Source organism: Gorilla gorilla, chromosome 4, assembly GCF_029281585.2.
Source record: "Gorilla gorilla gorilla isolate KB3781 chromosome 4, NHGRI_mGorGor1-v2.1_pri, whole genome shotgun sequence".
Lineage (NCBI taxonomy): Eukaryota > Metazoa > Chordata > Mammalia > Primates > Hominidae > Gorilla > Gorilla gorilla.
Window position 1 is genome coordinate 83509618 of NC_073228.2, and position 72089 is coordinate 83581706.

A 72089-nucleotide genomic window follows, 5' to 3' on the forward strand; every position below is an offset into this window, starting at 1 on the left:
AGGGGCGGAGCTGCCCAAGGCCTTGGGAGCCCACATCAGAATGCCCTGGATGTGAGATATGGAGTCAAAGAAGATCACATTGGAGCTTTAAGATTTAATGACTCCCCTACCAGATTCTGGACTTGCATGAGGCCTGTTGGTCCCTTTGTTTTGGCCAATTTTTCCTGTTTGGAATGGGAACATTTACCCAATGCCTGTACCCGCATTGTATCTTGGAAGTCACTAACTTGCTTTTGATTTTACAGGCTCATAGATGGAAGGGACTTGCCTTGTCTCAAATGAGACTTTGAACTTGGATTTTGGGTTAATGCTGGAATGAGTTAAGACTTTGGGGGACTGTTGGGAAGGCATAATTGGTTTTGAAATGTGAAAGGGCTTGAGATTTAGGAGGGCCCAGCAGCAGAATGATATGGTTTGGCTCTGTGTCCCCACCCAAATCTCATCTTGAATTTTAATCCCCATGTGTTGAGGGAGGGACCTGGTGGGAGGTGATTGGATCATGGGGGTGGTTTGCCCCATGCTGTTCTCATGACAGTGAGTTTTCATGAGGTCTGATGATTTTATAAGTGGCAGTTTCCCCTGCTCTCCCCTCTCTCCGGCTGCCTTGTGAATAAATTACCTGCTTCCCCTTTGCCTTCCATCATGATTGTAAGTTTCCTGAGGCCTTCCCAGCCATGCAAAACTGTGAGCCAATTAAATCTCTTTTGTTTATAAATCACCCAGTCTCAGGCATTCTTTAGAGCAGTGCGAAAATGAACTAATATACATGAATTCAAATGATAATACTTAAGAGACTCATGTCCAAAGGGTAACAGGAGCAGTTTTAGAACAAAACTAAAATGAAGGATCTAAAGTGCTGTACTGGGTTCTCTTGACTTACCCAGTGAGCAATGTTATGATCTTGAGCAGGCCCCTTTACATTCTGCAATGTGGAAATGAAATGTGATGGTGGATGGAAACTCATCTTGAACCTAATTCCATGGGAAGCATTTAACATTTAACATTTCATCATGACATATGTTTGTTGTAGGCATTTGATACATAAGTTTTATTACCTCATGCAGGTATTTTGCTAAAAGGGGTTTGGTTTGTTCGTGGTTTTTGGTTTGTTTGTTTGCTTGTTTTTTAGAGAGACAGCGTCTCGTTCTGTCACCTAGGCTGGAATTCAGTGTTGCAATCCTCACCCACTGAAGCCTTGAACTCCTGGGTTCAAGCGATCCTCCCACCTCAGCCTCTGAGTAGCTGGGACTACAGGCAAATGCCACCATGCCTGGTAAATTTTTTTATTTTTTTTAAGAGATGGGATCTCACTATATTGCTCAAGCTGGTCTCAAACTGTTGGTTTCTAGCAATCCTCCCACCTTGGGCTCCCAAAGCACTCGGATTACAGGTGTGAGCCACTGTACCCAGGCAAAAGATAACTTTTGAACACCAACTGAGGATGTTACTTACAATGAATCTTATCCTCATTCTCATTTACTTATTTGGATGGAGTTTCCTGAAATTTGTCTCACTATCATCTAGGATCCTTTTTCGTTCTCTAAGTGGGAGATTGTGTCTGGTTTGGGAACTGCAAGCCCTGTTCGGGAAAAGGGAAATAGAACTTAACTATGTTGGTGACAAAAAGCCATTCCAGAGTTCTATGTGGACATAATCTTTTGGAAGGCATGATCAATATAGGGAGTTCCATATGATTACAAAAGTAGTTGGGAGGGGTCAAATATGTGCTCCCAAGAATGGTAAAATATGCTGCATCACAGAACCAATATAAGTTAGCCAAAAATATATATTTTTCTAATTTTTTTAAAAAGGCAGAATTGAAGTACCTGAAAAGAGACTTTAGGAGAGACAGTCCTAGGTCTGGGGGATTGTCCTCAGGTGGAGTTTTCAAGATAGGCCGATGAAAATATAAATTTTTCCCTTTACAAAGAGTAGAGTTTTTACTTGGAAATGGAGATAGAACTACTCCATAAGAGTTCATAAGATATCATAAATCCCTGAATCCTAAGGTCCATTTGGTCCAACAGAAAAATAGCGAGTCACAACAAAACTCTACTTACCCAGAGAGACCAGGTTCCTGTAGTTTCCCAATATCACACCCTTGTGCAGAGTCCTTTTGAGGAATCCATTAAGTTCCACTCTTCCCAGACGAAGTCATCCCTTAATGTCACTGATTCCTAAGTATTCCATAACACATTATGATGATACAAATCTATTCATTACCTGGCCCAATGGGAGGAAAAATAAATGTAATGAAAGGAATATTCATGTAAACACAAAATGCTTATGCGGAAGAGAGCTTGCAGGTCATGCAATCAAATTCCCAAGAGGACATTTAAAAATTCTAAGCAAGGATTCATCTAATCTCTGCCTGAACTTCTCCAAAGAATTCAAATTCATTATTGCACAAAGTAGCCTACTCTATTTTCTAAAGCTGTTCGTTGTTAGCATAAAGTTTTACAATCTGAATCAAAATCTATCTTCAAGTAACTTTTAACCATTGGTTTATTATTTGAAGCCAAAAAGCATTAGTTTCTTCCTTCACAGAAGAGTTCTTTAAGAGTTTAAAAATTACTAAATATAAAATGCACACAAAATTGCCTATAACAAATATCACTACAAATTGAACAGTGTACTCCTACCAAAATTAAGAAATAAAACATTATCAATACCTTTGAAGTCACCTGTGTGTCTGTCTTTCCTGGACTTTATCCCTGTAGAAGTAATAATCTACCCTAAATATTGTGTTAAACATTTTTTTTTTATAGTTTAACGAAATGTGTATGTTTCTGTAAACTTTCCTGGTGGCTTATTTTACATTCTGTTGTTTGTTGATAATGTTTTTAATTCCATCTATCATGTCCTTAAAACATTTTAAATGTAATAATTTTAAATTTTTAATCAAATGAGCTCTGCCTCTGAAGTTTTGGGGGATATATTCCTGCCGTTTATTGTTTGTGCTGATTTTCATTCACAGTGTCTTATTTTATTATTTGTTTTGTAATGTTTAAGTTTTGGACTTCTGTTTGGCTCATCTTCATCTGTGGGGAATGTGAGGGAACTGGGATCTCCAAAAGACATTTGCTCAGTTTCTAATTTCAGAGTGTATTGAATAAATATTTTGAGTAATCTTTTTCACTGGAAATTTCGTTTTATTCCAGTCCTTCTGTGAATATCCTGTTGTTTTGATTACTCTTCAGTGCCACTCTCCTTAGAAGATGTACCTCATTCCGTGTGCATTTCGATATGTGGAAGTGTGTTGGGAGGTGGGGTCCCAAATTATTCATTCACTCTTCCTTCGTTTCATTCAGTATGCAAGCAGTCTCCTAAATAGGCACTCTGAGTGATAAACTCCATGAGATGTAGTTTCTATCCTCAAAAAATACCGCCTTTGGTAGGGATAAAGTAAATAGACCTTAATATAGCTCTTGGACGAGCAGCCCTTGAATAAGTGGTCAAATAAATTTGTTGCAAATAAATACTTTCAGTCATTGTGTTTTAAGAATTATCATTTGTATGCATTGAGGAGAACTTCTACAGCTATTTGTCTTCAGAAAGGTTTTTTTCTTTGTATTTCGAAGAATTTTGGCCTTAAAATTTCCAGCTTATTTTCAGACATTCATATCCATTCTACTTAATTGGCATTATAGTCATCAATTGTTGTCTCTTCCAACTCTGAGAGAATTGTCATAAAGGGAATTGTTCAGAAATATGTGTTTCCAAGCACTTGTTCACATATTTGTCTGGATCACATCTATCTGTTCTCTCGACGGCTTTCTTTAGTCGCACCTAAATGTTCCAAGACAAGGGTTGTGTCATTATTTGTATCTCTAGTGCTATTGCTTTTGACACATAGTCAAGGCTTCTCAACAGAAGTGTATCCAATTGGAATTTTTTCTCACCCTCGAAGAGCCAGTTCCTTCACTAACGCAGACAAAAGGGGCGGGGGGCTCAGGCGCTGAGGATTCTGGGCACTGTAGTTCCGACGCTCCGGCTGCGCAGGCGCAATGCCCTGCCTGGAGGCCGGCACCGCCGACCCGCCGCCATTGCTGGAAGCGTTCCCGCCCTGCTCTGCGAGTTCCCTCAGTTGTCCTCAGTTCGGCCGCCAGGTACTCGTTGTCCCGGGCGCCTGGCCTCGGTTGCCCGCCGCCCCTCCCTTGGCGCTTGGCTCCCGGCGGCGTCCGGGGCGTGGCCGTTCCCTCTAGAGCCCCTGTCCCTGAGCGGACCCGCCCACCCCTGAGAGGCGATTGGGGCTGGGCCTCCTTCCCGAGTGTGGGTTCGGTCTCCAGCTGGCCTCCCTCACAGGTCGGGCCGCGTGCTCTCTGCGGCCTCCTAGCCCGGGTCCAAACCTGGGAACCCCCTCCCTGCGGGCCTGGCGGCGCTGGGGTTAAAAAGAGCCGGGCGCATGGCGTGAGCTGGGAGTCGAGTAGGGCGGGTGGGCCCCTGACCCGACTTTCCCGGTCTTCCCAGCCCCGCGCCTTGCAGGCCCTGAGGAGGGCATACCCGAATTGGGTAGAGGAGAGCAGTTAGGGAAAGAAGGCGAGGTTGGCAGGAACATGTCCGCTCTGGCTTCTGAACTGGCAGGGATGGAACTAGGTTCCACATCGGGGGACCTGCGCTACTCAGTAACCGAGGCAGCTTTTCCTGAAATGTAACATTTCAAATACTGTAATCACCTTTTAATCACTTGTCACTCCCTGACATGACAATGGTATTATTGCATTGGTTGGGAAATGCTGGACTGGTACATGGCGCTGAGATTCTCAGCAAAAACATGGACCCTTCATTATTTCTAAATAACTGCACTGGCCAAGGTTGGCAAAACAAGTAAAGTTTATCCTTAAGTCTCTGGATACGTTTGCAATAGTTGGAAAGACAGAGCTTGTAAATAGGGAAATTATAACTGGGGAATAGTGGCCTAGATATCTTCTGCATAATGACAAAGGGGACAGTAGAAACATATAAGGTGGCTACTGTCATGTACTAATAGCTGATTCGTTGTGCTCAAGTGACTTGCCTGTGGTCACAGTTTTACGGTTGCCAAACCAGGGTTAGAACCTGGGGATGTGGCCAGCCACTCTGGGATTTCATTCCTATTCCAGACTCCTATGTATATGTAGATGCTTCTTCTTGTCTGCTTGGAGAGTACAGAAAAGCAGAAAGAAGGGTAAACATCACAGCCCCAGGTCTCAGAGGTCTCAGTAGAGTTTTGGGTTACTCAGTCTTTTTTTCTATGCATTATGTTTGCACAATTGAGATCAAGCTGAATATATTAAATGTTAAATATTGTTTATTCTAATTATAAAATAAAACAAGGTATTTATTGTAGTTTGGTTGTTAAACATATGTTACGAGCATAATCTACATAATCTACATAAAGTATTGCCAAAGAGTGTATTAATATTTACAAATATTTTAAAAATGATGACTCAGCTCACTCTTGATAAATGTTAAAGATGCAGAAAACCATTACTCTAGACCTTCGGAATTGAAAATGCCTTATGTTGCTCTTTGTAGGTCTGCTTTAGTGTTCGGGGGTTGCGGGGGGGGCAATATTCTTGGCTCATTTTTTTTCTTTGCAACCTTGTAAAACTTGGGGGTCAGTGTATGGGCTTGGGAGGGAGAGTCAGTTTTCAAGCTCTCTGAAGTAATTTGCAACATCATATATGCATGTGCATTATTTTGTGGACAAGGTCAGATTCTCAGATGGGTCCGTACCCCCCAAAAAGTTAAGATTTACTGGTATGCATAGATTGTGTAGTGGTGAGATCAGGGCTTTCAGGGTATCTGTCCCTAGAATAACGTACATTATATCCATTAAGTAATTCCTTATTCTCCACCCCCCTCCCACTCCTTCACCCTTCAGAATCCCTATTGTGTAACAGGCAATATTTCTTAAAATATTACACTAAAACTAAAACATTATATAATTTAACATTATATAATTAACATGTTAACATTTTATTAAACTAAATATTTCTTAAGGTGTACTTGTTCAAGCTGTATATTTCTGTGCCTCACATCTAGAGATCCTGATTTTGATCTTGGATAGGGCCAAATAATTTCCTTTTTAATAAGCATATCCAGTGAGTTTTTTGCATTCTCAGATTTGAGACCCCTCTAATTATACATGTGGCATTTTCATTAGAAAACAGGAGAGGAGTCATAATTTTCATTAGATTTGCAAAAGGCTCTATGACAGAAAAATCTAGAGAAACACTGGCATAAGGCAAAACCACTTACTGGTTACCTTGAGGCTTCAATACAGGAATCCCCTCAGACTATTCTTTCTTTACCTCTTTTATCTCCACACTGTACCGCTTTCCTCCCTCAACTTCTCATTGTTTCTCTTCCACCAAAACCTTTTCATTGTGTCTAGGAAAGCCCCAGTGTCATGAAACAGATCACTCTACATTTTTAAGATACTCACTTTTTTTTTTTTTTTTTTGAGGTGGAGTCTCGCTGTGTCGCCCAGGCAGGAGTGCAGTGACACAATCTCTGCTCACTGCAACCTCCACCTCCCAAGTTCAAGCAATTCTAGTGCCTCAGCCTCCCGAGTAGCTGGGACTACAGGCGTGCACCACCACACCTGGCTGATCATTTTGTATTTTTTAGTAGAGTCAGGGTTTCACCGTGTCAGCCAGGCTGGTCTCGAACTCCTAACCTCAGGTGCTCCGCCCGCCTCGGCCTCCCAAAGTGCTGGGATTACAGGTATGAGCCACCATGCCCAGCCAAGATATTTACATATTTTCTTGATTTAACTAACCCTCGTCTCCTTGAGTTAATACATTAATCTGACAGTATATGTTTCAGTATACCCATATCTAGTTAATTTTTATATCTCTAATATTCTTGGCATTCTTGATAACCTTGCTTTATATATTCTTGTTTTTCAGAGAATAATGGTTAAGTACTTCAAGTATCTTTTCAGATGAGCTTCTGATTGTTAGACACTGTAAGGTTAGATTAAGTTCTGCTATGTTTATTGAGCAAAGCTACTGAACGTTATGAGAAGCAAGGTGCACATTCAGGGAAGGAGCAGATTCCACATGTTTAAGCATAACAAAGGCCCTACTTGCAGGATCATATAATTGCTTATAACACTTTTTGTACAAAAACTTAATACTTATTATGTCACTCCCCTCATGAATAAAGATTCATGAGGCTAGTATTACCATCCTAGAAGAATTTATATTAACAGTCTGTACTGTTTGATATCCTACATCAGGCACTCCTGGTCCTTGAACCAAACTCAGCCTCAGCAAGGCCATACATATCATTAGCCAAAGGTAGAAAGGCAGGGCCCAAGCATCCCTGGAAAAGATCTCTGCCACCCTGTTCCTCCATGGGATAAAACTTTTATTAGGTATATACTTTTTTTCAATATAAAAAGACTATATAGCTTAATGCTTTGTGCACTGAATTTCATGTCTCTTCTATTATTATTATTATTATTATTATACCTGCTTCCTTTTTGTTTAAGTTTGCCTGATATAGAAAGGATAAAGATCTATTTGAATATCAGATTGGGAGGGGTAAATCAAGATTTCCAATATCATTTAAATTTTGAAGTCGTAGTGTTCTCTTTACATGAAACAGATCTCTGAAAATGTTAGGAAATAGACTCTTCGTGGGAAAGGCAAGAAAAGGAGATTCTTAGAATATTTAATTGTTAGATGAGTAAGTGATTGTGGCAAAGAAAGACTGAAGTATTTTTTCTCGTACTTCACACAGCATGTTGATTCAGTGGAAAAGGTATGGGCTTTGGAATTAGATTGATTTGGGGTCATGTATCTCCATGGCCTTGGGTACTTTAATTTTTTTAGGCTTAGTTTCCTCATCTATGGAATGGGAATATTATTCCTACTAGGTTGATGTGAAAATAAAATGAGAAAGTATTTTAAAACCTCCTTGTACAATGGCTAGCCTGTTAGTTGTGACTATAGTTAACAGTGCTAAAATCTTGAGCTCTGCCGGAGCAAAGGTCTTTGTCCCTCACTGATCTTAAGGGTTACTCTTGTGCTTCCTTAGGGAGGTCATGCTCACTTGTATGTCAGGATTCCAACTTGGTGAGTCTGAAATTCCCCAGGCAGGATTGGTTTCCATGGCTTATTTCTCTTCCTTAGGTATGTCTTTGCAAGACTCCACTCTTTCCAGAGAGGGGAAACCAGAGGGAGAGATTATGGCTGCTGTGTTTTTCTCAGTTGGACGCCTGGTAAGTTGGGATTCCCTGTTTTTGACCTACTATCTTGGTTTGAGAGCATGTTTACTTTTCCTGAAGGCTTGCGACTTCTCTACTTCCCCCGACACCCCTTCTGGGAACTCAACTAAATAGACCCATGAAAATTGGGTTCACGGTAAGGGTAGTAAACTATGGGACGATTCACTATACTTACTTAACCAAATATCAGGACACATGATCTTTCAAAAAATATCTGAGCTGTCGTTAGTTATGACAGGCATCTTTAATTTTGATATTAAATTTGTATTGTTCCCAGGAAATTTCAGTTATTTATGGGACAGCAGAATGGAATATTTTTCAATTGGAAAATTTTATTTAGGAAATTATGGGGAAAATATATGTACACAAACACATACCCCAGCCCTGATTCATAGGAACCATTCCCCTTGTGCCACTCTCAGTGATCTTTCTACTCACTAAGAAGTGATCAGATTTAATAGATTACATTGAGAGAATATGTTTAAGACAGTGCTTGGCTGTAGGGAATTTACAGTTTCATTGAGGTAAAATGTACAAAAGTAATAATTACATTATTTAGGTGAATAGTAGTTGCTTATTGGTATGATAAAGATGAGTGCTATGTAAAGAAAGAAATGGGATGATAGTGTGGGCTAAACTGGTCATAGAAATTTCATAAGGATAGTTAGATTTAAGCTGGTACTGAATTACAAGTGAGGTTTTAATTGTCATAAAGTATTTATGAAGATAGTTCAGGTGAGAAAGGGGTTTAAGGGCAAGGCTTCAGAGGCAGAGAACAGTGGGTGAGCTTGTGATTCAAGTTGTAAAGTTGTGACAGATAGGGCTGGAAATTAGATATTTAAGATGAATCTTTTAATGTTTCCCTGAAGACATTTAAATGTGTGTATGTGTGTGTTTGAGTGTCCTTGGGATTAGTATTAATGTGATAAAAGCTGTGTTTTAGCAGTGACTTTAAAATAGATTCAGAAGAAAGAGAATACCAACAAATATACTTTGTTATAGTAATGATCTGTAATAACCCGTGATTGTGGTCTTTTATTCTTTGTAGCCAGAATATGTAACATGTAAATAGTCCTTAAAAATACCCTTGAAAAGATAAATAAAACCAAAATGTTGCCCTTGATCACCAGGTATAACCATATTTGTCTAATCGTGTATCACGGGATCAACCCGTCTCTATCAGAGATTGAAGATTCACATCATCATTAATTTTCTGGAATCTGAATATTTGTGCATTTTTAGACAAGATGTTGTTGAGGGAGAGTTAGCATAACATTTTTTCATAATGATCTTTAAGTATGTAGTTTTATTATCCATAATTTTTTTAAATGGCACAACATCTGAAATGGATAACTACAACTAGAAGGTAAAGTAAAATTTCATTGCATTCATAAAATCAGGCCCTCATGGGCTGGGCGCAGTGGCTCATGCCTGCAATCCTAGCACTTTGGGAGGCTGAGGTGGGCAGATTATCTGAGCCCAGGAGTTCAAGACCAGCTTGGGCAACATGGTGAAACTCTGTCTCCACAAAAAAAAAGAGTACAAAAAATTAGCTGGACATGGTGGTGCGTGCCTATTGTCCCAGCTACTCAGGAGGCTGAGACAGGAGAATCACTTGAACCTGGGAGGCAGAGGTTGCAGTGAGCCAAGATCACCCCACTGCACTCCAGCCTGGGCAGCGACAGAGTAAGACTCTGTCTCAAAATAAATAAATAAATAAATAAATAAGGACCTCATGGAGATACAGTTTCTAAGTTTTGGAAGAAAACAATGTTATGAGAGGTTGCTGAAATATTTCCTGAGTGACTGTTGAGCCACATCCCCCCACCAAACACTGTAATGATTTTTCAATTGTAGAAAACAGATAGTGTTAGTAGGTTTTGAATGTTATTCTTGAGCAAGATAGATACTTTCTGAGGAATAGATTTCATCCCAATATGAAAAAGTAGAATTATGTAGTGTCTGAAGGCACTTTATTATAAGTTTATTTTTGTTTTGATAGGTTCTTTTTTAAAAGCAGTTATATATTTTCCAATCTTACGTGTGTTTGTCATTGTCCCAAACGAAGTGAAAGATTATGATTGCATGTTACAATGGGACTTTGATTTCAGCCCTAAGTAAAACAGTGGGTGAGGTCATCCCATATACACTGCATACACAGTGGATTGGTGGTGCTTGTTGAGGCTCTGCTGTAAGTCATATGCAGCCTATCACTGAGTGATCTTATCCTGTATCCCATCAGAGCCCTGAAGTTACCCAACCAGATGAAGATCTTCACCTTCAGGCAGAAGAAACACAATTGGTAAAGGTAATACCTACTGTTGTACATATAATGAATACAGAGAAAATGCTTATTTTACTGCCTCTGATTCTCAATGTTCCCAGTTAATTGCAAGTTCACAGTGATTATTTGATTGGTGTGGTAGCCCCAGGGCTGGTGGCATCAATTTAACAGATTTCATTTCTCTCAGAGGTGGCAGCCGTAATCTAGCCAGATAGTCACATCATGATTACTAATGGTAAAATATCCTATCATTACGTAGTCTGAAGCTTGTGCTGCATTATAAGACCCAATACTGTGCCATTAAAAAATACCAAGAGTACATCAACATTGTGGAAATAGTGTTAAGATGAGTTTAAATTGGTTTAGATATTTTATTTCTTAAGGATTTCTTATTTGTGAGTACTGAATCCACTTCATTTTTCCAGAAAAAATAAAAATCAGAAATTTGTTGTGATAAGAAAAATTATCCAAAACTTAGAAATAAATAAAAGATAAATGTAGGCCATTTCAGAATCATATTAGACCATTGTCTTAACAAGCCTGTCTAAGGGTTATCTGACATAGCAGGGGAGGGTTATGTTGTTTGACTTACTATTTACTATTAATTAATATTTAGATCCTAAAAGTTAGATATTAACTTGTAGAAGATTGAAAAATTGCAATTATTTTTGCTAGGATAAAAGATAATCCCCAAAGTTATGGTATTACTGTCCTGTAGGACATTAACCGGTTTGTATCCAATTTTGCAGTCTTATTCCAGCATTCTTTTTTCCACTATCTGTACCTCGGTTTCTTGCATCTCCTTTAAACCTGTCTTGTCAAGCTTCTGATCCCTCATTAATGACTTATGTAAATCTTTGGCAAGTATTCACTATGCTTTTAGAAGAATTATGTTTTTAAGTTTTTTAAAATTATCCTTTGAAAGTTGGTTTTATTCCAGAGATGTTTTTTGTAAAATGTGGTTTTTACTTTTGCTTCTATGAGAAAATACATTCTGAGATTCAGTTTTATACATAGTATTTTTGAAATGATTTTTTAAATTCTTTTTAACATACGATAGCTTAGATTCTTAAAAACTTAGAGTAGAAATATTCATAGTTTTAGACTTTGAACCATAAACCTTAGAAAATGCCATACTTTTTGACATGGTGTACAATTCATATGGTTTATTTTTGTTCTGACAAAGGGAGTCCCTGGTAGAAGATTAATTCTGTCTGGCTCTTCCCTAAATTCTGCATCCTTTTTATTATACATACTAAACATAGCTTAGTTTAATTTTACTTTGAATAGAACCAGTGATTTGATAATAACTATCAATAAGTTATTAATTTAATTTAATTGGTTTTGTATTTGCTTGATTTTCTTATAACTATTGCTGACATTTTCTTTTTTTTTTTTTTTTTTTTGAGATGGAGTCTCGCTCTGTCACCCAGGCACAGTGGCACAATCTCGGCTCACTGCAACCTCTGCCTCCCGGGTACAAGCGATTCTCCTGCCTCAGCCTCCCGAGTAGCCGGGATTACAGGGACCTACTACCACGCCTGGCTAATTTTTGTATTTTCAGTAGAGATGGGGTTTTACCATGTCAGTCAGACTGGTCTTGAACTCCTGACCTCAGGTGACCTGCCTGCCTCAGCCTCCCAAAATGCTGGGATTACAGGCATGAGCCACTGCGCCCGGCTGACATTTTCAATTAGTGTTTTTTTTTTTTTTTCTGTAGCGTAGTCCTTTAAAAGAAGAAATTTCAGTGCTAAATGTCTTTTATTTTACAGGTACATGTTTTTTAGTACAAACGTCTTAACAAAGAAACTATAGAAGATTGATGAAGAACTCTTATTGCATGATTATTATAATCAGACCAAAAGGAACACATCAAGACAAAGAGTCTTGATATTTTCTGAGTATCATAGTGCCAGTATATATGTTGTAACTTTTGGTAAACAACTTAATTTCCCAACAACAAACAACTAGATAAGCATAGCCTCAAGATGAAGAGGAGATAATAAGCCTTTAAAAGCCTCCCAGTAACTGGGACTAGGCACCCACCACCATGTCCGGCTAATTTTTGTATTTTTAGTGTACGGGGTTTCACCGTGTTGGCCAGACTGGTCTTCAACTCCTGAACTCAAGTGATCTGCCCACCTCAGCCTCCCAAAGTGCTGGGATTACAGGCATGAGCCATGGCACCCAGCTGGGTTATTATATAATCTTGATGAAGGAGGGAATTCTGATGAAATTTTAATGAGATCAGGGATGTGATAGGCTTAAAGCAAAATAGGCTCTGTATAAAAGAGTCAATACCATGTCCAGACTGCATAATGGACCTGGAGTCCTATTTCCTTGGAAAATACAAAGTTAAATGTAAAATGACATATTCAGAAACCCCTCATGTGAAAGTCTGCATCTGGGTTGCAAATAACTGCTTCTCAGCATCAAAGTCACTTTCATTCTTTCTGATGTGATTTCAGACTACACAATTTCTGACAGTCTATGACTTTAAAAGATGAGGTGTCTAATGAGTAAGAAAGCAGTAGTTGCTCAAAACGGGTAATTATGACATTTTACAGCTGCAGAATGACCTTAGAAGAAATCTTGTTTGCCGTTAACTTGTCAGTTGGTTTTATCTGTATCTTCTATTCTAGCTTGAGGTGTGGAAGGGCAGAATTTTACTTTCTCAGTATGAGCTAATCTTTACTTTCTCGAACTCTATCAAAAAGAAACTTTTACATCAGTCTGGCTTAATGTTATTTGCCCAGTGTCTTTGAGGTAGAGAATATGAGGCTTATGATTTCTGGTTTCCATTGTATGCATCAGTGTATTATCTTAGAATCAACAATTTTTGGGTATTATATATTAGGTTTCCAATTTTATTTGTCTAAATTATGAATAGAGTTGGTCTGGGATGGTGAAATTTGAAATAAATGGGTACTCTTTTAGCTCCCTAGGAACTTTTTGCAATAAAAATAAAACTTTAGTTATAGTAATAGTTTCTTCAGTTTGACAAAGTTCAGTTTCTGAATAAAGGATACTTAAGTGAATTTACTTTCACAAGATCAAAACGCCCTCAACATTCTTAGAAGTTGTTTTAGTGTGTTTGTTGCCATATAAAGGCATACCCAAGAGTGGGTAATTTATAAAGAAAAGGGGTTTATTTGGCTCACAGTTCTGCAGTTTGTACAAGAAGCATACTGCCAGTATCTGCATCTTGTGAGGGCCTCAGGCTGCTTCCATTCACAGTGAAAAGGAAAGAGAGGCAGTGTGTATAGAGACTACATAGCAAGAGAGGGAGAGGGGAGGGGCCGTGCTCTTTTTAACAGCCAGCTTTCATGGGAACTACTAATAATAGACGGAGAACTCACTCATTACCATGAGGATGGCACCAAGCCATTCATGAGGGATCCAGCCCCATGACACAAACACCTCCCATTAGGCCCCATCTCCAACATGGGGATCAGTTTTGAACATGAGGTTTGCGGGGAAGGCATCCAAACTGTAGCAGCAGTTTTATGTTTCAAAGTTAACTCACACTTCTACATTCTACAATCAATTTTTCATTCGTTCTTCACACAACACAAACCTTTGATTTTTTATGATTATTTATTTACCTGATTTTCCCCTGGGAGAGAAGAAAAAGATTGTCCTTCTGGCAGTATTTTTAATGACACTTTACTAAGATGTAATTAATATATCATAAAATTCATAAAGTATACATTTCAGTGGTTTTTAAATATATTCACAGAGTTTGTAACCATCACTGTATGGAATTACAGAACATTCCATCACCCTGAAAAAGAAACCCCATACCCACTAGCAGTACTCTCCATTCCCCCTCCTTACAGCCTCTGACAACCACTAATCTTTTCATCTGTATAGATTTGCCTATTCTGGACATTTCATATAAATGAAATGATATAATATGTTGTCCTTGGTGACTGACTGCTTTCATTTTAGCATAATATTTTCAAGGTTTATGTGTGTTGTAGCATGTGTCAGTACTTTATTCCTTTTTATGGCCAAATAATATTCCAGTTGTATGGATATAGCACATATCACTTATCCGTTTGTCAGTTGATGAGTATTTGAGTTGTTTCCACTTTGGGGCAATTAATAATGATGCTAATACATTTGTGTATACGTTTTTGTGTGAGCGTGTGTTTTCATTTCTCTTGGTATATACCTAGGGTTGGAATTTTGCTGGATCATATGATAATTCTATGTTAAACCATTTGGAGAACTGTCAGATTGTTTTACAAAGCAGCTGCCCCATATTACATTCCCACCAGCAACGTATGAGTGTTGCAGTTGCTCTACTTCTTCAACATCGCTCGATATTGTCTGGCTTTTTTGATTATACACATCTTATTGGGTGTGAAGTGGTAGCTTACTGTATCTTAGGGACTTTATTTCCCTAATTACTAAGAACTTCCATCATCTTCTCTTGAGCATACTTATTGGCCACTTGTATATCTCCTTTGGAGAAATATCTATTCAAGTCCTTTGCCCATTTTTTATTGGGTTATTTGTCTTTTTATGTTTGACTTGTAAGGGTTCTTTATATGTTCTAAATACAAATCCCTTTTCAGATAAATGGTTTGTAAATATTTTCTCACATTCTTTGGTTGGCTTTTTGAGTTTTTGATGATGTCCTTTGAAGCACAGAAGTTCTTAATTTTAATGAAGTCCTAATGATCTCTTCTTGTCTTTTGTCTAGTGTGCTTTTGGTGTCATATCTAATAATTCATTACCAAATCGGAGGTCATGAAGATGTTCCTCTGTCTTTCCTTCTAACAGTTTTATAGTTTAGTTCTTACATTTAGGTCTATAGTCCATTTTGAGTTAAGTTTTGTTTATTGTCTGAGGTAGAGATTCAGCTTCATTCTTTGGCATGTGAATATTCAGTTGTCTCAGCACTTTTTGTTGAAAAGACTATTCTCTACTCATTGTCTTAGTACCCTTATTAAAAATCAACTGACCATTAATGTAGGGATTTATTCCTAGACTGTCAGTTCTATTCCATTGATGTAAATGTCTATCCTAATGTCAGTACCATACTGTCTTGAGCACTGTAGCTTTGAACTAAGTTTTGAAAATACCTTTGAAGTATGTTTTGAAATTAGGAGGTGTGAGTGCCTCACCTTTCTCCTTTTTCGTATTGTTTTAAAAAACCAATTCATTTCCAAATGAATTTTAGGATCAGCTTTTCCATTTCAGGAAAAAAAAAGCCAGATGGAATTTTTATAAGTCTTGTGTTGAATCTGTTTATCAATTTGGAGAGTAATGCTATATTCACAAGATTAAGTCTTCCATACTTGAACATCAATTGTCCTCCCATTTATTTATGTATTCTTTAGTTTCTTTCAGTTTTGTAGTTTTATAGTTTTCAGTGTGCATGTTTTACACATCTTTTGTTAAAACTTCATTCCTGTGTTTTCTTATTTTTGCTATTATAAATGAATTTTTTCTTAATTTCTTTTTGAAATAGTTATTGATAGTGTATACAGATAATTGACTTACACACACACACATAGATCTTGTATCCTGAACCTTGCTGAACTAGGTTATTCTAATAGAACTAAATTGTTTGTGTATGTGTGGATTTCTTAGGGTTTTATATGCAAGATAACATTAACTGTATAGAGAGATTATAGCATTTGCAGATCAAAATTTGCTTTCTCCTTTCCTGTCTGGGTACCTTGTATTTCTTTTCCTTTTCAAATTTCCCTTGCAAAATGTACAATATAATGTTGAATAGAAGTGAGAAGGAATGTCTGGGCATGGTGGCCCATGCCTGTAATCCCAGCAGTTTAGGAGGCTGAGGTGGGTGGATCACTTGAGGCCAGGAGTTCGAGACCAGCCTGACCAACATGGTGAAACCCTGTCTCTACTAAAAAATACAAAAATTAGCCAGGCATGGTGGCACACACCTGTAATCCCGGCTACTTGGGATGCTGAGACGGGAGGATCCCTTGAACTGGGGAGGTGGAGGTTGCAGTGAGCCAAAATTGCACCACCGTACTCCAGCCTGGGCGATGAGCAAGATCCTGTATCCAAAAAAAAAAAGAGAGAGAGAGAGAAAGAAAGAAAAAGAAAAGTGAGAAGGGACATTGTTGTCTTTGTGATCTCAGGAAGAATGCATTCAGCTGTTTACCATTAAGTATGAGGCTAGATGTAGGTTTTCATAGAGAGTCTTTATCAGGTTGATGATGTTTGCTTCTATTTTTAGTTTGTTGAATTTTGTCAAATACATATTTGAATCTATTAAGATGATGTGCAGTTGTTGTTCTTTGTTCTATTGATTGATTTTTTTGATATTACATAAACCTTGTATTCCTAAGATAATTCCGATTTGGCTGTAGTATATGCGGCATTTTAGTTGTTGCTGAATCCACTTTGTTAGTATTTTGTTGAGAATTTTGTGTCCATATTCATAAGGATGCTGGTCTGTAGTGTTCTTCTGAGGTCTTTGTCTAGTTTTGGTAATATTGGTCTCATAAAGTGGGTTTGGAATTTTTCCCTTCCATTTTTTGGAAGAGTTAGTGAAGGATTGGTATTAATTCTTCTTGAAATGTTTGGTATAATTCACATGAAGCCATTTGAACCTAGGCTTTTCTTTGTGGGAAGTGTACTTGTTATAGATCTATCCAGATTTTCTGTACACTGAGTCAGTTTTGGTAGTTAATGCCTTTCTACGAATTTGTCCATTTCATCTAAGTTCGCATACCATGGTTCATAGTGTTCCTTTATAATCCTCTTATTTCTTTAAGGTCAGTAGGAATTCTTTTTCATTCTGATTTTAGTAATTTGTGTCTTCTCTCTTTTTTTTCTTAGTCACTCTAGCTAAGGGTTTGCCATTTTTTAATCTTTCCAAATAACCAATTTTTGCCTTTTTTTATTTCGTCTGCTGTTTTTCTGTTCTCTATTTTATTTCCATTCTAATAGTTATTATTTTCTTCCCTCAGCTTTCTAAAAAATTTAGTTCACTCTTCCTTCTCTAGTTCCTTAAGGTATAAATTTAGGTTATTGATTTCTTCTTTTTAAATCGTAGGCATTTTATAGCTATAAATTTCCCTCTGAGCACTGTTTTCACTTTGTCCAGCTACTACCATTGAATTATCTCTTTGCCCCTTCAGTTTTATAAATTTTTACTTCTTGTCTTATGGGACTCTTTTGTTAGGTGAGTATATGTTTAAATTTATTATGTCTCACTGGTACATTTATTTCAGTTATTATACTTTTCAACTCTAAAATTTCTATTTAGTGAAATATCATTCTCACAGTTTCTTTTAAATCTTTATACATGGTTTTCTTTAGGTCTTTGAACATATTTATAATAGCTGCCTTAATGTCTTTGTTTAATAAGTACAATGTCTTGACTTCCTCGGAGGTAATTTCCACTGATGCTTTATTTTTTACTGTGTATGGGTCCATGCTTTTGTGTTTCTTTGTGTGTCTTATAATTTTTTGTTGAAAACCAGCTAGTTATTTTAAATAATATAATGTGGCAACTCTGGAAATCAGATTCTCCCCTCTCTAGGGTTTGTTGTTGCAGTTGTTGCTGGTGCTGTTGCTTTGTTTAGAAACTTTCCTGGACCAATCTGTAAAGTCTGTATTCTTTATCATGTATAGCCACTAAAATATCTGCTTGGTTAACATGGTGATAGTTAATGATTAGACATTTCTTTTTGCCTTAAACCAGTAAGTCTTCAGCGACTGCCACAGGGGCCTTTGTATGTGTTGGGCATACATTTCCCTCTTAGGCAGGCAGGTTGCAACTCTGCCTTAGTCATTTCTTGCTTGTACAGAGCCTCAAGGTAAGCTATAGATGAGAGATGAGGGCCTTCTCAGGTTTTTTCCTGGGGCTGAGTTCTTGGTGAAGAAAGAAAACAAAACCCAGTAGATTGGTTACAGACACATGTCAAGTGATTAACAATAAAGTTTATGAACTCATCATGTCCTACATTTGCCATGTCTTATTATTAGCAGAATTATCTAAAACATGCTTCAAAAACCTAAAGGTTCAAAACTACAAAGGGATATATATATACATAAGACATGTATGACAAGCATACATATCTAAATGGTAGAAAAACACCCCAGAGGAAATCTTTCTTCTGATCTAGAACAGACCTTAGCCAAATATGATCTAAGTTGACTTCTTTGCCTGAGTAGTCAGCTAATCAGGGCTCTTAGTTTACTAGATCATGGATCAGAATGATTACAAGGTTACAAGCTGGAATTCTCAATATAGACTGCTTGGATTTGAATCTAGATTCTTCTGCTTCTTTGACCTTGGGCAAGACACCTAACATCTCTGTGCCTCACTTTCCTTATTTGTAGATAGCACCTTCCTTATTGTGATGATTCATTCAGTACATTATAAGCCCTTAGAGCAGTCTGATACATAATAAGCATTATACTCACAGAAGTGGGGAGAGTAGTTTGCATCCCTTAAACCTGTTCCCCCTCTTTTTATTTTATTTTATTTTATTTTATTATTGTTATACTTTAAGTTTTAGGGTACATGTGCACGATATGCAGGTTTATTACATATGTATACATGTGCCATGTTGGTGTGCTGCACCCATTAAGTCGTCATTTAGCATTAGGCATATCTCCTAATGCTATCCCTCCCCCAACCCCACAACAGTCCCCGGAGTGTGATGTTCCCCTTCCTGTGTCCATGTGTTCTCATTGTTCAATTCCCACCTATGAGTGAGAACATTCAGTGTTTGGTTTTTTGTCCTTGCGATAGTTTGCTGAGAATGATGGTTTCCAGTTTCATCCATGTCCCTACAAAGGAGATGAACTCTTCATTTTTTATGGCTGCATAGTATTCTATGGTGTATATGTGCCACATTTTCTTAATCCAGTCTATCGTCGTTGGACATTTGGGTTGGTTCCAAGTCTTTGCTATTGTGAGTAGTGCCGCAGTAAACATACGTGTGCATGTGTCTTTACAGCAGCATGATTTATAATCCTTTGGGTATATATCCAGTCATGGGATGGCTGGGTCAAATGGTATTTCTAGTTCTAGATCCCTAAGGAATCGCCACACTGACTTCCACAATGGTTGAACTAGTTTCTGGTCCCACCAACAGTGTAAAAGTGTTCCTGTTTCTCCACATCCTCTCCAGCACCTGTTGTTTCCTGCCTGTTTAATGATCGCCATCCTAACTGGTGTGAGATGGTATCTCATTGTGGTTTTGATTTGCATTTCTCTGATGGCCAGTTATGATGAGCATTTTTTCATGTGTTTTTTGGTTGCATAAATGTCTTCTTTTGAGAAGTGTCTGTTCATATCCTTTGCCCACCTTTTGATGGGGTTGTTTTTTTCTTGTAAATTTGTTTGAGTTCATTGTAGATTCTGGATATTAGCCCTTTGTCAGATGAGTAGGTTGCAAAAATTTTCTCCCATTTTGTAGGTTGCCTGTTCACTCTCATGGTAGCTTCTTTTGCTGTGCAGAAGCTCTTTAGTTTAATTAGATCCCATTTGTCAATTTTGGCTTTTGTTGCCATTGCTTTTGGTGTTTTAGACATGAAGTGCTTGCCCATGCCTATGTCCTGAATGGTATTGCCTAGGTTTTCTTCTAGGGTTTTCATGGTTTTAAGCCTAACATGTAAGTCTTTAATCCATCTTGAATTAATTTTTGTATAAGGTGTAAGGAAGGGATCCAGTTTCAACTTTCTACATATGGCCAGCCAGTTTTCCCAGCACCATTTATTAAATATGGAATCCTTTCCTCATTTCTTGTTTTTGTCAGGTTTGTCAAAGATCAGATGGTTGTAGATATGTGGCATTATTTCTGAGGGCTCTGTTCTGTTCCATTGATCTATATCTCTGTTTTGGTACCAGTACCATGCTGTTTTGGTTACTGTAGCCTTGTAGTATAGTTTGAAGTCAGGTAGCATGATGCCTCCAGCTTTGTTCTTTTGGCTTAGGATTGACTTAGCGATGCGGGCTCTTTTTTGGTTCCATATGAACTTTAAAGTAGTTTTTTCCAATTCTGTGAAGAAAGTCATTGGTAGCTTGATGGGGGTGGTGTTGAATCTATAAATTACCTTGGGCAGTATGGCCATTTTCACGATATTGGTTCTTCCTACCCATGAGCATGGAATGTTCTTCCATTTGTTTGTATCTCTTTTATTTCATTGAGCAGTGGTTTGTAGTTCTCCTTGAAGAGGTCCTTCACATCCCTTGTAAGTTGGATTCCTAGGTATTTTATTCTCTTTGAAGCAATTGTGAATGTGAGTTCACTCATGATTTGGCTCTCTCTTTGTCTGTTATTGGTGTATAAGAATGCCTGTGATTTTTATTTCCTTCTTCTGCCTAATTGCCCTGGCCAGAACTTCCAACGCTATGTTGGTTCTGTTTATATGCTGGATTACATTTATTGATTTGCGAATGTTGAACCAGCAAAAACTGGAAACATTCCCTTTGAAAACTGGCACAAGACAGGGATGCCCTCTCTCACCACTCCTATTCAACACTGCACCCGGCTGAGATTTTGGTTTTTTTTTTTTTTTTTTTGAGACGGAGTCTCGCTTTGTGTCCCAGGCTGGAGTGCAGTGGCGCAATCTCGGCTCACTGCAAGCTCCGCCTCCCAGGTTCATGCCATTCTCCTGCCTCAGCCTCCCGAGTAGCTGGGACTACAGGCACCCGCCACCACACCCAGCTAATTTTTTGTATTTTTAGTTGAGATGGGGTTTCACCGTGTTAGCCAGGATGGTCTCGATCTCCTGACCTCGTGATCCGCCCACCTTGGCCTCCTAAAGTGCTGGGATTACAGGCATGAGCCACGGTGCCCGGCCCTGAGATTTTTGATTTTTAAAATATTTTCAGCAATGTCATTTCATATTGCTGGTATATACCACCAGAAGACATATACTAGCTAACTGAGGCCTTTCTTTTATGTTAGCAGCTGCTGATGATTCTTTAATTCATTAGAAGTTGCAAATTGTGATGTTCTAATTCTTTTGTTCCTTCTTCATTCATTAGCTAAAATACTTCCATAAAGAGAAACCTTCCCTCAGCAACTATTTAATTATGTTTGATTACAATACAAACTATATGTACTTTGCATAGGTAAGAAAGGACAAAAGTTTGATTCTTTCTCTTTACTTACCAGTTTCCAGGTATTCTCCAAAGATAATAGATGAGATTTTTAAAATAATGTATCATGAATGTAACTGTATTAGATATTTTTGAAATCCATTGCAGTTATTATCCTTATTGATGCTCAAATTGTCATATCATTGGCCAGTGGAAGCCTCTTCAAGTTGTCTCCTGTGTCTTAGATATGACCCTAGTAGTCTTTCATAGCTTGCTTGCTTTTTAATGTGTCAGGGTATTCTAGGCCCTGGTTCCTTTTAGGGGGAAGTAATATTTAGAGCCCACAGTCTGGCTTGCATAGTGCCACCTTATTAGTTATGGTTTCTGGGCCTTTTCAGTGGCTGAAGCTAGGAAATGTGTTTTTTTTTTTTTCTCTTAAAATGCTTCATGAATCTCTAGTGATACTTCCTATTCAAACTCAGAACTATGGAGTTTTTAACCTCATCTCATCAATATTACATTTTTATCTTCTTTCTTCCATGCCAAATATATTAGTTATCAATGATGTCAGTATGCTAATTTGCTTTATCAAGCACTACACGCACAGCAGTTAAACAATAGCATGTCTGTCACTGTAATTAATATGATTATTTACTGAAAACATTGTGGTTTTGTTTTTATTTTGCAGTTATTTTTCTCAGGGTATATCTTGTGCAGTATATACAGAAAAATTACTGTTTCAAAGTCACTCAAAATAGTTCCTCTCTAATGAGTGAGTATGCTACCAGCTGTGTCATGTTACTCTTAATTTTCAGGGATTTTTTTTTAAATTTTTTATTTCATTTATAATATATTTACATGGTTCAAAAGTCAAGTCTACAAAACAAATATTCAAAGGAGTCTAGCTGTCATTCCAGTCCACTCTACTCCCTCTTTTCTCCAGTAGGTAACACTGAAAATGTTTATGGCCTGTTCTTCCATTTTTTAATACATATACATACCCAGACCAAAGAACTTACCCAAAGTTCCTCGATTTTTTTTATTTTCCTTTTTCAAAGAGAAAGCTTATAATATTCTATATCCACAATACAAATGATAAAATGTATCTTTTAGTAAGTCATAGTCTATAGATTAGAACTGAAAGAAAATTGATATTTTAGATAAGCCAGGGTTTTAAGGAAGAAAGATGATTTGGATGGAAACTGCTGGCTGTTATCAAGTATTTTAAATACTTTCTAGGGAAGGAGGAAACCGTGCTGTTTGACTCCAGATAATATAGTGGAGCCAATATTTATAATTTATAGGAAGCCTGACTTGGTCTGAAAAGAAATTCTGCTATCAGATGAAACTCTGAAGATGATATAGGCAGCATATTATGGTTTCAAGTTCTTGTCACTGGAGAGATTTATACATCCTATAAGGGATGAACTGGTTGACCTACATAATCATTTGGTGATTCTGGTTTCTGGGGCTCTTCCCCAGTTTTTTATGTATAATTCTGCCTAACAAGTCTAATTGTATAGTTTCTAAGTGATCACAATGTAATTGTTTTAGGAATCGGTGACATTTAAGGATGTGGCTATAGACTTCACATTGGAGGAGTGGAGGTTGATGGACCCTACACAGAGGAACCTGCACAAGGATGTGATGCTAGAGAATTACAGGAATCTGGTCTCCCTGGGTAAGGATAACTTCTCTTCTGTGTTGATTGATCTGCCCATTTGACCAGGTTTGCCAAAGATAAAGGGCCTCTAAAGTACTTAACTGAAGTACTTGATTTTAGGGGCACATTGTTGGGTTATGCTATTCCTCACTCTTAACTACATGATCTGCCCATTGTAGAGTAAGAAACACACATTTCACTGGAATCTTGGAGATTGTTGACAACCCCACAGATTTTGGACCAAAGTTTTTTCTAGTCACTTCCTTAAGTGGAAGTTATCAGTACCTCTAGAAGAAAGAAACAAATGTATTCAATTTCTTTCTAAACTCAGTTTATTTCCACAATCTATTATCCCACCAAACCAGAATCATAGCATTGAGTTCCTTTGAGATGTCTTTGTAATTGTCTGAAACATCACTGTACAATATGGCAGGTACTAGTCACTTGTGGCTTTTGAGCACTTGAAATTTGGCTAGGCCATCTGAAGAACTGAATTTTAGATTTTACTTGATTTTATTTAAATTCAAATTTAAATAGCCATATGTGACAACTGGCAACTGTATCGGACAGTGCGGCTCTAGAACTTCCTGTAATGGTCATTCTGCCCAGAAGATTAAGAACTGAGACTGAATTTGGCAGGAGTTCTTGCTCATGGCTCCAATCAAATCCTATTTATTTTTCTCTGGACAGGGCTTGCAGTTTCCAAACCAGACATGATATCTCATTTGGAGAATGGGAAAGGACCATGGGTGACAGTGAGAGAAATTTCAAGAATTCCCTATCCTGGTGAGTTAAACAGAACCAAGAAGATGGGATTTATTTGAAGTAACAGACTATAGGGGGATGTTCACCAGAACATCTGAAATAATTTTGAAGATATATTTGTTCAAAGCTGTCTCAGAGGAAGAGATCCCCCATCTCACTGCCTGTCCCTCTCACCCCCATCTTCTCTCTCCCTCTCTCTCTGTCCTCCACTTTTGGGAACCATCTCATCCTATTCTGCTTTCCTGGGGACGTGCTTTTCATAATTATTATTTTATTTCTTCTTCATTCAAACTTGCATAAAATATCTCTTTCAGGTCTGTCTTCTCCAGTTAACTTCATGTTTCTCATTTGTTTCATTATCTGACATTTCTTCCCTCATCTACCTGAAAATGCTTCCATAAGGGTCCCCACTGATTTCTCTTAAGGCAAACTTATTTACTCATTATTTAGTTTTCTTCAGCTGCAAGGCTACAGAAACTTTGGAGGAACCCACCACCTCTCCTCCAGGTTCTTAACTAATTGCGAATACAAACAAGGAAGCAGTTGAGAATCAAAATATAGTATTGATGTATTTAATCAATATTATACATCTATATACTGTGAACTGGCTTAGGTACAAGGGCTATAGCAGCTAATAAAATGGACCAGGTCCCTGCCTTCATGAAGATTAAATTTTGAGAAATAGATAATTTGGCAAACAAATAAAAACAAACTAAAATGGTGGTTGCCATACCTCCCAGCTATGAGATAAATTGGAGGATAAGAAAGAGTAACTGGGGTGGGATGAGGACACCTGCTTCAAACAGGGTGGTCAGGGGAGCTTCTGAAGAGGTGACATTTAAGCCGAGACCTGAAGGGTCAGAAGAAGAAAACAGTAAGGGGAAGAGGAAAAGAGAAGTATTCCAGGCTAAGGGAACAACAATGCAAAGGATCTGATACAGCAAAGAATGCCATGTGTTCTGGAAATCAAAAGGAAGCTGCTGTGACTAAAGTGAGGGGAAACTGGTACAGAATAAGATTAGAGATGTAGCAGCCTGCCTGTGCAGGGCTTTGTAGATGATCTAAGTGAGTTCCAAAGCATGGAGAGATTCTACTGCAGGGTTTTTAGAAAATAACCCTGTTTATAGAGATTGAACTTGAGGCATAAAGCAGGCAGTAAGTTAAAAGGTTGTTACAATAGTCTATCCAGGAGATGATAGTAACTTTGATTAGGGTGATGGTAGTGGAGATGGAAAGAAAGAAATAGATTCTGGTTCATTTAAGCATTCATTTTATTATGATGCCATGAACAATCTACACATGAATTACGTATTTTTATATATCAGATATTATTTATACTTAAAAGAGTGAGTGAAAAGTAGACATTAGAGATAGTTTTAGATAACTTTTTAGAGAGGGATTTTTTTTCCCCTACGAAGAGGGAAAGAGAAATGGAGCAGTGGCTAAAGGAAAGAATGGAGTCAAGAAAAAATACTTGTTTTATTTTTGAAATGGGAGCTGCTATGACATGTTTGAGTGCTGATAGGATTGCCTTAATGGAGAGAGAGACATTGATGTTGCAAGACAAAGACGAAGGACTAAAGTGTTTGACAGGGTTAAAGGACATAAAATCTAGAATGGAAAGGGGGATTTACCTTGATAGGTACAGAGGTCACCTCCTGTGTTGTAATACTGAGAAAGGTGGAGAAGATGGGTGCACCTGCATGTCAGTTGAGGGCAGGAAGATTGAGGCCACTATTATGATAGCTGCCATAGTTTCTAAAATGTGAGGCAAGATCATTAGCTTATGGTGCGGGAAGAAAAAGTTGTGAGAGAGGGAAAGTTATTTTTTATGGTAGTGGAATTCACCAGGGAAGCCATCTTTGCCTGAAGCTTTTATTGGGAAAAGTGTTTAATTATAGCTTCTGTGCCTTTAGTACTTAGGACTGTTCATATTTCCTATTTCTTTTTGTTTCATTTTAGCAAATTATGTTTAGGGATTGTTCCGTTTAATCTAATTTTAAAATTTATTGGCATACTATCGGTTTATCATTTAAATGTTTATATGGATGTGAAGTGATGTGCCACTTCTTATTCCTGATACTGGTTTTTTGTGTTTTCTTTATTTTGTCTTACTCAGTCTTGCTAGAGTTTATCAATCTTACTTGACTCTTTTTTTTCTTTGAGACAGGGTCTCATTCTATCACCCAGGCTGGAATGCAGTGGGGTGATCATAGCTCACTGCAGCCACAAACTCCTGGGCTCAAGTGATCCTCCTGCCTCATCCTCCTACATAGCTGGGAGTAGAGGCACACACCACCACACCTAAGATTTTTATTTTTTGTAGAGGAAGGGGTCTCACTATGTTGACCAAGCTGTTCTCGAACTCCTGGGCTCAAGCTATCCTCCCACCTCGTCCTCCCAAATTGCTGGGATTTCAGGTGTGAGTCACCATGCCTGACATTACTTGGCTTTTAAAAACATTACTGTTTTTAGTCCTTTTTCTTGTATGTTTGAGTTTTATTACTTTCTGTTCTTTATTATTTTATTCCATTCTTAGAGCTTAATTTGTGGATCTTTTCTAACCTCTTGAATTAGATACTTATATCGTTGATTTTCAGCTGTTCTTCTTTTCTAATTGTTTAGGGCTATCAGAACTATATCACACTTTTTTATGTAGCATCTTCATAATGTTTGAGTGGAAAATATTTTATAATTTCTATTGTGATATCTTTTATCCTTGGGTTATTTTTAAATGTTTTTCTTAATTTTGTGCCATTTGGGAATTTTCTAGCAATCTTGTTGACTTTAATTCTACTATGGTCAGACAGGATGCTCTGAATTATGTCAGCCTTTGCAGAATTTTGTAAACATTTTGTGCTCTTGAAAAAATGTATAGCCTATAGGTATTGAGTATTGAGTACAATTTCTAGATGTGTCAGGAGATTAAGTTTGTTAATTATGTTAAAATCTGTATACTTACAGCTTATTCTATCAATTGAGAAAGATTTTTTAAAGTCTGCTAGTGAGACTATACATTTGCTTCCTATTTAGTTCATTTAATTTTTTTCTTTCTGTATTTGAAGCTGTTATTATGTAAATACAAAGTTATAATTGTTATCTGTATGGTAAATTGGCTTTTGTCGTTATGAAGTATCTCATTTCTTAAAAGTTTTTGCCTTAAAGTCTGTTTTGTCTGATACTAATATTACTACAGCATCTTTCTTTTGGTTGTTGTTTGTATAGTATATCTTTTTTCATCTGCTAACTTTCACTTTCTGTGTATTCTTGTACTTTTTGTCTTTATTTTTAAGGTAGTATATTGTTAATTTTTTATTTTTTTGAGACTGAGTTTCACTCTTGTCGCCCAGGCTGGAGTGCAATGGCGTGATCTCGGCTCACTGCAAACTCTGCCTCCCAGGTTCAAGCGATTCTACTCCCTCAGCCTCTTCAGTAGCTGGGATTACAGGCATGCACCACCATGCCCAGCTAATTTTTGTATTTTCAGTAGAGATGGGGTTTCACCATGTTGGCTAGGTTGGTCTGGATCTCTTGATCTCAGGTGATCCACCCACCTCGGCCTCCCAAAGCGCTGGGATTACAAGCAATAGCCACCATGCCCAGCCTCTTCTCTTTTTTTTTTTCTAAAAATATCTTCATTTGGCCTTCATTTTGGGAGGTTATTTTTGGTAAGTTTGAAATTTTAGATTGGCAGTTATATTCTTTCAACATTTCAAAGGTATCATTTATTGTTTTCTGTCTTATGTACAATCTGTGGAGAAGTGAACCATCTGTCTAAACTTTTCTATAAAAGGCAAGGCAGCAATATTTTTGGCTTTGTTGGATCATAAGGACTCTCTGCTGCGACTACTCCACTCTGTCATTGTAGCACCAAGGAATCCATAGACAACATATTAACCCAGTAATGTGGTTGTGCTCCACTAAAACTTCACTTATGGACTCTGAAATTTGAATTTCATACATTTTTAATGTCTCACATTCTTTTAATATATTTTTCAACCACTTTAAATGTAAAAATTGGCCAGGCGTGGTGACTCATGCTTGTAATCCCAGCACTTTGGGAGGCCAAGGCAGGTAGATCACTTGAGGCCAGGAGTTTGAAACCAGCCTGGGCAACATGGTGAAACCCCGTCTCTACTAAAAATACAAATTTTAGCTAGGCATGGTGGCACTGGCCTGTAATCCCAGCTACTCGGAAGGCAGAGGCACAAGAATCACCTGAACCCAGGAGGCGGAGGTTGCAATGAGCTGAGATTGCCCACTGCACTCCAGCCTGGGTAACAGAGTGAGACTCGGTCTCAAAATAAGTAAGTAAGTAAATAAATAAATAAATAAAAATAAATATAAAAATCATTCTTATCTTGCTGGCTATACAGAAACAGATGATGGGACAAATTGGTTATAATTTGTAACCTCTGATCTAATTGTTGCTCATTAAAGGACATCTATCTGTCTTTGGCCAGGTGTTGGGAGGCTGAGGTGGGTGGATCATTTGGGGTCAGGCGTTCAAGGCCAGCATGGGAAACATGGCAAAACCCCATCTCTACTAAAAATACAAAAATTAGCCGGGCGTTGTGGCACAGACTTGTAATCCTATCCACTGCACTCCAACCTGGGTGACAGAGCAAGACACTGTTTAAAAAAAAAAAGAGAGAGAGACAGATTTTTTTTTTTTTTTTTTTGAGATGGAGTCTCGCTCCGTCGCCCAGGCTGGAGTGCAGTGGCGTGATCTCGGCTCACTGCAACCTCTGCCTCCTGGTTTCAGGTAATTCTCCTGCCTCAGCCTCCTGAGTAGCTGTGACTACAGGTACCTGCCACCACGCTCAGCTAATTTTTGTATTTTTAGTAGAGATGGGGTCTCGCCACATTGGCCAGGCTGGTCTCGAACTCTGACCTCAGGGGATCTGCCCATCTTGGCTTCCCAAAGTGCTGGGATTACAGGTGTGAGCCACTGTGCCCTTCCCTGTCTCTCTTTTTTTGGCTGCTTTTAAGAGTTTAGTTTTCAACGGTTTTACTACTGTGTACTTCAGTATAGTTTTCAATGGTTTTACTACTGTGTACTTTAATATAGTTTTCTTCATATTTCTCATGCTGAAGATTCATTTGGCTTCTAAGACTTGTGACTTGATTTTTTTTTTTTATCTCTTGTGGAAAATTCTAAGACATTATTTCTTTGACTTAGCTTCTGTCCATTCTCTCTCACTTCTCTTTTTAACCTTCTAGGACTCTGGTTACATCTGTGATAGACCCTTTCACCCTATCCTGGATGTCTCTTCTGCTTTTCTAACATTTGCAAGTTTTTCATCATTTTGTGTTTCAGTATGGATACTTTGTACTGACCTATCTTCCATTTCCCTAACTCTCTCATCTGCTGTCTCTATTGTGCTCTTAGCCCATACTTTGAGTTAAGTTACTATATTTATTTTTCAGTTCTAGAATTTTCATTTGGTTATTTTATACTTTACAAATCTTTGTGAGATTGTTAATCTTATGTTCTTGAATATAGTTATCCTAGTTATTTTAAAGTTTATGTCTGAGACCTCAATTATTTGGATTCATTTTAGATCTGTTTCTGTATATTTGTTTTCTCTCTTGATTTTTTTCCCATGTGACTTTTGATTTTTGTCTCCCTTTTTTTGGGGGTGGGGGGAGGCAGACAGAGTCTCACTTTTTTACCCAGGCTGGAGTGCAGTGGCGCAATCTCAGTTCACTGCAACCTCCACCTCCCAAGTTCAAGTGATTCTCCTGCTTCAGCCTCCTGAGTAGCTGGGACTACAGGCATGCACCACCATGCCTGGCCAATTTTTTTGTATTTTTTAGTAGAGATGGGGTTTTGCCATGTTGCCCAGTCTGGTCTCGAACTCCTGGCCTCAGGTGATCTGCCCTTGTTGGCCTTTCAAAGTGCTGGGATTACAGATGTGAGCCACTGTGCCCAGCCTGGTCTCCTTTTATGCCTGTTATTTTTGATTGGGTATCAGGCATTGACTATGAAAATCTATAGTAATATTAGGAGGTTCTAGATTATGTAATCTTTCCCACAGAGGATTAATGTTTGCTTTTGTCAGACTGCTAGGCTAGGGACTATAACAATCTTCATTCACTTTAATTCAATGAGAAATTTAAATGAGGTGGGTTTTAGTCCTTGAGCCAGCTGATCTGTTTCTTAGTCGTTCTATTTGTAGGGCTTATCACCTTAAGGTTCCAACCAAACCCTAGTTGTTCCAGAATTGTCCTCCTTAATGGACCTAAATCCGTCTCTGTCTTTCTTGCCCTATGAGTTTATTAAGAGTTCTGCTTACTTATTCAGCCTCTCAGTCATTTCTTAGAGAATTAACAGGCATTTGAAGGGGAAAATGGCACCAAATACCAGGATTGTTTTTCTGGGTTTCATTCTTCTCCTTGTAATTTGTTAAGTCTTTCTAGCTTTCAGATGCTTTCAAACAGACTGTTCTTTTGTCCAACATTTCAAATTGTTCTCAGCAATAAAGTTGGTCCAAATGACTTCCTCTGACATCCCCAAAGTGGAGACCTCTCAAATATAAAAGTTTTTATTCTGTTTTTTATGCTTGTTGTCTGGGAGTAACATTTTACTTTCACTCAAGAAAGATGAGAATTTAGTGCATATAAATTAAGTTTCTACAAATAAATTTATTGAAGAAAATTTCTAATTACTAATATAACAACCTTTTTGTACTCTAAGCTTTTATAATTTTAGTGCATTTTGCAGCAAATTTTTCTGCTTTCCAACTTCATATTCTTTTGACCTTTTAAATTTAATATTAGTTTCTGAATTCCAAATTGGTGCTATAGATATGTTTTCTATAGCTTTTCTTCTTCTTATTTATTTATTTATTTGAGATGGAGTCTCTCTTGTCTCCCAGGCTGGAGTGCAGTGGCGTGATCTCGGCTCACTGCAACCTCCACCTCCTGGGTTCAAGCAATTCTCCTGCCTCAGCCTCCCGAGTAGCTGGGATTATAAGCGTGTGCCACCACACCCAGCTAATTTTTGTGTTTAGTTGAGACGGGGTTTCACCATGTTGGCCAGGCTGGTCTAGAACTCCTGACGTCAGGTAATCCGCCCACCTTGGCCTCCCAGACTGCTAGGATTATAGGCGTTAGCCACTGTGCCCGGCCTTCATTTATTTATTTATTTATTTGAGACAGGGTTTCACTTTGTCACCCAGGCTGTAGTGCAATGATGCAATCATAGCTCACTGCAGCTTCAACTTCCTGGGCTCAGGGGATCCTCCAGCTTCAGCCTTCCAAGTATTTAGTACTACAAGTGTGTGCCACTATGCCCAGCTCATTTTTAATTTTTTATAGAGATGGGGTCTCACTCTGTTGCCCAAGCTGGTCTTAAACTCCTGGGCTCAAGCAGTCTTCCTGTCTCATCCTCCCAAAGTGCTGGGATTATAGGCATGAGCCACCACACCCAGCCTTATAGCTTTTTTTCTGAGAGCAAACTTTTTTTTTATCAGATACTGGCAATATAATATCCTATGACAGCAAAAAAATATGCTCAAACTAATTAAAACTATTTAAAAGTAAAAGAATGATAAATAGCAGCATGACAAAATATTAATTTAAATTTTATAAAAGTAAAATAACATAGACAAATCATACTGCTTAAAAGTGGGTTTTAAAATCATAAAATTGGCTGGGCACAGTGTGGCTCACGCCTGTAACCCCAGCACTTTGGAAGGCCGAGGAGGGTGGATCACTTGAGGCCAGGAGATGGAGACCAGCCTGGCCAACATAGCAAAATGCTTTCTCTACTAAAAATAAGAAAAATTAGCTGGATGTGGTGGCGCATGCCTGTAATCCCAACTACTTCGGAAGCTGAAGCACAAGAATCACTTGAACCCAGGAGGTGGAGGTTGCAGTGAGCTGAGATTGTGCCACTGTACTTCCAGCCTGAGCAACAGAGCGAGACACTGCCTCAAAAATAAAAAAAAATAAAAATATCATAAAACCATTCTACCATGGACAAGAGTTTTTATTGAACTTATATTTAAATATTGAGGCATAATTACCTGAAAATGAATTACAAGTTTTAAAAGGCATTAAAGTGTCTTAAAAATAAAATATTAAATTGCATACACAAACACGTTGTAAGACCAGTATCCCACAGTGTAATTTTTTTAATGAATTTTTGACAAACTGTCAGAAATGTTCTTAGGGCCATAAAAAAGTTGCAAAATCTACCCTTAATTAAACAATAATTACCACTATTTGAAATATCAGTAAGTATAAATATTAACTTCTGACTAGTTTGTTGTTCAGTTCTTTTTGAAAATCAAAGTTTTTTTCCATAAAATTTTATTAAAAGGTATGTACAAAGACTTGAATAAACTATTCTGCCAGTGAATTTGAGAAAGCCCTCACAACAAAGCTAGTCAATCAAAAATGAGAACAAATAGAGGCCAGGCATGGCATGGTGGCTCAGGCCTGTAATCCCAGCACTTTGGGAGGCTGAGGTGGGTGGATCACCTGAGGTCAGAAGTTCAAGACCAGCCTGGCCAACATGGCGAAACCCCATCTCTACTAAAAATACAAAAATTAGCCGGGCGTGGTGGCACATGCCTGTAGTCCCGGCTACTCGGAAGGCTGAGACAAGAGAATTGCTTGAACCCAGGAGGTGGAGGTTGCAGTGAGCCGAGATCATGCCACTGCACTCCAGCCTGGGTGGCACAGCAAGTATCTGTCTCAAAAAAAAAAAAGAACAAATAGAAAGTGTGGTTGGGGACTAAAGTCTGGTTTGTGGAGTAAATAGAAAGCAAGGAAGTATGACAGTTTTTGAGATTGTCAAAAGTTGAAGAATACCATCTAAAATAGTTGGCTCTAAACTATGAATGGGCTTTTTTTTTTTTTTTTTGAGACAGTCGTGCTCTGTCACCCAGGGTAGAATGCAGTGGCACAATCTTGGCTCACTGCAACCTCCACCTCCTAGAATCAAGCAGTACTCCCGCCTCAGCCTCACAAGTAACTGGGACTACAGGTGCACACCACCATGCCTGGCTAATTTTTTTTTTTTTTTTTTTTTTTTTTGTAGAGACAGGGTTTTGCTATACTGCCCAGACTGGTCTCGAACTCCTGAGCTCAAGCAATTCTCTCACCTTGGCTTCCCAAAGTGCTGAGATTATAGGCATGAGCCACTGTGCCCAGCTGAATGGACTTTTTTAACAGGAAAGTTTCATTGAATTTGCTACTTTAGTTTTTGCTAAACCAGCCTCCCTTAACCCTACCTTCTTCTCACTAGAAAACAAGTCAGTGTGAAAGCAATTAAAACCATATATTCATTATCCATGTATTTATTACTTTTATTATTCTGTTTAGTGAGATTGCCCCAACTTAGGAAAGGAATTACTTGATTTTTCTCTTTTTTGCCCCAGACATGGAGCCCAAACCTGCAACCAAGGATGCTACACGAACAAAGGCTATTTCTGAAGATTTATCACAGGAGGCCATACTAGAGAAACTTACAGAGAATGGTCTGTGGGATTCCAGAATGGAAGGGTTATGGAAATGGAATGATAGGATATTGAGATTACGAAATAATCAGGAGAATCATTTGAGTCAAAGAATAATTCCACTCAAGAAGACTCCCACTAGTCAAAGAGGCTTTAGATTTGAATCTGTTCTTATTCCAGAACCAGGCATTGCCACAGAAGAGCTTCACAGCAGATGCCAAACACAAGAGGAAAATTTCACAGAGAATTTAAATTTGATTACAGATACCCATTTGGGGAAGATAATTTGCAAGGAGATGAAAGGCAGCAAAGCCATAAGGCAGACTTCAGAACTAACTTTGGGGAAAAAATCCAATAATAAGGAAAAACCCTACAAATGCAGTACATGCGAAAAGGCCTTTCATTATAGATCATTGCTCATTCAACATCAAAGAACTCATACTAAAGAAAAACCTTATGAATGTAATCAATGTGGGAAAACATTCAGCCAGCCTTCATATCTCAGTCAGCACAAAAAAATCCACACTGGAGAAAAACCCTATAAATGTAATGAATGTGGAAAGGCCTTCATTGCTTCTTCATCACTTATGGTACATCAGAGAATTCACACTAAAGAGAAACCTTATCAGTGTAATGTGTGTGGGAAATCTTTTAGCCAGTGTGCCCGTCTTAATCAGCACCAGAGAATTCAAACTGGAGAGAAACCCTATAAATGTAGTGAATGCGGGAAAGCTTTTAGTGATAAATCAAAACTTGCAAGACATCAGGAAACTCACAATGGTGAGAAACCCTACAAATGTGATGATTGTGGGAAAGCCTTTAGGAACAAGTCATATCTTAGTGTACATCAGAAGACCCACACTGAAGAGAAACCATATCAGTGCAACGAGTGTGGGAAGTCTTTTAAGAATACCACAATTTTTAATGTGCATCAGAGGATTCATACTGGAGAGAAACCTTTTAGATGTAACGAATGTGGAAAAGCCTATAGAAGTAATTCAAGCCTTATCGTACATATAAGAACTCACACTGGGGAAAAACCCTATGAATGTAATGAATGTGGGAAAGCATTCAACCGCATCGCAAATTTCACAGAACATCAGCGAATTCACACAGGAGAAAAACCCTATAAATGTAATGAATGTGGGAAAGCATTCATTAATTATTCATGCCTTACTGTACACCACAGAATGCATACAGGAGAGAAACCTTATAAATGTACTGAATGTGGAAAGGCCTTCATGCGTTCTTCTTCTCTAATTATACATCAGCGTATTCATACTGAAGAGAAACCTTATCTGTGCAATGAATGTGGGGAGTCTTTCAGAATAAAATCACACTTAACTGTACATCAGAGAATTCACACTGGAGAGAAACCATATAAATGTACTGACTGCGAGAGGGCATTCACCAAAATGGTAAATCTCAAGGAGCATCAGAAAATTCATACTGGAGTGAAACCCTATAAATGTTATGACTGTGGAAAGTCCTTTAGGACTAAATCATACCTTATTGTACATCAGAGGACCCATACTGGAGAAAAACCATATAAATGTAATGAATGTGAGAAAGCCTTCACTAATACATCACAGCTTACCGTGCACCAACGAAGGCATACTGGAGAGAAGCCCTATAAATGCAATGAATGTGGAAAGGTTTTCACAAGTAACTCAGGCTTTAATACACATCAAAGAACACATACTGGAGAGAAACCGTTTAAATGTAATGACTGTGGGAAAGCATTTAGCCAGATGGTACATGTCACAGAACATCAGAAAATCCATAGTGGAGAGAAGCCCTATAAGTGTGATGTCTGTGGAAAAGCCTTCAGGAGGGGTTCTTACCTTACAGTGCATTGGCGAACACACACTGGAGAAAAACCCTACACCTGTAAGGAATGTGGAAAGGGTTGTACTACTCTATCACAGCTAACCCTACATCAGAGAATTCATACTGGGGAGAGGCCCTATAAATGTGAAGAATGTGGAAAAGCCTTCAGAACTAACTCAGACTTTACTGTACACTTGAGGATGCATACTGGAGAAAAACCCTATAAATGTAATGAATGTGGAAAAGCCTTCAGGAGTAGTTCGAGCCTTACTGTACATCAAAGAATACATCAAAGAGAAACTCAGTTAATATAAAGAACAATAAGTCATTCACCTAGATGTCAACTCCACAAGATGAATCTTATAAACTATATTTTATGAATACAGGAAAATCTTCATTAGGAATTTATCAGAAAGTATACAGAGAAACTATAAACAATTATGTGGGAAATCATTTAATAATATTAAATCTTAGAAGTTATAAGGAAACTCTCACTAGAGGAAAATAATGAACAAATGAAAGCGTTCATCCAGATTTCATACTTTACTCATTTAACAAATTATCTTTAGTTAATTGCCTATATATGTATTTGCCTATTTTTCTATTCATTTATCTGTCTTTTCTTATAAACCTGGAGGTGCTTTTTATATATTTTTGATATTAATCCTTTGTCATTATGTAGCAGATGTTTTTCTTAATCTAGCATTTGTCTTTATAGTAATGCACAACATTTTTATAGGAAAATATTTGTATCATTTCCTTTTTAGATTTTTTATTTACTCATTTTACTTAAAAGAGATCTCCTTAATCCCTAGGTTATACGTAGTATCCTAAATGTGTTTTTAAGATTTTTATGATTTTATTTTTTACACTTAAGTCTTTAATCCCTCTGGACTGGATGGTTCTTCATAGGAGAGCAACTGTAGGTGATCATTATCCTGTGAAAATATTTTGAACCTAAAAAGCACTCAGGGAAATGCAAATTGAAATGCTCAGTGAGATGAAACTTCCCCTTCATGGATCTGGCAAAAATTAAGAGATCTTTTGCTAGCTATTGGGGTTTGGGAAACCATGTACTATTACTTAAAGGTTGTGTAACATACTTCCACCAGCAGTCCAACAATATATGTTTAAAAATTTAAAACATATATACTCTTAGACCCAGCAGTCTCACTTTTGGAATCTGTCCCATAGAAATAAAAGCAGCATCAATGCATAAGAATATAAATAAACATGTTTGTTGAAGTACTGTTTGTAGAGGGGGGCAAAGCCCCAACTGCAAACAAAGTGAATGGCCATTAATAGGGAACTGGTTAGATAAATTGTGACATACCCATATTATGGAACAGTGTGAGTAATTTTAAAAATGACTTATATCTATACTAGCTGATTTCAATGTATTTCCACAATGTATTGATAAATAATTGCTTTATAACAAATGTATATATACAATATATCATTTTTGTTAAAATAATCACACCCATTTATTTTGTGTTTATGTGTGTGTGTGTGGTTAGATGCACATGGAGACAGGTATGGAAGAATATACACCAGGCTGTTAATATTGATTACCTTGAGGGGAGTGAGAAAAGGAGAAGTAGAGATAAGGGAAGGGGAGACTGTAAAAACAGAAAAATGTAAATGCTGCCTTTATGGTACAAAACTGTAAATGTAATATGTAATTATGTGAACTTTTGAGAGAGATGAAAGGATGGTCTCCAAAAAATTAATGATGGTTATTTGTTTTAGTAGATCATCAATTTTTTGTTTTTTACTTTCTTTTCTGTGTTTTTAAGTTAATTTTTTCCTTGCAATGAACCTGTAATATTTACATTAAAAGGAAAAATATTTTCGTTGTGCGTTTTATTTATTGGACACCTTCAATGTGCCAGGACCTGTTCATGCATCTTAGAGCATGGAAATTGGTTCTGATGTTACCTAAATTCCAAAAAAAGTTACTTAGCATCTTATTCCTACCACCCACTGAGTTTCATTTGTAGGAGGTGATAGAAATTCCAGATAGATGAAAAATGTGCCCAAGAATATCTGGAACTTGTGCCCAGGCTGTAGACCAGAAGACCTCAAGCCTCAGAAAGAAGTTCCACTTTCAACATGCCACCAAAGAAAAGGTCACAGTGGCAACAACAGGTGTCTTTATGGAAGAGGCTGTGTAAAGCCTCTGAACTTTGCATGATGAAGTGTAGAGAGAGAAAATAGCCAGTAACTCCCAAGTCTATAAATGAGGGCTTGGAAGTTCTGGGAACACTATGAAATACTTCTGCTAGGAGGGGCCTAGAGTAACAATGGGAACCCAGAAGCTGTGTCCCTGATACCAGAAGGCCCTAACAGACCAAACACCTGACATCCAAAAAGAACAAGGCATGATGAGTTACACTTCAGGGAGGATAAGAGGATCAAATACCCTTTCACGATGCCAGGGTAAATATGTATTTAACATTGGGAAAGAGACTGATGTGAATTATCTTCCATCATAAATGAACAATTTGACATTCTGGTTAAAATGGCCATTTTTGATTGAAGTTTAATAGTGAAACTTATTAACTATTACTAAGAGACCAATCCTCATTGAGGATAGTTAATGTGCCACTTTCTGACTGAAAGGTTTGAGAGTCAGACCTTTAAGAAGCCCTGCTGTCACAGAGTTGACATCGCATGATGCCAACTTTGTTGGTCCCTCCATTCTGCCTCCGAATCCTCACTACATCTAAACCCTCCCTCCCATTCCTGCCTTAGAGGCAAACGCTTCAAGAAGAGGAACGTGGTCAGCAGGTTCAAATGACAAAAGAACTGAAAAGTATCCATTGGGGAAGGGGTTGGGGATGACCCACACCAATCTGACTAGAGCAGTTTCAGTGGCACGGTGAGCTTCCAGGGCCTGGTCCTTGTGCATGCCGCTATTCCATTATGGGTTTAATTTGCACTTCCTCAGTGGATAATGCTGTTGAGCCCCTCCTTTCGATATGTGTTGGCTTTTTAAATATTTTCTTTGGGAAGTACCTGTTCAAGACTTTTGCCATTTTTTAGTTGGGAACTGATTTTTGCTCATTTGTAGGATTCTTTATATATTCTGGAGACGGGGTTTTTTTAGATGTTTGTATTACACATATCTCATCTGCAGCTTAGCTTTTCACTCTCTAAATGATGTCCTTTGATGAACAGAAGTTCTTAATTTTGATAATAACTTTTCTTTCTGATTAGTGCTTTTTTGCCCAGTTTAAGAAATGTTTTCCTAACTCAAGGTCATAAAGATATTTCTTCCACATATCTACTATTTTATGTGTATGATCCGTCTGAAATTAATATTTATGGTATGGAGTAGAGGTCAAAATATTTTTCATACAAATAAGCAATTTGTTCAACATCATTTATTGAAAAGGCCATCTTCCTCTCTTTCCCTTGTTTTGCAGTTGAACATTTATGATAAATCCGATGATCATGCATGTTAGTGTCTTTTGGACTATGTCTCGTTGTATGCTTTTATTATTGTAACAATACCAAATATTTTAAATGAAAACTGATAGTACAGTCGACCTTTGAACAATTCGGGGGTTAGGGGAACTGACCCCTCACACAATAAAGAATCATTGTATAACTTTTGACCTCAAAAACTTAACTACTAATAACCTACGTTTGACTAGGAGCCTTACCAATAATATAGTCAATTAACACATATTTTGTATATGTATTAGATACTGTACTCTTACGTAAGCTAGAGAAAAAATATGATTAAGAAATTAATAAGGGAGAGAAAATATATTTACTATTCATTAGGTAGAAGTGGATCATCATCAAGATCTTTATCCTCATCGTCTTCACGTTGAGCAGGCTAAGGTGGAGGAAGACGACGAGGGGTTGGTCTTGCTGTCTCAAGTGGCAGAGGTAGAAGTAAATCCATGTATAAGTGGTCCCACACAGTTAAAACTTGTGCTCAAGGGTAAACTGTATGTTTTCTAATTTTGTTCTTGTTCAAAATTGTCACTATTTTAGGTCCTTGGCATTTTCACATACATTGTTGAATGATTTTTTTTTTCAATTACCCCATACCAAAAAGCTAGGATTTTGTTGGCATTACATCAGATACATAGATTAATTCTAGAAAAGTGAAGTTATAAACATGAATATTGAGACATTTAATCTATGAGTATTCCAAAACATTTCATTTATATAGATACTTTAAACATTTTGGGATTTGGTTTTTTTGTTGTTTGTTTTTGAGTTGGAACCTTGCTTTGTCACCCAGGTTGGAGTGCAGTGGCACAATCTCGGCTCACTGCAACCTCAGCCTCCCGAGTAGTTGGGATTACAGGTGCCTGCCACCACACCCAGCTAATTTTTTGTATTTTTTTTAGTAGAGATGGGATTTCCCCATGTTGGCTAGGCTGGTCTTTAACTCCTGACTTCAAGTGATCCACCCGAGGCAGGTGGATCCTGAGGAACTAACCTCAAAATTTCAGCAATTTTTATATTTTTGCAACAATTTTTTCAATTATAGAAGTTGCTAACCATTGTGTGGCTGGACTCGGCCGCCACTATGGTGTGAGGCGCGTGTTCGGGCTCTTGCCGTCCCCGCACCCGCACCGCGGCTACTGGCTTGCGGTCCGCCTTTCCACAACCAGCCCTTGGGCCCCCGCCCGCCACGGACATGCCGCGCGTCTACATAGGACGCCTAAGCTACAACGTCCAGGAGAAGGCCATCCAGCGCTTTTTCGGTGGCTATGGCCGCCTCCTCGAAGTAGACCTCAAAAATGGCTACGGCTTCGTGGAGTTCGAGGACTCCCGCGACGCCGACGACGCCCTTTTACGAGCTGAACGGCGAGGAGCTCTGCGGCGAGCGCGTGATCGTAGAGCTCGCCCGGGGCCCGCGTCGCAATCGCGACGGCTACAGCTACGGAAGCCGCCGTGGTGGAGGTGGATACAGCAGTCGGAGACATCTGGCAGAGACAAATACGGACCACCTGTTCGTACAGAATACAGGCTTATTGTAGAAAATCTTTCTAGTCTGTGCAGTTGGCGAGATTTAAAGGATTTTATGCGACAAGCAGGTTAAGTAACCTGTGCGGATGCCCACAAGGAAGGAACAAATGAGGGTGTAATTGAGTTTCGCTCCTACTCTGACATGAAGCGTGCTTTGGACAAACTGGATGGCACAGAAATAAATGGCAGAAATATTAGGCTTATTGAAGATAAGCCACGCACAAGCCATAGGCGATCTTACTCTGGAAGCAGATCCAGGTCTCGATCTAGAAGATGGTCACGAAGTAGGAGTCACAGGAGCAGCCACAGTAGATCTGGAAGTGTCTCAAAAAGTCGCTCCCGTTCCAGGTCGCGGAGCAAAGGTCGATCACGTTCTCGATCAGAAGGCAGGAAATCTAGATCAAAGAGCAAATCTAAGCCCAAGTCTGATCGGGGCTCCCATTCACATTCTCGAAGCAGATCTAAGGATGAGTATGAGAAATATCGAAGCAGGTCTCGGTCCGGATCCCCCAAAGAAAATGGAAAGGGTGATACAAAGTCAAAATCCAGATCAAGGAGCCAGTCCCGTTCCAATTCGCCGCTACCTGGTCCACACTGAAAGGCCCGTTCTGCGTCCCCTCCACCAAAAAGAGCTACTTCAAGATCCCGTTCTAGATCTCGCTCAAAGTCAAGATCAAGGTCCAGGTCGAGTTCCAGGGATTAACTCAGAACTCTCTTGTTATCTGCACACTATTATGGAACACTTTCCTACTTAGGCAGTCACTCTTCCATGTTTATATTTGGTATCTTCTGCAAGAGGAATCTCTTGAAAACAGGGGCACACAGAAATTTGATATGTGGCCAAATTGGATGAAAAAGATGAGGTTATAAGGAAATGGTGGCATGAAGACCCTCTCCCTTCTTTGTAGAATTAAGATAACTTTGATGTTATAGCTTTTGAGCTAACATAACTTTTGTAAAGATTAAGCTCATTTAGTTTTGTTTGTTTGTTTGTTTGTTTTAAGTATTTCAGCCGGATCTGCTGGCAGGGTTTTTTGTTGTTTTATTTGTTTGCTTATTTTTAAATTAACTGTTTTGAGCTTTGAATGCTTAAGGCTTTAGAGGGAGAACCCAATTTTCAATTATGTTGGCTTTTTATAAAGCTTGAGTTATGTAAGATTTAAATAGAAGTTTGCTACCAAGATGATTGCCTTATTGAATAGGTCACTATTAAATTCCTTTAAATGTTGTTATCTGCCATTTGTGGAAACAACGTAAATTCTACTTTAGTGTAAACAAGGCAAGCCTCAGACCAGCAATAAATTATTCAGTTTGGATAACATTATTTTGTGCTGTTAATCAAATTTGCCAAAGTCTTTATCTGCCCCTTTAACAAGTTGAGTAAAAATAAAAGGTATTTAAAAAAAAAAAGGAAGTTACTATATTTTTTCAATTGTAGAAGTTTTGTTAGATTAGTACTATGCATTTGATGTTTTTGATGTATAAATGCTATTATTTTAATTTCATTTTCTGATTGTTGCCATAATATAGGTATATGGTATATCTCATTCATATATATATATATGTATATGGAATAGATTTTTTAAAGTTGATCTTATATCCAGTGACCTTGCTAAATTCACTTATTTATAATTGTTCATTCTTTTTGACTTTCTGTGTACACAGTATGTCATCTGTGGTAAAGTCAGTTTTACATCATTCTTTATAATCCTCATACCACTTCTTTCTTGCTTTATTGCACTGGCTAGGACCTCCAGAAATAGGATTTGTAGACATCCTTGCCTTTTTCCCAGAATCTAAAGGAAAACAAAACATTTTACCATTTGGTATGACTTGAGGTGTAAATTTTAGATAGTCTCTATCACTCAAATTACTTTTCTGAGGTTTGTTATCAGGATGGGTGTTGAATTTCATCAAAGACATTTTTTGCCACTATTGAGATGATTATAGTTTTTCATTCTGTTACTCTGTTTAAATTATGTGGTTTGATTTTAAACATTTAAAAAATTGTCACAAAATACACGTAGAATTTATAATCCTAGCCATTATGTGTACAGTTCAGTGCCATTAAGTCATATTGTGCAACTATCCATCTCCAGAATGTGTTTCATCTTAGAAAGCTGAAACTGAGGCTGGGCACGGTGGCTCATGCCTGTAATCCTAGCCCTTTGGGAGGCCAAGGCGGGCGGACCACGAGGTCAGGAGATGGAGACCATCCTGGCTAACACGGTGAAACCCCATCTCTGCTAAAAATACAAAAAATTAGCCGGGCGTGGTGGTGGGTGCCTGTATTCCCAGCTTCTCAGGAGGCTGAGGCAGGAGAATGGCCTGAACCCGGGAGGCAGAGCTTGCAGTGAGCCCAGATGGCACCACTGCACTCCAGCCTGGGCGACAGAGCGAAACTCCATCTCCAAAATAAAAAAGAAAGCTGAAACTGAATACCCATTAAACAATGACTCTCCATTCCCCACTTCACCCCCTAAACCCTGGAAACCACCATCCTATTTTCTGTCTCTATGAATTTGACTGCTCTAGATAACCTCATATAAGTAGAATCATACAGTATTTGTCCTTTGGTAACTGGCTTATTTCCCTTAGCATAATGTCCTCAAGATTCATCAATACAAATTGATTTTTAGATATTAAGGCAATTTGAATTCCTGGAATAGATTTCATTTGGTCATTGTGGGTAATATTTTTAATATATTATTGAATTAAATTTGTCAAAATTTTGTATAGGATTTTGTGTCTATGTCCATATTGTCTTCTGTGTTTTCTTTCTTGTAATAGCCTTGTTTGACTTTGTATCAGAATTATGGACTCATAACATGAGTTGAGGATTCCCTTTATTTTGTTTTTGGTTTTTTGTTTGTTTTTGGTCCTCTGGAAGAGTGTGGGTAAGATGTGTAAGACTGGTATTATTGGTTTTGGTATTATTTTGCCATAATTTTGTGTGTAAAAATTACCAGAGTAGCACCTGGGAAAATTTTTGTTGGAAAATTTTTAGCTATGTAGTCAATGATTTGATAGACATAGGATTAATCAAATTTTATATCTCTTGTGTACATTTTGGTAAATTCTTTTAAAAATTATGTCCATATAATTTCACCAAAATATCTAATTACTGGTTTTAAATAGTTTATAATATCTGTTCTATTTTTAATATCTTTAGGATCTAAAGTGATGTTCCCTTCTTCAGTCCTGGTGTTGGTAATGTATGTACTCTGTTTGTTTTCTTGATTAGGTTTTCTAGGACTTAACATTTAAATTTTTTTAAAAACCCACCTACTTTTATAGAGCTAATTTCTTTTTCACTAATTTATGCTCCTTTATTTTCTTCTAAATATTTTATTTGGATATGATTTTCTGGGGTTTTTTTTCTAGCTTCTTGGAATGAAATCTTAGATAAGCAATGTTCAACAATTCTTTTTTGCTAATAATTGTATTTAATGCTATACGTTTCTTTAAAGTACCTATTTAGCTGTATCAAATAGATTTTTATCACCTTTATTGAGACATAAATAATATATAACAATTTGTACCCAGTTTAACTTTACATTTTGATAAGTTTTGGCAAACTTATACACCTGTGTAGCCACCACCACAATCAAACAACATTTTCCTCACCCCCAAAATTTCCTGCATTCTCTCCCAGACAATGCTTCCCACCTCTGTCTCCAAGAAATCATAAATCTACTTTTTGTCAGTATAGATTAGAATTATCTTTTCTAGACTTTCATATAAATGGAATGATACAGCATACTCCTCTGTGTCTGCCTTCTTTCTCTTAGGATAAAGTTTTGAGATCCGTTAATATGGTGTGTATCAGTGTTTCATTCTCTTATTGCTGAGTAGCATACCATTATGTTAATATATGACCACAACTGATTAACTCACTCAATGATGGACAGTTGTTTCCAGTTTGGGGTTATGATGAATAAATCTGCTATGAACAGTCATATACAACTTTTTGTGTAGACATATATTTTTTTCATTTATATTGCATCAATTTCTAGGTTTGGAGTTGCTAGTTCATATGATAAATATATGTAAAACTTTATAAGAAACTGCCTATTGTTTTCCAAAGTATTTGTACCATTTTACAACCCACCAACAATGTATGATTGTTTGAGGTACTTTCAGCCTTGCCAACTGAATTGTCATGTTTTTGTTTGTTTGTTTGTTTCGAGAGAGAGAGTCTTGCTCTGTTGCCCAGGCTGGAGTGGAGCACAGTGGCGAGATCTTGGCTCACTGCAACTTCCGCCTCCCGGGTTCAAGCGATTCTCCTGCCTCAGCCTCCCAAGTAGCTGGGACTATAGGTGCGTGCCACCACACCCTGCTAATTTTTTGTATTTTTAGTAGAGATGGGGTTTCACCGTGTTGGCGAGGATGATCTTGATCTCCTGACCTCATGATCCACCCGCCTTGACTTCCCAAAGTGCTGAGATTACAGGCGTGAGCCACCAAGCCCGGCCAGGTTTTTTTTTTTAACTATTTTGTAACTTTTCTAATATATGCAGCAGTGCTTCAAGGTGATTTTGCTTTGCATTTCCCTGACGATTATTTTGAACATTTTTCATGTACTTAATGGCCTTTATATCTCTCCATTGTGAAGTATCTGTTTATTTTGCTCATTTTAAGAATTAGGTTATTGGTCTTGTTATTAAGTTGTAATGCTCTTTATTTAGATACAAGTCCTTTATCATATATACATGTTGGGAATATCTTCTGTCAGTCTTTAACTTCCTTTTAAATTTTCCTAGCGGTGTCTTTTGAAGAGCAGATGCTTTGGATTTGGATGGATATCAATTTGTCATTTCTTTTTTTTGTCATACCTTTTTCGTTCTATTGAAGAAATTTTTACCTACCCTAGGATCCTGAAGTTTTTTTCTCCTGTTTTCTTTGGAAATTTTATGGATTTATATTTTATGTTTAGTCCTACATGCAATTTTGAGTTAATTTTTCTGTCCATGGATTATGTTGTATTTTATCATTCAGTTAAAAACATTTTCTAATCTTTATTATAATTTCTACCTTGACCCTTGACTATTTAGAAGTATGTTAATTGGTTGTAAAGCATTTGTGGATTTTCTATTTATCTATTATAGATACCTAGTTTAATTCCAATGTGATCAAAGAACACACTATATTATTATTATTATTATTATTATTTTATTATTATTATTTTGAGACAGAGCCTCACTCTGTCGCCAAGGTTGGAGTGCAGTGACACAATCTTGGCTCACTGCCACCTCTGCTTCCCGGGTTCAAGTGATTCTTGTGTCTCAGCCTCCTGGATAGCTGGGATTATGGGTGTGTGCCACCACAACCAGCTAATTTTTTTGTATTTTTAGTAGAGATGGGGTTTCACCATGTTGGTCAGGCTGGTCTTGAACTCCTGACCTCAAGTGATCCACCTGCCTCGGCCTCCCAATGTGCTGGGATTACAGGTGATGAGCTGCCGTGCCCGGCCTCATACTGTATTATTTTAATCCTTAGAAGTTTGTTGAGACTTACTTTATGGCCCAGCCTCTATTTTTTGGTTAATGCTCCATATTCACTTGAAAATAACACGAAAGTAAGAATTTTCACTTGAAAATTCTGCAATTAGATGTTAATGTTCTATAAATATTAATTAGATCTAGTTGGTTAATAGTTTTCTTCAAATCTTCCACATTCCTAGTGATTTTTTTTTTCTTTGAGATGAAGTTTCGCTCTTGTCATCCAGGCTGGAGTGCGATGGTGCGATGTCGGCTCACTGCAACCTCTGCCTCCCAGGTTCAAGGAATTCTCCTGCCTTGGCCTCCCGAGTAGCTGGGAGGTGCATCCCACCACATCTGGCTAACTTTTTGTATTTTTATAGAGACGGGGTTTCACTGTGTTAGCCAGGATGGTTTCGATCTCCTGACCTCGTGATCCACCTGCCTCGGCCTCCCAAAGTGCTGGGATTACAGGCATGAGCCACTGCACCTGCCCAATTTTTAAAATAAATATTTTTAATTTTTCCCATTTTAATTTCAAGTACAGTAAATATCAATAGATATAACCTATATAAAAAAACTCTTTGGGTTCCTCAATAATTTTTAAAAGTGTAAAGCAGGCCGAGTGTGGTGGCTCATGCCTGTAATCTTGGCACTTTGGGAGGCTGAGGTGGGCGGATCACCCGAGGTCAGGGGTTCGAGACCAGCCTGACCAACATGGAGAAACCCCACCTCTACTAAAAATACAAAATTAGCCGGGCGTGGTGGCACAAGCCTGTAATCCCAGCTACTTGGGAGGCTGAGGCAGGAGAATCGCTTGAACCCAGGGGCAGGGAGGTTGCAGTAAGCTGAGATCATGCCATTGCACTTCAGCCTGGGCAACAAGAGCAAAACTCCGCCTCAAAAAAAAAAAAAAAAAAAGTGTAAAGCAGTCCTGAGACTGAAATGTTTGAAAATAATAGCCCTTTAAATTCCCTATGAATCTTTGACTCATTGGAACACTCTTGAAATTAATATTTTGCCATTTCAGAGCAATGAAAAAAAACTGACAATTTAATTTCATTTACTCGTTGCCTTTTGTTCCATTGTTGTCATAGATCTTTATTTCTATATTTATTTTAAACTCCCAAAGATATTATTACTATTATTGTTTTTAAGCAATGTCTGCTTATATTTACTCACATATTTAGCTATTCTCGTGCTCTTAATTCTCTCCTGAAGCTCCTTGTTCCAGTTGCTATCATTTTCCTTCTGCCTGATTAACTCTTCTGGCATTTTGTTATATCTTCCAGTGGATTCTCTCAGCTTTTCAGATATATATTACATTCATTTAGGAGGATAATTTCTCTTGAAATAGAGTTCTAGGCTGTCATTTGGGGTTTTGTTTGTTTGTTTTTGTTTGTTGGTTTTTGTGGGTTTTTTTGAGACGGAGTCCTGCTCTGTCGCCCAAGCTGGAGTGCAGTGGCGCGATCTCGGCTCACTGCAAGCTCCGCCTCCCGGGTTCACGCCATTATCCTGCCTCAGTCTCCGAAGTAGCTGGGATTACAGGCGCCCACCACCACTCTCGGCTAATTTTTTGTATTTTTAGTAGAGACGGGGTTTCCCCGTGTCAGCCAGGATGGTCTCGATCTCCTGACCTCGTGATCCGCCCGCCTCGGCCTCCCAAAGTGCTGGGATTACAGGTGTGAGCCACCGCGCCTGGCCGGGCTTTTTTTTTTTTAAGCATCTAGAATAAAATGACATCCATTGTCTTCAGCTTCCAGAGTTTCTACTAAAAGGTCTATTGTGAATTGTGAGTCCCATTGTTTTCTCTCTAGCTGCTTGTCAGATTTTCTCTTTGCTGTTAGCTGTCATAGGTTTTACTGCAATGTGCCTGGGTGTGCAGGGGTTTTCTTTGCTTTTGAATCATACTTGGGGTTTGTAGAGCTTTTTGAGACTGTGTTATGATGTCTTTCATCAGTGTGGGGAAATTCTCACCCAGGTTTCTTCAAATATTGCTTTACCTCGTTTTCTCTCTCTCTAATTCTAGGTTTCCAGTTACAGATAGCTTAGGACTTTTCACCATGTTCCAGATGGCTCTTACGGTTTTCTGTATCTCCCATTCTTCTCTATCTATCTGCATCAACCTGGATACTTTCCACTTACCTGTATTTCTGTTATTATCCTGTTTTTAATCTATTAAAACCATATTTTGAATTATTCATTTTACTCAGATGTTTTATTTCTGGAATCTTAGTCTTCTTTTTATATGGATTCTATTTATTTGCTAAAATTCTTCATTCCTTTTTCTCTTTTGAATATATTATTTATTTTAAATAATATTTATTTAAAAATCCTTGAGTGTTAACTGCAATAGATGAATTGCTTCTGGGTCTGTTGCTATCTGGCCAATTGATGCTTTCTTTTCCCCTGCATGACTTCTAATATTTCATTTGATGGCAAACATTATACTTGAAAAAATTATAGATATTCCTGACTTATCTTCCTCTAAATAGAGCTAAGTCTTATTTTAGCAGACAGAATACCAGTAGATCACGCTGATCGACTACAGATGGTCCCCAACTAATGATGGTTTGACTCACAATTTTTTGACTTTACGATGGTTTATTGGGGTACTAAATGTATTTTTGACTTATTTTCGACTTAAGGCAGGTTTATTGGAATGTAACTGCATCGTAAGTCAAGGGACATCTGTGCCTTTATATGGTTGTGTTCCTGTAAGCAGCATCTACAGCCTGGGAACCAAGGAGTGGGAACAGGAGAGTCCTTGCTCACCATCACTTCCAGCCACCCAGCTGACAGTTATGTGCTTCCCTATCCCACGAACCTCCGTTCTGTAGCTTTAGAGGTCGAAACAATTCCCTTGGGAAACACATCAAGAGTTCTTTTGAGCTGTAAACTACAGCTGCTGCCAAGGAGCCAGCCAGCAAGCAGAGGAGTCACCATCCCGACGGGTATTTGATCCTGATTATTAGAAGGAAGTAGGGCGATTAACACACAGTGTTAATCACAGTGGGGGAAGGGAGAAATATGTTTGGCACCCAGGTAATGCACTTTAATACTGGAAAGCTCCCTGTACTACCTTGCCCCATTTTCATAGTAAATAGATAAGTGCAGCAGCCATAGCCTGAGAGGCACATGGTGACCAGGGGCTCAGGGATGAATGTCTGGATCATGCCACTGGGAAGCCACCAAGACCAGCAGAGGTGCCAGTGGAGGTTGAGGGGCACCTGGAATGGATAGCAGAGGAGAGCAGCAATCACTGTCAACTGCAGGGTTAAGACCAACTGCAGTGGGGACGGTGGCTGCAGTCCATCCCTTGGCCTCTTACAAGTTTCTTCCTGGAAAAAGAGACCCACCAGGATCCTAGAGTTGTTTCTCCTAAAACTTATATGAAGAAGTGAATCCAAGTGGTGGAAGGTGTGGCCTACAGTGGCTGTCAGGTGGTGCCACCCACGACCCCCTTTCAGAACTGAGGAATTTGTTCTCCAGCTGCTGGGAGTATGGCTTGCAGACAGCCCTCAGCTGAAGGGCATCCCGTCGCCCTGGAACACACGTCGTTCCTGGGATAGCCACAGCCAATGACTAGTTGACATAGGGGCAAAGTTCTGGCCCTTCCACTCAAAGTTGGGGTAATTTTGAAGGGCTGTCTCAGTTCTGCAGCTCTTCCTGGGGTCAACTGGCACCCTTACTGAGACTGCATAGCAGCCTAACTTCTCCCTCTACCCAATCCCACTTTCTTCTCTTCTATTCTGCAGGTTGTGATATGAAAGCCTCCATACAAATCTCCATCTCACAACTTTCTGGGGAACCCAACCTGAGTGTCCTTCCCCACCTGTCATACCTCGAAAATATAGACTTTATTTATGGAACCAAGAGGTAAAATTGCTTCTAATTTTTCACTATTATAAATACAATTTCGATAACCCTGCAGGAAAGTCTTTGCAAACAACCTTAATTGTTTCCATGGGATCATAAAAAAATGGAATTTCTTAGGCAAAGTAACACATATGGATAAGGCTTTTTAATTCACATGCCCAAAGCCTTCTGAAAGCTTTGCACACTCAGCAGCTGCATGTGGGAGTGCCTCCTGCTCCTGCATCTGTTGCCTGCCTTGGGCAATCACATCTTTGCAATTTTGACATTGCCTTCTCTATATTTGAGAATTTTTGCATCCCATAGAAATCAGAGAAGGAGGCTTATTCTTTCCATATAAAATCCCTAGAAGAAAATGAGCTTTTACCTCATAATAACTGAGGTAAGCAGGATTCAAAACTTTCAAACTCTGTCATCCCATCTGCACCAGGAGTTTCTCCTAATCTTTTCACAGGAGCAGTGAACTACTCTGTCCCTTATGGCCATATTATCGCCAGGAAAATCCTGATGCTCCAATTCCCCAGGCTGTGGGAGTCCCAGGACAATCCAGGTCTATCTGGAAATGTGAGCGGAGGATCAGCATAGCAGGATCACTATTCTTTTCCTATGGTGAGAAACACCTTCTGGGCAGATTCTGGACTCATGTTTTCTGAGGGAAAAGCTGCTATCTCCCTCCTGGTAGCTTTTCTGTGTGGCCAGTGCTCGCAGCGTTACAAGTCAGAGGGAAAGAAGTTAGAGTATAAATCAGGCTGAAGCTGGATCCAGCCCACAGACTTGTGGTCCTTGATGCCTTCCACACTCTCTGCGAACTCTGTGTCCACTGCAGATATGTGACCAGTGAAACCGGAGTAGCACAGAGAAAAGTGGTGAGAAAATGCCCTGCCTGGGGCTAGCTCTGTCCAGTTTCCCAAGAGCTTGCTCCTGGAAATTCTGCAGGATATCTTGGAATTCTCATGGTTCTTAAACTCCTCTACGATGAATGGTGACAGTGAGATCACCACTTTCACATCCATAGGAGCCTTGCAGAGAAGAAAAACTCCTTCATGGGCCAAAGGAATCTAATCCTAGCAGGATTTCAGACACGGGGATTTGGGGTGTGAGAAAGTCTTGGAGAACTGGAGAGACACTCTCGAAACCTCTCAGATTTCCTTCCTGGGCCACCACCTACTACACCTCTGGATGAGATTGACTTGTTCAATAAGGTCAGCATGGATGGCATGTTCTGTTGAAGCTACAAGACTGGAAACAGCAAAGAGGCTCAGTCATTCCCAAGACAGCCTCAGTAGCCTCTCCCTGCTAATATAGCATAACAAGATGACAAGGACACTTAATATTGGGAGGCAGAGACCACTTGACTGGCAGAATCTCAGCAGATGTAACTGGTGACATGATTTTCCCTACATCATAGGAATTCGGTAATGACCCAGATCCAACCTGACTCAGAGTTATAAAGATTTTATAAGACTCCAAATACATTTCCCATGCCTTCTCACAATTTCACTCCACCAATACCATAACAAACTACAGTCACATAATGCTGCACATTCTTTCCCTTCCCATCTCGATTAACCCTTGTTGGCAGGAGTGCTGATTCCAAGGCGATAAATAGGCTTTTTCAGCTCACAGAGGCTACTAGGACTCTATGAGCTGGTACAAAAGCAACAGAGGATCCCCAGGGTGCATGTGTCTGATCCCTTAAGACTCTCCATCAACACCCTTGGAATGCACTCAGTGGAAGAGACTGGCTCAGTACCTTCCCTGCTCCCTGGAACTGGATTCGAACCAGGCCCTGGACTCAGCCAGGTGTTCTCTTTAGGGACAAAGGTCAATCTTCTGGCACTCCCTTCTTGAACAGCACCACAATGGCCACTCTGCCGCTTCCACACAGCATATGGCAAAGCGCAAAATGACGTGGGCACAAACTGGGCCTCATTCATGTCTTGACAAGGCAGAGGCGTGAGAATATCAGGTGGGTGGGAGGGTGGGGAGTGTTACCAAGCACAGCTTCAGACAAAACTTCTCCTTTCTTCTGGCATGGCCTGAGTCTGGGCCTGGGGACTTCCTCCACTGGAGCTTTTCAAACCCAAGCTTTGCTCCACCAGTCTGTCCCTTCCTGGGGTGTATATAAAACCCGTGAGATTTCAGTGCCGCTTCTAAATATTTTATTTATTGACTAAAAACAGGAGATTCCTGTTTGTAAACAGCCAGATGAGACATAATTATTTTAATAGTCAAAATGAGAGGAAAAAACTTTAATGATTAAAACCAAGGCCTTGATTGAATAAACTATTAGAATCCGTAAAATGGCCTTCAAGACATTATCAATTATGCTATGGAAGAATATTTAATTATCCATGTATAATGGTAAGTGAAAAAACATTAACAAAAGTATGAAAAATGTTATTCTATTAAAAGTGCATTTGGGAACCTACCTGTTTCCAGTTTGGGGGTCATTATTAATTAAGCTTCCATGAATATTTGTGTACAGGATGTCCTAGCCAGAGCAATTAAGCAAGAGAAAGAAATAAAAGACATCCAAAGAGGAAAAGAAAAAGTTATATTCTCTCTGTGAAGGACATGAAAACCCTATAAACTCCACCAAAAAACTATTAGAACTCATAAACAAAATAAATTCAGTAAAGTTGCAAGATACAAAATCACCATTCAAAAATCAGTAGTGTTTTTATACACTAACAACTATCTGAAAAAGAAATCAAGAAAACAATCCTATTGACAATAGCTACAAAAAAGGAGTAAATTTAACCAAGGATCTGTACACTGAAAACTATCAAACATTGATGGAAGAAATTGAAGAAGACACAAATAAATGCAAAGATATACTGTGTTCATGGATTATAAGAATTAATATTGTTAAAATGTCCGTACTACCAACACAATCTACAGATTCAGCGCAATTCCTATCAAAATTTCTATGTCATTTTTCACAGAAATGGAAAAAAAAACTCCTGAAATTCATATGGAACTACAAAACACCCTGAATAGCCAAAGCCATCTTGAGCAAAAAGAACAAATCTAGAGGCATCACATTGCCTGGTTTAAGAATCTACAGAGCTATAGTAATAAAAACAGCATGGTACTGGCATAAAAACATACAGACTCATGGAATAGAATAGACTGCCCAGAAATAAGTCCACGTATTTACAGTGAAGTGATTTTCAACAAAGGTGCCGAGAACACACAATGAGGAAAAAGCAGTATCTTCTGTGAATTGTGCTGGAGAAACTGGATATCCACATGTAGAAGAATAAAATTGGACCTTTATCCTACAACATACACAAAAATCAACTCAAAATGGACTGAAGACTTAAACATAAGACCCAAAACCATAAAATTCCTAGAAAAAAACATTGGGGAAAAGCTTCATGACATTGTTCCAGACATTGATTTTTTGTGTATGACTCTGGAAGCACAAGCAAGAAGAACAAAAATAAACCAGTGAATTATATTATGCTAAAAAGTTTCTGCATAGCCAAGAAAATAATCAACAGAGTGAAGAGACAACCTATATATAAAGACCGTGAACAACTCAATAGTTAGAAAATAAACAACTTGATCAAAAAACGAGGAAAGGAATTGATTACACATTTCTCAAAAGTCTACAAATGACTAACATATGAAAAAATGTTCAACATCACTAATCATCAGAGAAATGTAAATTTAAATCACAATGAGATGTTATCTTACACCTGTTGGAATAGCTATTATCAAAAAGACAAAAGATAAGTGTTGGCTGGGATGTGGAGAAAGGGGAACCCTTGTACGCCATTGGTGGGAGTGTAAATTAGTACAACCATTATGGAAAACAGTGTAGAGTTTCCTCAAAAAATTAAAAGTAGAACTACCATATGATCCAACAACCTCACTTCTGGGTATATACCCAAAGGAAATGACATCTCCACTTCCTAAAGATATCTGCTCTTCCATGTTCATTGCAGCATTTTCCACATTAGCCAAGATATGGAAACAATCAAAGCTTTATCCATCAATGGATGAATGGATAAAGCAAATGTGGTATATATACACAATAGAGTAATATTCAGCCTTTAAAAAGAATGAAATGCTGTTGTCTGAAACAACATGGATGAACCTGGAGGGCACTATGTTAAGTGAAATAAGCCAGGCACAGAAAGACAAATATCACATGGTACCACATGATCTCACTTATATGTGGAATCTGAAAAAGTTGAACTTATATTACCAGAGACTGGGTGTGGGAGAGCTGGGGAGATATTGGTCAAAGGGTACTAATTTCAATTAGGAGGAATACGTTTAGGTGTATTGTACATCATAGTGACTATAGTTAATATGTTGTATGTTTGAAAATTGCTAAGAGATTTTAAGTGTTATCACCACACACAAAAAATATAAGTATGTAGGCCAGGCGTTGTGGCTTACACCTGTAATCCCAGCACTTTGGGAGGCCAAGGTGGGCAGATCACCTAAAGTCGGGAGTTCAAGAGCAGCCTGACCAATATGAGGAAACCCCGTCTCTACTAAAAATACAAAAATTTGCCAGGAGTGGTGGCATGCACCTGTAATCCCAGCTACTTGGGAGGCTGAGACAGGAGAATCGCTTGAACCCAGGAGGCAGAGGTTGCAGTGAGCCGAGATCGCGCCATTGCACTCGAGCCTGGGCAACAAGAGCGAAACTCCGTCTCAAAAAAAAAAAAAAAAAAGGTGAGATCATGCATATGTTAATTAGCTTGATTTAGTCATTTCACAGTGTATACTTATATCAAAATATCATGTTGTATACCATAAACATATATAACTTTTACCTGTCGATTATAAATTAATGTCAGTTCAAAACTAATTTAATTACATTGATTAATGAAATAATAAGTTATAAATTAATTATTCAATGGACACGAATAAACATTTTTCAAAGGGGATACACAAATAAATGGCCAATAAGCACATGAAAAGATCCTCAACATTCTTAGTCATTAGGGAAATTCAAATCAAAACCACAATGAGAAACCACTTTACACTCATTAGAGTGGCTATTATTTTTAAAAGAAAACAGAAAATTTTGTTCTTTTTATGGCTGAGTTGTATTCCATGGTGTGTATATACCACATATTCTTTATCTACTCACTGGCTGATGGGCACTTAGGTTGGTTCCCTATCTTTGCAATTGTGAATTGTGCTGCAATAAACATACACGTGTAGGTGTCTTTTTGATATAATGACTTCTTTTCCTTTGGGCAGATACCCAGTAGTGGGATTGTGGGATCAAATGGTAGATCTACTTTTAGTTCTTTAAAAAATCTCCATACTGTTTTCCATAGAGGTTGTACTAATTTACATTCCCACTGGCAACGTATAAGCGTTCTCTTTTCACTACATTTAGGCCTACATCTGTTGTTTCTGACTTTTTAATTATGGCCATTCTTGCAGAAGTAAGGTGCTAACTGACATAGTTGCTTTTTTAAATAATATGGTGATTCCTCAAAAAAATTTAACCTAGAAATATGACATGAAATAGCAATTCCACTTCTGGGTATATAATCAATAGAACTGAAAGCAGGGATTTGAACAGATATTTGTACACCAGTGTTTATAGCAGCATTATCATAACAGCCAAAAGGTGGAAGCAATCCAAGTGTCCATCAATGGATAAATGAATAAACAAAATGTGTTATATACATACAATGAAATATTATTCGGCTTTAAAAAGGAAGGAAATTCTGACATGTGCTACAACATGAATTAACCTTGAAGACATCATGCTAAGTAAAATAAGCCAGTCACAAAAGGGCAAATATTGTATGATTCCACTTATAAGAGGTTTCTAGGCTACTGAAGTTCATAGGCAGGAAGTATAATGGTTGTTTCCAGAGACTGTAAGTAGGGAGGAATGAGATGTTATTTTTAATGGTAGAGTTTTGGTTGAGGAAGATTAAAAAATTCTGGAGACGGATGATGTTGATGGTTGCACAACCATGTAAATATACTTAATGCCACAAAACTTTACACTTAAAAATTATCAAGGGCGGGGCATGGTGGCTCCATAGTTTACATGATGGTTCATTCTTAGTGTTGTACATTCTATGGGTTTGAACAAATGTGTAACATGTATTCACCAATATAGTATCTCACAGAGTAGTTCCACAGCCCTAAAAACCCCTGTGCTCTCCTTGTTCATCTCTCCCTCCCCCAACCCCTAGCTACCACTGATCTTTTTACTGTCTCCATAATTTTGCCTTCTCCAGAATGTCACGTAGTTGGAGTCATACCGTATGTAGCTTTTTTCGATTGGCTCCTATAACTTACTAATAGGCATTTAGGGTCTCTCCATGTGTTTCCATGTCTTTGTAATAACTCATTTCTTCTTAGTACTGAATACCATGCCATCATTTCTTTCAGCATCTCCTCCTGAATTGAGTCCCTCAATTCACAAAAACAAAAGAAGGAAAATCTTTCAAAAACTCTCTCTAACCCCATACATGATCTGTGTGTGCTCAGCACAACACACCTTGCTTCTGTCTCCCACCCCACAGAGGCAGAAGCTGGAGCTCACAGAGAAGTGCCTTGTCGCTGGGCACACACTTCTGTCCAGCCCAGCACCAGATCATTGCACTTCACCGCCCTTCCCCTAGTTGCCTCTAAATGGGGCACACTGCTGAGTCTCAGTGCTCCCTTGGCCTTCCCTCTCAGTCCCCTCCCCCAAGTCCAGGAACACCCTCACCTTGACCTTGACCACCAGGGATGCAGTGTGGAAGCACTTGGATCCCAAGCAGGGAGCCACGGAGGCTGGGCTCACGGCTAAGCTTGCTCTGGTCCAGGCAGGCGCTGCCTCCAGAGCACCTGGATGATGGTTTCAACAAGGTCGGCGTGATTCTTCTGTGGAGACAGAGAGAGGCAGTCAGCCAGAGAGATGGGAGACTCTCAATTGGCCGCCATACCCCAGAGGCTCAAAGAGAAGATGGGACAGTTACCAAGTCCCCAGAGCAACTCAGGTCCTCAGCTCGCTACCACACTCCTCCATTCTCCACGATGCTCAGCAAGGATCAGGCGCTGCTGAGTGCTCTTTTGGAAAGGTCTGAACTGCTCTGATTGCCCTGGGACTCGCCAAAGATGGGTCCAGGCCCTCAGAAACTGGAGGTCAGGAGAAGGCACCTATAACTGGAGAACCGAGACTCCTCCCTTGACTGGCCTCATAACAAGGGCAGCAGAAGACCAACTTCCGATGAGAAGAACCCGGAACCCGGGGCTGGGAGCAGAACCTAGGGTGGGAGGACTTGAGGCACTGCCCGCCCTTCCCCAGCTGGGCCCTCAGGAAGTGCCTTACAAAGAGGTGATTCAGCATCTCATGGTGGTAGTCATTGCATAGTTGTGCCAAGCGGTTGGTGGCAAAGATGTAAAGCCGTGGGCGTGGAGCAGGCCTGGCAAGATCAGGAAGCCAAAGCACAACCGCAGGGGGCTGGCAGAAGAGGTTTCCCCAAAGCCCAGGGTGATAACATTCCTGCCAAATCCAATGAACAGCAGCCTGCGGTCCTCGTATGACCCCTGTGAGCCAGAAGAAACCGAAACCCCCAGACGCCTGGGGGTGAACATGACGCTGGGTGGAGCGCAGAGCAAGGCTGCCCCCCTGCAACACACCCAGTGGGCCCTGTCCTGCTTCCTGCACTCTCTGTGAGTCCACACAAGCAGAAAGACCAACTGAGAGGAGAGGGGCAGCCCAGGGCACAAATTCTACTGTAGAGGGGGAAAGCCTGCAGCACGGATGGTGGACACTCCCTTTTGGGAGGGGACAGCACTCCTTGGATGTAGGAAGAGTCTCTCCCACAGTCAGGCACTTTGGGAAAGGGCGGGGGCAGGCCTGCAAGGGTTTTACACAGAATTAGTTCACCAGAATCCTCCAACCCCGCCTGGGAGGTCAGAGGTCAAGGCTCTCCCCAACACAGTCAGGATCAAGTGGATCCCAAGTCGAGTCCCTGATAACAGTAGTGACTTCCTCCACTTTGCCACCACCCTCACCCCAGGTGGATGAGTTACTGCACAGCATGACAACACAGATAACCCCATAAAAGGGGCTCCTCCTCAAAATGTTCCTTTCTTGAAAAGTACTGATCCGCACGTTTTTATGAATCAATAAATGCACTTGCTTTGCACCAAGGGGCTTTAAGACTTCCCTGGATGTTAAGAAAAGAACCTACTGAGATGGTGATCTGATGGTTCCTGAGGTCTACATGCTTGATATTCAGAAACTCAGCGACGGTTGTGATCTTCAGCCTTTATTTATGAGCTCATCTTGCAGTGACCTGCTGGCAAAGGGGAAAAACCCTGTGTTGCCCTAAAATCAGTTTCCAGGCAACAAGAACCTGCCCTCTTGATGAAGCGGGGTCAGTCAGCCCAGCCCCAGGGCTGTCTCCAACTCAGAGTCCCACCCCTTTTATCTTTTATCCTCTGTCCCTTTGGACTCTGTTCAAATGTGTGCCTGGGTTCCGCTGGCCCATGATGTCAGAGCATTCTGGGTGCTTAGTAGTTCGGCTGTCTTAGTCTGTTTTCTGTTGCTTGTAACAGAATACCTGAAGCTGGGTAATTTATAAACAAAAGGCTTTTGTTTCTTACAATTATGGAGTCTGAAAAATCCAAGGCCAAGGGGCTGCTGATGGGGACTTCTTGCTGGTGGGGACTCTGCAGCATCCTGATACAGCACAGGGCATCATGTGGCAAGGGGGCTGATGGTGCCAGCTCAGGTCTCTCTTCCTCCTCATAAAGTCACTAATGCCACTCCCATGATAACCCATTAATCCATTAACCCACTAATCCCTTAATTCATGAGCAGAGCCCTCATGACCCAAATCACCTCTTAAAGGCCCACCTCTCAACGCTGCCACATTAGGGATTAAATTCCAACATGAGTGTTAAGTCTCTTGAAGGTACTGAAACCTCATGGGGGAAACCCCTAATGGGTTTGATACTGGTTTAATGCCTGCCAAGATGCCTGGCCTAAATACCCATGGCTGCAGAGGGGAGGAGCCCAGGTCCCTCTTTAGAAAACTGGGGAGGGCCAAGCGCTGTGGCTCACACCTGTAATCCCAGCACTTTGGGAGGCTGAGGTGGGTGGATCATGAGGTCAGGAGTTCAAGACCAGCCTGGCCAACTTGGTGAAACCCCGTCTCTACTAAAAATACAAAAAAATTAGCCGGATGGGCACCTGTAATCCCAGCTACTCGGGAGGCTGAGGCAGAAAATTGCTTGAACCCCAGAGGCAGAGGCTGCAGTGAGCCAAGATCATGGCACTGCACTCCAGCCTGGGTGACAGAGCGAGGCTCTGTCTCAAAAAAAAAAAAAGAAAGAAAGAAAGCTAGGGAGAAGCCTGGATGTGCGGCTGGGTCACCCTCCCAGTCTGTCTGTGTTGCTAAAAAGGAATGCCTGAAGCAGGTAATTTATAAAGAAAAGAGGCTTATTTGGCCCATGGCTCTGCAGGCTTTCCAAGGACCACGGAGCCAGCATCTGCTTCCGGTGAGGGCCTCAGGCTGCTTCCACTCATGGCGGAAGGAGACGGGGAGCCGGCACCACATGGCTAGGGAGGAGGTGCCAGGCTTTTTCCAACAGTAAGTTCTCATGAGAACTAAGACTGTGAGAACTCACTCATCACCAGAGGGAGAGCATCAAGCCGTTCATGAAGAATCAGCACAGAGCTGAGCTCTGTCCCTATCACCTTCTGTCACATGCCCTAAACTCGGGCATCTGTAGGGCCCTGCATGCTCTGCTCCCTGGAGGCTATGGAGAAGGTTGGCTCCTGTGTTTTAAGGAGCTGACCGTGGCTGGGAATGTGGGGACATTGCCACTTATGGGGCTGAGGAATGACATCTTTGCTGTAGAGATGGAGGGTATAGAACGGAAAGGAAGGGCCTCTTGGTAGGGCAGTCTCCACACGAGGGCAGGTGTTGGGTCTGACTCTGGCCGTTCACACCCTAGGTCTGGGAAGGACTTGAGAGTGGGGACCCAGAGTAGGTGAGGGGCTCCATCCAAGGTAGATCAGTTTGGCCAGACTTTCTGTGTTGGAGCTACGGGGTCTCAGGAGCAAGGTTTCAGGAACACCTACTGCTGCCTGCCTGGCCAGATGAACCTGATTGGCTCTGTTCTCCAGCTGCGTGGCTTCAGGGAGCTGTAGCATGAATACATGTGTGCACAGAGCCCTGGAGGGCCCTAGCCACAGATAGCATTTTACTCTATAAACCAACCTGATTCTGCAATCCCAATTTGTTAAACACATTTTCATTTAACAAGATCGACAAGGCTGTGCCAAAAGCCTGTTGAGGGCTGACACAGAGGTGGGACAGCCTGGGCTGAAGTCTGGATGGATATCATGGGGCTGGGACACACTGGTAGTTGTATATGTGCCCGTGTCGGGGTGGAAGGGTGTGTGGGGTGAGAAGAGAGCTTGCCCTGATGAGATGGATCCCTGAGTGACTGGAGCAAAGTGAAGGAGTCCCATCTGCCCCTTCACACCTGTCCACTGAGGCTCTGGTCAGCGAGGCCAGGGGGAGGCCATCTCTGCAATGGGGGCCATGGAGGCAGCTGGGCTCCCCTGGGGCTGTGGCCCCAGCTCAGGAGGCCTCACTCCCTCTCCAAGTCCTCCCTTAGTTTTTGTGCCAAATCTCAAGTTGGCAGCAACTCCTTCTGCATCCGTGAAGACCAGGGAGGGATTCTGCCTTCATAACACAGCCCTGAAAGGAAACCCCAAGGCTGAAGCTCTGAGGTTCGGGTGACAAGTGGAGGGCTGGATCCCTTTTCTAGCAAACTGTTGCCTAGAATCATCACTTGTGTTCACTTTGTGGTTCTGCAGAATCAGATGGTCACCATTTCATAGGCAACCAGTATCTCTGAAACATCCAGCCAGAGTGCACTGTGACTGGCCCGGCATCTGGCAGCAAGTTACATATATGATACAGATGTTTTCAACTGTATGGTGACACTTTTACACAGAAATTGTATTCTTTAAAACTGTACGCATCAGCTTCTGTATGTGCAATTGTCATTTCTGGGTAGGGGGAGGAACTTGAATTCAGGAGAGAGGACTACATAGCTCGCACTTAAAATGCCCAGTCAAATCTGACCCAATAAGGGGAGGCTGGGGTGGAAGGAACTGATTATGTTTGGAACGGGGATTGAGTTCTAATGGTTAATAGGGCCTGGAGGTGCAAGCTCGCTTCTGGGGCCCTAGGCTCTCCTCAGGGAGACTGCAAGCCTCATCATCAATCCTACTAAGTAAGCTTTTATGCATCCTGAGTGGCGGGGGCTTCATGGAAATGACAGATGAGCATCAGTATTGTGGGGAATACCATATGGTTTGAATGTGTCTCCCAAAAAGCATGTGTTGGAGACTTAATCCTCAATGCACCAGTGTTGGGAGAGGGGGTCTAGTGGGAGGTGTTCATGAGGGTGCCACCCTCATAAATGGATTCACGCTGATTACACAGGGGCTCGAGGCTGTGTATTTTATTATAGCAAAATACACATAACATGAAGTTTATCATCCTAAACATTTCAGAGTGTATAATTCACTGACATTAAGTACATTCACAATGTCATGCAACCATCAACACTATCTAGGTCCAGAATTTTTCACCACCCCAAAAGGAAATCCTCACCCATTAAGCAGCCACTCCACATTTCCCCCCTCCTCCCAGGCTCTGGTAACCACTAGTCTTTTTTCTGTCTCTATGGATTTTCCTATTTTCTTTTTTTTTTTCATTTTTTAATTTTTTATTTTATTTTTTTTTGAGACGGAGTCTCGCTGTGTTGCCCAGGCTGGAGTGCAGTGGCGCGATCTCGGCTCACTGCAACCTCCACCTCCCAGGTTCAAGCGATTCTCCTGCCTCAACCTCCCGAGTAGCTGCGACTACAGGCAAGTGCCACCACGCCCAGCTAATTTTTGTATTTTTAGTAGAGACAGGTTTTCATCATGTTGGCTAGGATGGTCTTGATCTCTTGAACTTGTGATCCACCCGCCTTGGCCTCCCAAAGTGCTGGGATTACAGGCATGTGCCACCAGGCTTGGCCCCTATTTTCTGTATTTCATATAAATGGAATATAATATGTGGCCTTTTGTACCTGGCTTCTTCACTTAGCATGTTATCTAGATTCATCCACATTATAACATATATAAAAACCACATTTCTTGTAATGGCTGAATAGTATTCCATTGTATCGTATTCATTCAATTGTAAGTATTTTTTATACATTCTGCATATCAGAACCTTATAAAATATATGATTTTGCTATGGTTTGAATGTTTGTGCCCTCCAAAACTTGTGGGTTTTTTTTTGTTTTGTTTTGTTTTGAGACCAAGTCTCACTCTGTTGCCCAGGCTGGAGTGCAGTGGAGCAGTCTCAGCTCACTGCAACCTCTGCCTCCGAGGTTCAAGCGATTCTCCTGCCTCAGCCTCCTGAGTAGCTGGGATTACAGGCACGTGCCACCACACCTGGCTAATTTTTGTATTTTTTTAGTAGAGATGGGGTTTCACCATATTGGCCAGGCTGGTCTTGAACTCCTGACCTCATGATCCACCCACCTCGGCCTCCCAAAGTGCTGAGATTACAGGCGTGAGCCACCATGCCCGGCCAACTCATGTTGAAATCTAATTGCCATTGTGGTGGTATTGGGAGGTGAGACCTTTAAGAGGTCTTTAAGTCATGAGAATTTTGCCCTTATGAAGCAATTAATGCCAGTATTGTGGGAGTGGATTCATTCCCTATTACTCTCTCTCTGCCTCTCTTTGCCCTTCTGCCATGTGATGCCTTCCACCATGTGATGATGCATTAAGAAGGCCCTTGCCAGATGCCAGCCCCTTGATCTTGGACTTCCCAGCCTCCAGAACTGTTAGCCAGTAAACTTCTCTTCATTACAAATTACCCCGACTGTGGTACTCCATTATAGCAGCACAAAACAGACTAAGACAAATCTGAAAATATTTTTCTCATTTTGAAGTTTGTCTTTTCACTCAAGTTGATAGTGGCATTTAATGCAGAAAAGGTTTTATGGTAATTTTTTGTTTTTTAAGACAGGGTCTTACTCTGTCACCTAGGCTGGAGTGCAGTGGTGCGATCTCAGCTCACTGCAACCTCAACCTCCTGGGTTGAAGCAATTCTCACAATTCTCATGCCTCAGCCTCCCAAGAAGCTGGAATTACAGGCAAGCACCACCACCTCCAGCTAATTTTTGTATTTTTAGCAGAGATGGGGTTTCACCCCCGTCATGAGCCAGCACTCCCAGCCAGTAGAAAATGTTTTAATTTCGATGGAGTTCAATTTATCTAGTTTCCTTTTGTTGCTTGTGTTTTTGATGTCACACATAAGAATTCATTGCCGAATCCAAGGTCATGAAAATTTATCTCTATCTTTTCTTCTAAGAGCTTTACAATTTTAGCTCTTATAGTTATGTCTTTGATCCATTTTGAGTTATTTTTGGTATATGGCATAAGGAAAGTGTTCAACTTTGTTATTCTGTGTGTGGATATCCAGTTTTCCTAGCACAATTTGTTGAAGAAAGTATCTTTCTATAGTGAATGGTCTTAATCCCTCTTTTAAAAATAAATTGATCATAGATATGTGTTTATTTCTATACTCTAAATCCTACCCCATTGATCTATCTTTATGCTGGCAAGAAGTTTTGTTTTACTTTTTATTTTCTATTGATACATAATAGTCAAATGTATTTTTGGAAGATGGGATTTTTGATACCCTCATATAATATGTAATGATCCAATCGGGACAATTGGGAGATCCAACACCTCAAATATTTCTTTATTCTGGGAACATTTGAATTCTTCTCTTCTGGCTATTTTGAAATATTCAGTAGATTATTGTTAGCTGTAGTCATCTTACTGAACTATCGAACACTAAATCTTATTCCTTCTATTTAACTGTATTTTTGTATCCATTAATCAACCTCTCTTTATCCTCCCCTACCCTTCCCAGCTCTGGTAACCAACAATCTAATCTCTATCTCCTTGAGATCCATGTTTATAGCTCTCACATATGAGTGAAAACAAGCCATCTTTGCCTTTCTGTCCCTGGCTTATTTTAATTAATCTCTAGTTCCAATTAATGATAGTTCCATTCAGGGTTGCTGCAAATGTCAGGATTGCATTTCTTTTGTATGGATAAATGCTATTCTGTTGTATATTCATATGTCACATCTTGTTTATCCATTCAGCCACTGATGAACACATAGGTTGATTCCCAATTTTGGCTATTGTGAAATAACCAGTATTTCACAACACTGCAGTATTTCACAACACTGCAGTATTTCACAAGGCTGCAGTAAACATGGGAGTGCGGATATCTCTTCAATATATTGATTTCCTTTCTTTTGGATATATACCCAGCAGTGGGATTGCTGGATCATATGGTAGTTCTATTTTTAGTTTTTTGAGGAACCTTCATACTCTGTTCCATAGCAGCTATACTAATTTACATTTCCACCAGCAGTGTACAAAGTTTGCCCTTTCTCCATATCCTTGCCAGCATTCATTTTTTTTTTTTGTCTTTTTGATACAAAGCCATTTTAACTGGGCTGAGATGATGTGGTTTTGATTTGCATTTCCCTGATGAACAGTTTGTATTGTTTTGATTATTGTTATTCTGTAGCAATGTTTGAAATCAAGACATATGGGTCCTTGAATTTTGTTCTTTTTCAATATTGTTTGGCTATTTGGGACCTCCTACTTTTCCACATGAATTTTATTTTATTTATTTTATTTTATTTTGGACAGGCTTTCATTCTGTTTCCCAGGCTGGAGTGCAATGATGCAATCATAGTTCATTGTAGCTTTAACTTGTTGGACTCAAGCGTTCCTCCAGACTCAGCCTCCTGAGTAGTTGGGACTACAGGCATGCACCACCAAGCCCCGCTAATTTTTTTAATTTTTTGTAGAGACAAGGTCTTGCTATGTTGCCCAGGCTGGTCTCAAATTTCTAGCCTTAAATGATCCTCTGGCCTCAAATGATCCTCCTGCCTCAGCCACCCAAAGTGTTAAGATTCCAGGCATGAGCCACCACACCTAACACCCATATGAATTTTAGAATCAGCTTTTCCCTTTCTGCAAAAACAGGCCATTGAGGTATTGATAGGGTTGCATTGCATCTGTAGGTCATTTTGAGTAGTATTGCCATTTTAATAATATTAAGTCTTAAAATTTACATAGAATGTCTTTCCATTTTAGACCTTCTTTAATTCCTCTGAACAAAGTTTTGTAGTTTTTAGTGTACAACTCTTGCAACTCCTTGGTTAAATTCATTCCCAAGTGTTTTTGGTTTTGTTTGTTTGTTTGTTTGTTTGTTTGTTTGTTTGTTTTTGAGACAGGACCTGGCTTTGTTGCCCAGGGTGGAGTGCAGTGGTGCCATCTTGGCTCACTGTAACCTCTGTCTCCCAGGCTCAAGGCATCCTCCCACCTCAGCCTCCTTTGTAGCTGGGACTACAGGCACACACCACCACACCTGGCTAAATTTTTGTATTTTTTGTAGAGACAGGGGTTTCGCTATGTGGCCCAGGCTGTTCTCGAACTCTGAGTTCAAGCAATCCTCCCACCTGGGCCTCCCAGAGTGCTGGGATTACAGGCATGATCCACCATGTCCAGATTCCCCAGTATTTTTACTATTGATATTGTAAATGAAATTGTTTTCTTAATTTCGTTACAGATTGTTCGTTGTTAGTGTATAGAAATAAAACCAATTGTTTGTTGATCTTGTATCCTGAAGCTTTGTGGAATTCACTGATGCTCACTAATTGTGTGTGTGTGCACGTGTCTATATTCTTTAAAATTTTCAATATACTAGATGTCATCTGTGAAAGAAATAGTTTTACTCTTTTTCCAATGTGGATGCCTATTATTTCTATTTACTGTGTAAGCTGTAGCCAGAACTTTCCTTACGATGTTGAATAGAAGTGGTGAGAAGACAGGACATCCATGATCTTAGGAAGAAAGATTTCATCACACGCACTCACCACTGAGGGTGATGTTAGCTATGGGTTTTTCAGGCTGAGGCAGCTCCCTTCTAATCCTAATTTATTGAGTGTTGTTTTTATCATGACAGGGTATTGAATTTTGTCAAATATTTGTTTTGTATGAATTGCAATAATCTTGTGAGATTTTTCCCCTTATTCTATTAATGTGGGATACAGCAGTAATTGATTTTGTATGTGGAATCAATTTGTGTATCTGGAATAAATTGAACTAATCATAGTGTGTAATTCTTTTAATATACTGCTGAATTCAATTTGGTAGTATTTTGATGATTTTTTTGTATCTGTATGCATAAAAGATATTAGTTTGTACTGAGATAACATTGTATTGGTTTTCTCTTCTTATGAAGTCTTTTTCACAAATACTAGGGTAATGCTGTCCTCAGAAAGGGTTAGGATCGGTTATCTTCTATTTTGGGGTGTAGGACAGATGGTTAGAGTTTGAGATGGATTGGTGTTAATTCTTCTGCAAATGTTTTGTAGAAATTGCCAGTGAAGCCATTTGGCCCTGGCCCTTTTTGTTGTTAAAAGGTTTCTGATTCATTCTATTTATTTAAAAAGATATCCTGGCCGGGCGCAGTGGCTCACGCCTGTAATCCCACGACTTTGGGAGGCCGAGGCGGGCGGATCACGAGGTCAGGAGTTCAAGACCAGTCTGACCAACATGGTGAAACCCCATCTCTACTAAAAATACAAAAATTAGCCGGGTGTGGTGGCACACACCTGTAATTTCAGCTACTCAGGAGGCTGAGGCAGGAGAATTGCTTGAACCTGAGAGGCCAAGGTTGCAGTGAGCCAAGATCGTGCCACTGCACTCAAGCCTGGGTGACAGAGTGAGCCTCTGTCTCAAAAAAAAAAAAAAGATATCCTTAGATTCTCCATTTCTTCTTCAACCTGTTTTGGAAGTCTGAGTGCTTCTAAGAATTTATCCCTGGGAGGCCAAGGCGGGTGGATCATGAGGTCAAGAGATTGAGACCATCCTGGCCAACATGGTGAAACCCCGTCTCTACTAGAAATACAAAAATTAGCTGGGAGTGGTGGTGCACGCCTGTTGTCCCAACTACTCAGGAGGCTGAGGCAGGAGAATCGCTTGAACCCGGGAGGCAGAGGCAGAGGTTGCAGTGAGCCAAGATCGTGCCACTGCACTCCAGCCTGATGACAGTGTGAGACTCTGTCTCAAAATGTATCCATTTCATCTAGATTACCTACTTTGTTGGGATACAATTGATTTAATATTCTCTTATAATTCTGTGTATTTCTTCAAAGTCAATAGTCACGTCCCCACTTTTATTTCTGATTTAATGTTTTAGTTTTATATAAATTTTCATATTGCAATAATTTTATTATATTACTGTTAAATATTGTTAAATAATTAGGAAAAATAATAAAATAATAGTGTTTTAATAATCTTTCTCTTCTTACTCTACCTGAAGTTTTGTCAATTTTCTTGACCTTTTCAAAGGACCAACTTTGGGTTTTGTTGATTTTTTCCCTATTTTTCTATCCCCTATTTTGTTTAACTATGCTCTAATCTTTATTATTTCCTTCTGTCTTAGTCCATTTGTGCTTCTACAACAAAATACCACAGGCCGCATAATTTATTTTTCAAAAATCAGAAATTTATTTTCTTACAGTTCTGGAGGCTGGGAAGTCCAAGATCAAGGTGCCAGCATCTTGTGAGGGCCTTCTTGCTATGTTATTCCGTGGGAGAAAGCAGAAGGGCCAAGAAAAGGGAAGAGAGAGCAAGAGGGTGCTGAACTTGTCCTTTTGAAAGGAACACACTCCCTTAATAATGGCATTAATCCACTCATGAGGACAGAGTCCTCATGGCCTAATCACCTCTTAAAAGTCTTACCTCTTACCCCTGTTACATTGGAGATTAAGTTTCCAACACGTGGACATTGAAGGACACATTTAAACTATAGCATCTTCCTTCTCCTAACTTTGGGTTTTGTTTTCTCTTCTTTATCCAGCTCCTTAAGGTGTAAAGTTAGGTTATTTATCTGATATCTTTGTTTTTTAAAGGTAAATGTTCACTCGTAAAATTTTCCTTTTGAAACTGCTTTCACTGATTGTCATAGTTTTGGTATGTTGTGCTTCATTTTCATTTGTCTCATCGTATTTTCCAATTTCTCATGTTATTTTTTCTTTGACCATTGGTTGTTTAAGAGTTTGTTGTTTAATTCTCACATATTTGTGAATGTTCCAGTTTTCCTTCTGTTAATGTTTCCTTATATTGTGGTTATAGAAAATATTGTATTACTTCAGTCTTTTAAAATTGATTGAGACTAGCTTTGTGACCTAATTTGTGGTCTAATCTGGAGACTGTTCCATGCGTGTTAGAGAATACTAGAGGATATTCTGAATAATCTGAAGTTCAGTAGTTTAAGAGGATGGCCAGGGCCAGGCATAGTGGCTCACGCCTGTAATTCCAGCACTTTGGGAGGCCGAGGCGGGTGGATCACCTGAGGTCAGGACTTCCAAACCAGCCTGGCCAACATGGCGAAATCGCGTCTCTACTGAAAATACCAAAAAGCAATAGAGGATGGCCGGAGGGAGCCCAAGGCCCTAAAACGCAAAGCTCCCTGCACTGCACCTAGAGGGCCGCAAGAGGGCGCGCGAACCCGCCCTGGCTGACTTGCTGGCGCGCATGCGTGTTCCGCCTGCGGACTGCCTTGTCTGCAGTGAGGCAGAGCGCTGCTTTCCCTGAGGACGCTGGGGAGGCGCGGTCGCGGCTTCGTGACAACCTGGGGCTGAGTCCTCCGTGAGGAAACAGCCTGTGCGGGCCCTGACGGCTGTGGAGGGAGCTGTTCCCCGGCTTCTCCAGGGACATTTTTCGGGGCTTTCTGCATGGTGCCTGGGTTTCTGCCTCACTCGCGCGCGGTGCCCCGCAGGGCCTCTGGCCAGTTCCCTCTCGCAGGGAGCGGCGGAACGCCCGGTGTCCTGGCGCGAGGTGGCGGCTTCTGGGAGAAGTCCCCAGACCCTCCGAGGAGGAGGAATCGCTGACGGCGGGAAGGGGGTGGGCGGAATCCCAGGCCGCTCCGTCCCTGTGGGCCCGGCGGGACCGGGAGACCGGCGCTCCCCTCCCGTGGACCGGCCTCTGTGAAGCCTTTAAGGTTCGTTTTTGCTACAACGTGAAAGTAGTTTAAAAACATAAGAAACTGTAAAGTGAGTGTGTTAAAACTCGCATCATTCCTGGCCAACATGATGAAACCCCGTCTGTACTATAAATTCAAAAATAAGCCGGGCGTGGTGGCGCACGCCTGTAGTCCCAGCTACAGGGGAGGCTGAGGCACAATTGCTTGAACCCAGGAGGTGGAGGTAGCAGTGAGCCAAGATCACACCACTGCACTCCAGCCTGAGCGACAGAGGGAGACTCTGTCTCCAAAAGAAAAAGAAATCTGAGCGTAGATGCAAACTGAGACACTGAGACTTCCTCCTTGTAGTAGTCAGGACCAGGCGATTGAAGTAATTCTGTCCTGTGGGGTTCGGCATCATGCACGTTTCCCCTGGGCCGTCCTCTGATGCAGGGCACTTGCTGCACACTCTGGGAACCCAGATTCACCAGTCTGCCCTGTCACATAGTTGAAGGAGTTGCATTTATCTTTCTGGCTCCCAATTCCTTTAAAATTACATTTGTTGCAGAACCTCCACAAGGCGAAATAAAATAAAATTACATTTGTGACCATCAGAGAACTGAAGGAACTATTAACTGGCTGTCCTGGTTTTGCTGTGATCGGGCTGTTGACAGCTCCTGGTTGGCCCACAGCTACCTATGTCAGTTATCTCCATTAACATTTCCAAGAATCTTTGTAGGACAATTTCTCCACCTGCAAGTTCTTTCAAGTAGAACCCTTCTTTCCTTTAAGGCAATTAGCCCATTGCCAAAAAGTTTTACTGTCTTAAAGCTGGAACCGTCTTTCTGAGATCTAATTCCAAGGACTTCTCCACAGCTAAGTGAGGTGCCTCACACCAGTATTAGGTGATTCTTTGTGTGGACAGAACAGAGCATTTTCATCTTGTGTTTAAAGCAATTTCTTGGCTTCGGCTCCTCACCACTTTCTATACCAGTCTCCCATTCACGTCCCTAGTAATGCCTATGCAAAAAAAAAAGAAAAAAGAAAGAAAAAGAAAAAGCTGACGGTGAAACCTACAGGTTTAAGGGCTTAAATCTCAGACTTTGTGTTAGGAGAAACAGGAGTGTGCTGAGAGGGCAAGCAATAAAACAAGTCATACCAAAAAGCCACATTGCTCTCTCCTAAGCCCCAACCCCACTCCACTCCTGTGGCCAGTGGTCCAGACAGAAAATAACTGGAGAAGACGAGGAGGTCATAGGATCAGGGAACTAAGCATTATGTGAATTCACCAGCAAGATGTACAGAACGCTTGTGTTTACATTGTTTTTATGGAACTAGCAGAATAAAACTGATCTATTTTAAAAATGAAAAAAAAACTCACATCATTTTAACTTTAAATAGTTTATACCAAAGGAAAGTTTTAATACATTTGCCTTCCTGGCTTTAATGAAAGCAAACATATCAATAACATTTTTAAAATATACTTCTTAGCTTATCTCATTTTCATTTGAACATGTCCAACAATTCCTCATGACACAGTGACAGTCTTAAATAGCTGTCAATTAATTTCAGCTTACAAAAACTTCTTTTGCGGGACCCCCATTATGACTAGTATCGCTAAAAATTATGTATCAATTAGAACATGTTGGGAAGCAGAGGGAGAAAATAATTATATATCAGATCCACTTCCACATTTAGGAAAGAACTAAGCAAAATGTGTTCATCAGTTTTGGACATTGAAACATTATTGTTTGGTTTGGTTTTTTAAATGCCAACTATTGTATCATCTGAGGAACTGACATTTATTCTGGCACTGAGCAGTGTGAGTGCGGGGTGGGAATACTGTCTGGGTATTGGTGTGGAAGTGAATGGCGATTGTGGAGCTCCGTGTAGAGATAACAGCTATGCTTCACAGTGGTTTTGAGAGGCCGTGTCAGATTCATGACTGGGTACTAGTGGAGCCATTATCTGAGATTAGAGATTAGAGGACAAGTCACTTTTATTTGGGGAGGAAGTTGAGGGCCTCAGTTTGAAATGTATTACATCTTAAGTGCCTGTAACACGCAGAGACTGTGCCTCAAATGAAATCTAGACTGAGCTTTCAGATGTCATCATCATCAAGATAATGATGGGAGAAATTGCTGCAGCAAGTGAAGACATGCAGGAGGTTTCCAAGGCAGCTATAGTGAAAGGGGCACACGGGTGGGGACTGGGTCTCAGAATGTTCCCTGATACTCTTCAGGGGGGCTTTGCACAGGACACCAGCAAGGAGTGTTCGTGGACTAGGTTTGAAGACAGTCAGCCTGAGATGTCAGAGGAGTCTGGCAAAAGAATGATCTCAAAAGGAGGCCGTGGTCAAACTAGTCTTTGTTTGTTTGTTTGTTTTTGAGATGGACTCTTGCTTTGTCACCCAGGCTGGAGTGTGGTGGCGGAATCTCAGCTCACTGAAACCTCGCCTCCTGGGTTCAAGCGATTCTTCTGCCTCAGCCTCCCAAGTAGCTGGGACTACAGGTGCCCGCCACCACGCCCGGCTAATTTTTGTATTTTTAGTAGAGACAAGGTTTCAACATATCAGCCAGGCTGGTCTCAAACTCCTGACCTCGTGATCCCCCTGCCTCGGCCTCCCACAGTTCTGGGACTACAGGCGTGAGCCACCATGCCCAGCCTAGTTTTCGTTTTTAATTAAGATGAAGACAGAGAAACAGTGACTGATTTATTTTTCACACTCAGGGACAGTTCAATAACTAAGCAGATGAAGCTGAGGGGAAAAGAAAAGCCATGCAATATCATCCTTTTTCAGGTACACCAGTCATGAACCCCCAGACATTCACTGAGAGTGACCCTATCCCATCTCCACCCATATGCACATGCAGAGCGATCTCACACACACAATGGGGGTGAGGGAGGGGGGTCCCTTCCCAGGGTCAAAGGTGAGAAGGCTTCTGCCACTGCTGCTCACATGGAGATAGTCACATACTCAGTTTACAGATAAATGAAAGTCAGAGGGCTTATACTCTCATTAGACCTTGTGTCCAGAGGTATTAATTTCATTCCTCATCTGACATCAAATCCTAAGAACCCTTCACAGTGGTCACATAGGGATTCCTGACTCCACAACTGAAGATACCATCTGGAATTTCTCATTTACTTATTCTTGTATAGGTGCATGAGCACTGGTTCTCCAACACCCATCCAGTCCTTTAGAGTCTCCCACCCTCCCTGCAGTATCCACGCCCCACCCTCTGTATAACCTGCCTTCAGTCATCTTGGCCCCTCCACCTGTGGGATTCAGGCAGCATCAGCATTTCCATCCTAGCTAATGCCCCATATGGCCTTGGACACTTGGCCAGGCAACACTGGAATCTATTACTGG

At 39.9% G+C, this 72089-nt stretch overlaps 1 protein-coding gene and 1 pseudogene across 3 annotated transcripts; both read left to right on the forward strand.

The window, feature by feature from the left end:
• The first annotated feature begins 3969 nt into the window (after positions 1 to 3969).
• On the forward strand, positions 3970 to 37136 carry ZNF624 (zinc finger protein 624). Of its 3 annotated transcripts, none has more exons than XM_004042193.5 (6): positions 3970 to 4109; positions 8127 to 8215; positions 10464 to 10529; positions 23110 to 23236; positions 23909 to 24004; positions 33376 to 37136. In XM_004042193.5, exons 2-6 carry the CDS (start codon positions 8129 to 8131, stop codon positions 35595 to 35597), a joined length of 2598 nt encoding a protein of 865 aa, XP_004042241.3. In that variant the 5' UTR covers positions 3970 to 4109; positions 8127 to 8128; the 3' UTR covers positions 35598 to 37136. The 3 variants fall into 3 exon arrangements, with proteins under 3 accessions (XP_004042241.3, XP_063562708.1, XP_055242072.2); XM_063706638.1 differs by having other exon boundaries at positions 4031 to 4651; XM_055386097.2 differs by having other exon boundaries at positions 4031 to 4305.
• A 2685-nt stretch (positions 37137 to 39821) lies between these two features.
• On the forward strand, positions 39822 to 41172 carry LOC101132658 (serine/arginine-rich splicing factor 6-like; annotated as a pseudogene).
• Positions 41173 to 72089: the final 30917 nt, after the last annotated feature.

Coding starts and splice junctions, on each gene's coding strand:
- ZNF624 (XM_004042193.5), top strand. CDS start 8,129: ATGTCTTTGCAAGACTCCACTCTTTCCAGAGAGGGGAAACCAGAGGGA. Junction 8,216..10,463: donor TTTTCTCAGTTGGACGCCTG/GTAAGTTGGGAT, acceptor GTATCCCATCAG/AGCCCTGAAGTTACCCAACC. Junction 10,530..23,109: donor AAGAAACACAATTGGTAAAG/GTAATACCTACT, acceptor TAATTGTTTTAG/GAATCGGTGACATTTAAGGA.